The 60,948-nt window shown below is 43.2% G+C and overlaps 1 protein-coding gene and 2 non-coding genes across 3 annotated transcripts; all 3 read right to left on the reverse strand.

Moving 5' to 3' along the window:
* Positions 1-4,216: 4,216 nt before the first annotated feature.
* Positions 4,217-4,321, reverse strand: LOC112300529 (U6 spliceosomal RNA). The gene has a single exon (XR_002974406.2). It is a non-coding gene; the product is annotated as a U6 spliceosomal RNA (small nuclear RNA).
* A 26,688-nt stretch (positions 4,322-31,009) lies between these two features.
* On the reverse strand, positions 31,010-31,166 carry LOC112300519 (U1 spliceosomal RNA). Its single transcript, XR_002974400.2, has one exon. It is a non-coding gene; the product is annotated as a U1 spliceosomal RNA (small nuclear RNA).
* A 12,376-nt stretch (positions 31,167-43,542) lies between these two features.
* SCD (stearoyl-CoA desaturase) lies at positions 43,543-59,133 on the reverse strand. The gene is made up of 6 exons (XM_024555742.4): positions 58,804-59,133; positions 57,993-58,275; positions 54,129-54,259; positions 52,221-52,426; positions 50,582-50,814; positions 43,543-47,776 (listed from the first exon to the last, which is right to left on the reverse strand). The coding sequence occupies exons 1-6, from the start codon at positions 58,828-58,830 to the stop codon at positions 47,577-47,579; spliced, it is 1,080 nt and encodes a 359-aa protein (XP_024411510.2). The 5' UTR covers positions 58,831-59,133; the 3' UTR covers positions 43,543-47,576.
* Between the last annotated feature and the right edge of the window lie 1,815 nt (positions 59,134-60,948).

Consider the following 60,948-nt stretch of genomic DNA (forward strand, 5'->3'; position numbering starts at 1 on the left):
CTTTCTGGGCTCAAAGAAAAAATTTACATGTCTGGCAAATTGCTTCAAAATGCATTACAGCTCAATATTTTTTTTACTTTCTTTTATTGTTCAAGTGCAGTTGGTTGTCTCCATTTTCCCTCCACCACTCACCCCCCACCACCACAGCCATTCCCACCTCCCACCCCTGATCCCACACACCCCTGGTTTTGTCTGTATGTCCCTTATAGTTGCGGCTGAAAACCCTTCCCCCGCCCCCCACCCTCCATCATCCCCTCTCACCTCCCCTCTGGTCACTGTCAGTTTATTCTTAATTTCAATGTCTCTGGTTATATTTTGCTTATTTGTTTTGTTGATTAGGTTCCATTTATAGGTAAGATCATATGGTAGTTGTCTTTCATCGCCTGGCTTACTTCACTTAGTATAATGCTCTCCAGTTCCATCCATGCCATCGCAAAGGGTAGGGGCTCCTTCTTTCTTTCTGCTGCGTAGTATTCCATTGTGTAAATGTACCATAGTTACAGCTCATTTTTTAAAAAAAGAAAGAAAAAGGGAAGAAGCCATGTAGGGTATGTACTTTCCAGTTCAATTTGTAGGCATCTTTCCTTTTTCATCCTACCCGCTGCCCTTTCAGACATGCACGATCTATTTGGCCTCTGGAAGTTTTGAGGTTCATACCCTGAGACGAGGTAATTTTTAAGGCCATGTTTTTCGAAGTGTGATCTACAGGTTTGTTCAAGTGAAGATTCCTGGGCTCCACACCAGGTTTACTTGATCAGAACCCTGCAGAGTGGCCTAGAGGACTGCATTCTTAATGTGAGCTTCTGCTGGTGCTGCTGTTCACCAAAGTTTGAAATCTCGCACTAAGTTGGATATAGTTGGAACTATATCATTCTAACATTATAGATAGAGGGGTGGGGGAGGGAATTGAAGATTAGTAAATATATTTATTTCATCTCCCTGCTATTCTGAGAAGGGAAGGACACTTTCCTTACTTTACTTTCATTACAGGTTGTTGGAGGTAAGGCCAAGCAATTGTCCTCAAAGCAAGGCATTAGGACCCAGGAAGACCTATGTTCATAGTGCGTCATTAGATCACACAGGTCTTGGAGCGAAGTTCTAGAAGTCAAGGGAGTTGGCTAATATTACTACTATTAATAAATAACATTTATTGAACACCATGTACCAGGCGGGTTGCAAAAGACATTAAATTATCTCTTTTGAGTCTTATGACAGCCTGCAGAGGCAGATAGGGCTGTCTCCTGTTATAAATAAGCATTGAGAAAGGTTAGGTAACTTTTTAAATGTCCCGTGATTGATGAGCTGTTGAATTAGGATTCAAATTCAGTTCCAAAAGACAGTCAGGTCACCCCTGTTCCCTACCTGGGTTATCAATACATAGGAGAGAGACAGTGGGCTCTGGTACGAGGGAACTGTGACTGTTGGATCATAAATTCTTTGCCCAAACGGATGAGAGAAAACACTAACAGAGGTATGATTAGTACACTCCTTAAGATGTAGATGGGCTTACTCAATAAAGTGTGCTTTTATTTCCTAGAGAATTCACTAACGCAGAATAGATTCTCATTATGTTTGTTGTTACCGAATTGAGAAATGGAAGCTGAGTTTGCTGAATCCTGAGAGGACTGAGCCCCCTTAAAATATTTTTTCCCTTCTGGTCTTCTATAAAAGAGACTCCAACGATCTTTGGGAGACTTGAAAAAACCAAAAACCAAAAACAGATGACTGGGGCCCTCCCCCAATTTTTGAATCTGTTTCTTGGGGTAGACTCTAGGAATCTGTGTCTTTAAAACAGTTCCCCTAATTCTGTGGGTCAATCAGGTTTGGAAACTGTTGGATTAAATGACCCCAAAACGAACTGCTTGGGCTAAGGGATAACTCTCCTAATTGCAATGGGTCTGATGCAAGTTGCTAGGGAAGCCAAATTTGCCCAGAAGAGCCTGCTTTCTTCCTAATCTCTCCTTCCTCCTAATTCTTTTGTGCCCATATCCTAAACGCCTCTCCTGGCTGTCACGGGGTCTTTCCCGAGCTAAAGCGGCTGTGAATGACGCTTGGAACAGCAGCAGCGCCACGTTGTGGAGGGAAACAATATAGTGCTGCAGAAGGCACAACAGATCGCGGGGGCTGCAATTGCCAATTTGTCCTGCAGAGGGCACCATTTCCTTACATTTTTAAAACGCGGATTTTTTTTTTTCCCCCCCCTGCCCTACGTGGATGATCTCAGTCAGCATCCCGTGGGAGAAAGCATGGGGTGGAACATCCCTGCCAGATCAGAAATCAAAAACCTTCACGTTGTAAAGCTAGAATAAACTAGGGACGAAGCCAAGTGCATAGCAGGTACAAGCCTTCTAAAGTTAAAAATCAATCCTGAGCAGGGAGGGGAAATGGGGGACACCTGATATAGTGTCAACAATTTTTTTAAGTCAATCCTGAGACAGTCTTGGTCAGGGTAAAAATATGCAGGTGGTCCCCAAGTCAATGTGTGACTTTATAAAGACATGTCTATTCAGGGTAGTACCTGCTTCAGATATGTCTTGAAAAAAGTTATTTTTTTTTATGTGGTATACAGGAGTCAGGCCTCTTGTCTGTGATATGGCTACCGAGTGACACGTTGACTTATGTTGGTGGAGCAGGCTGGGTCACTGTAGTGTTCAGCTTATGCATCTTTTAACAGAGTCTCACCCTGGCTAGTGTCTCTCTGTCTGTCCCTGTATGTATCTCTCTCTTACACACACCCCCACACACACACATTCACATTTTCTGTTATTTTCGCCTGGACACTTTTTCAATGGCCTAATCATGTTTAGGGATCCAGCTAAATTAATACAGTTAGAAAGAGGATATATTAAAATTTACATAAATCCACCGGTCTACGTGGTTGCATGCTCTTCTTGCTTTCCAATAGGTACACATAGGCCTCAAAGTTGAGAGGAAGCGCGAAGAAGAATGCACACCTCTGCAGGTTTGCATAAAATTCCCCAGAAGGTGATGGTGTGGCTTTTGTTTCTCTGTAATCTACTTGGTTTTCTGAAATAGAGTTACACTGGTTGCCAAGTCACATGGTTTAACGCACTGGTGGCTTAACACCTTGTGGTTTGCTGATACGGGTGCTGTCCCCCTCACTGGGCTGTAAGCCTTCCGACTGCGGGCTCCATGCCTGGTTCTCTTACATCCCCTGTACACTCACCTCTCACATTGGTGGATGCACTAGCTGCTCAATGCAAATGTTTAGCTTGACAGGTCCTATAATGAGGAGAGGGGTTTTAGAAGAGTGAGCAGTAAAGGAGAACCAGGAGAGATAAAACCAGAAAGGGATAAAAAATAATGTTTCTGAAAGACTGACTTAACTGACAAATGAAAGGAAGTAGTTGAAAAAAGGAAAATGGAAGAGAAGATCTAATCGAAGGCAACGTGAAGAGAGGACATTTAAGTCAAGTTTTTTCAAACAATGGAAATGTTATTGTGGACAGTAATAACTTCTGAGGAGACAGGTATTCATGGTAAGTATAGGAAGAACTAACATTTTCTTGCTGATTGAAGATAAAAGTGAATGCTACAGGGGGTAGCCTGTGAAGGAAATTTGTAATTTCGCAACCAGTTCAGATTGAAGAATGAGTCTGCACATTCAGTACAATGGGCCAAGCTTAAAATCCTCCCTGAATGCTAGAATCAAAACATGAATACCTAAAATTTAAATTTTTAAAACTTTTTTAATTATTCTGTAGCGTTCAACCAGTGTAAGTGTCTACTAAGATGTCAAGAATTCTGCTGTAGTAGCTTCATAGGTACAGAAGATAAAGGAACATAGCCTCGTATTTCTAACACTCAGTCTCACCGGTGAGGTACATTTTCCAGAGAGCCTTATGTAGCATATTTTAATGGTTATTGATATTTAGAATCCAGAAAGGATTAAGATTTACTCAGCCCTGGCTGGTGTGGCTCAGTGGATAGAGTGCCAGCCTGTGAACTGAAGGATCATGGGTTCAATTCCCAGTCAGGGCACATGCCTGGGTTGCAGGCCAGGTCCCCAGTAGGAGACGCGTTGAGAGACAAACACACATGGATGTTTCTCTCCTTCTCTTTCTGCCTCTCCTCCCCTCTCTCTAAAAATAAATAAATAAACTCTTTAAATAAAAAATAATGTTTAAAAAAGATGTATTCAAATAATAGCTTATTTGATGTTTGATTTCTTATTTTTTTACTTGCTTTCTTAAAAAAATATATGGGACGCTTCACAAATTGGTGTGTCATCCTTGTGCAGGGGCCATGCTAATCTTCTCGGTAGCGGTTCAATGTTCTTTTACCTGCTTTTTAATTGCACATATACCCAGTAGAATACATCTGGAGTGTTTTAAAGCAAAACTCAGAATTCTATCTCTTCACTTATATTTATTTATTTTTTATTTTATTAAAAAAATTTATAGTGAGGGATAACAGGAGGGCATGTTCTTCCTTTGAGGACGATCCTTTCAGGGTCTTCCTAACCGGGCCATTGACAGTGCCTCTTTTATCCCTGCCTCTTTACACGTGTTCTCAAGCTTCGGTCCATGACTCTTTAAATGTCTTCTAAGTTTGGCTCCAGTCTCCTTAAAATGTTCTGCTCCTCTGGGCACCTGCCACTTTAAAAGATTTCAGTCTAAAATCTTCTCCTCAAGTGTCTGCTCAGTCCTGGGCGTCTGCACCATTAAATCTCTTCTCTTTGGGGTGACTGTCCCTTTAAACATCTACCTTATCCTGGGTCTTGGCCCCTTTATTTTAATTTTTTAAAATAAAACTCAGAAATTTATCACTTTACTCATATTTATTTCTTATTTAAATCATTGCTTTTCTGTCTCTGAAGGGACTGTTTTGATGGAAGCATTTCATATTGTTTGAGGGAGAAATAATCCATTGATTTTAGTATAACGTGAAACCATGGGGGTGGGGGTCAGTGATGTGGTCGTGGTTGTACAGAAGAATCCACGAGGCTAAAAACAGCAAACTGGTTAATTGGGTTTCTGATTAACTATGGGATAATGAGAAGACGCTTTTTGTTTGAAATCTCTCTAAATTGCCTCAGTGCATTTTCTTGCTTTAATAAGTAGTCTAATGAACATAATTAAATCTTCTCTTACTGATTCAGCATTCTGCATTGCCTCAGGATCGTTACCCTAAACATAATGTATAATTTTATACTGTACTGTAGCTACAAAATGTATTAGGGGGGACCCCCCAAAACCAGAATTATCTTCTGGAGGGTGGGCCCCTTCAAGTCCAGGCTTCCCCTGCTAGGTGAGAGTTCTAGGATCCCATCTGTATCAGTGTATCAGCTGGCATTGTTGTGAGAGGCTGCTTTCAGCTTCAGTGAATTTTTTTGAAGATTCTTTCAAAATGTCTGCCTATTTCATGATGGGTGATTTACAAGTGTACCTCCCCACACCCCGCTGAGTGTTCAGCAGTGTTTGACCAAAAAAAGGTACAAACCCTGTGCCCCAGTTTCCCAATTCACCTGATCTTGCCCCAAGTGACTTTTTTTGTTTCCTTGGGTGAAAAAAATCCTCAAAGGGAAAGGTTTTGCTGATGTGGAAGAGGCGAAACAAAAAAGTGGCAGAAGCACTAAAAGGCATCAAGATCAACAAGATCAAAAACTGTTTTGAGCAGTGGGAAAAAAATCTTGATAGTTGTATTGCATCAAATGGAGAGGACTTTGAAGGTGACTGAAGTTTAAACATGTAAGAATAAATACACAATTTTTAATAAATAAATTCTTGGGTTTTGGAGGGTCCTCCCTAGTATAGGAGTTTAAGATGACTCCTGAAAACTCCTATACTTTTGGCTGGGGAGTGGGGAAGAGGGAGAGAAACAGAGAGAGAAACATCGATTTGTTGTTCCACTTATTTATGCATTTGTTGGTTCATTCCTTTATGTGCCCTAATGGGGGATTGAACCCGCAACCTTGGCATTTTGGGTAGACACTCTAACCACCTGAGCTACCTAGCCAGGGTGAACATTTCTATACTTTTAAAAAATAAATCTCTGTGATCTGTGCATTTCACTCTATGCAAATTTACCCCAATTAAGTAAATAAGTGAGTAAATGCCTATTACGCGTCATAGAATAATAGACAATTCAATTCAGAAAAGACTTTTGAGATTATGAAATTCAATGCCATTGTTTAACAGACAAGAAAACCAAGACCCAGAAAAGAACAAGCAGGACTAGCACAGAGCCACACGGTAGTATCTCCTGACCGTGACTCCAGCAGCCCGTTGACCCCTCCACGCTGCAACTCTCAGACGATTTACCTTCTTATCTTTCATCTCCCTTCCTCCATAAAAGTGGAGTCCACTCTTAAAAGTGACTATTGGGAATTTTTGGTTAAATGAATGTAAGCTCCACTAAAATGTAAGCTCCCTGGGGGCAAGAAATGTTATTTGTTTTGTTCACTGATATATTGTCAACACCTAGAACTGTGCCTGCCTCTTAGAAGACCCTCAGGGAATGTTTGTTGAGTTAAAGAATTGATGAAGTTGAAATATTTATTATATATAAGATAACTGGATCTTGAGCTCATGGCTCTACATTAATCTACTCAGCATTCATTGAGTATACAGATCACAGGTTAGAATTATTATGGCAGCCCTGGCTGGTGTGGCTCAGTGGATTGAGTGCCAGCCTGCAACCACAAGGTCACCGGTTCAATCCCCAGGCAGGGCACACGCCAGGGTTGTGGGCCAGGTTCCCAGTTGGGGTTGCAGAGGCAACTATTGATGTCTCTCTCACACATCGATGTTCCTCACCCTCTCGCTCTCTCTCCCTTCTCCTCTCTCTAAAAGAAAGAAATTTAAAAATAGAGTTATTATGGTCAAAATTTGAGTTCATAATTAGAAAGTAAAAGTATGAATATTAAATAATTGTTGTGGCAAAACATTATGACTTTTGTCTCACAAATGAGGAGCCCAGATATTAAATTGCAAAAACACTCTTCAGATAGTCAAATGAATCAGCAAAAGAGAAAATGCCACAACTCAGCTTTGCAAAGCTATTTGTTAAATATGAATCCTACATAATGTTTAAACATGTCTCTTTAAACAAGAAACAGCCACTAAAATAGGGAGAACAAAAAAGTCTGGGACACAGTACCCTGATCTGATATCCCCTTTGACTCTCAGAATTGGTAGCTTTGTTTAAATCATCTGATAAGTGCTTCAGTATTAAGAAGTACCTCAGCCCTGGCTGGCATAGCTCAGTGGATTGAGCACGGGCCTGCGAACCAAAGTGTCACTGGTTCCATTCCCACTCAGGACACAGCCTGGGCTGTGGACCAGGTCCCCAGTAGTGGGGGGGGGTGCTAGGGGGTGTGAGAGAGGCAACCACACACTGATATTTCACTCCCTCTCTTTCTCCTTCCCTTCCCCTCTCAAAAAAAAAAAAAAATCTTAAAAATGAAGAAATACCTCAGAAACAAACCCAAGAATACATGAATTGCGAAAGCCCTCTACTTGAAGATTAGTTTAAAATCTAACCGTGTAAACATCTGAGGTTACATGTACACACAAGTGTCTTTCGACCTGGAGTCCTGGTTCCAGTAAGACAAAAGGAGGGGATGGCACTTATCTGCTCAACGACACCAGTGTTTTATTTCTTTTATACTCCAGAAAATGCTGCAGGTCACCAGAATTCTTTGAGTTTCTTTTTTCTTGAATCACCGCTTGACCATTAAGTTCCTTTAAGTTGAGGATTAGGTCTAATTCCCATCTGCATCTGCAGTGTTTGGCACGACGGTGGAAAATAAAGGGGACTTCAGAAGTCCTTGGGGAATGAATGCAATTCAGGGTCAGACTTGCAGGCCCTCTTCTAAGTAATGATGATAGGTGGAAGCCTTAACTAGAGTTGAAGAGAGAGGTGAACATGAAAGGAAATGAAGACATCTTCTCGGAGTTCCAGTCCTGAGGACTTTGGAGCTGACCTTAATCCTCATTCTCTTGAATGCCCACTGGGCACCGAGCTTTGTAAGAAACACGCACACACAAAAATGTGTGTTGTCGCCAGAGTACATCGAAAGGACACCATTCCTGCAACTCCTCTGTTCCTGATTTTTCCCGCTTTCTAAACTAACACCGCCATTAATAGTTTTATGGGCCATGAAATATTTGACTTCCTGTCATCAGATTTCTATTCCAATCAACTTTAACCTTCTCTGAACACGAAATTACATGGCAGAAGTGATCACAAGGTTGCAAAAATGACTGGACATGGGGAACGCAGAGAAGGAGGCGCTTCCCCACCCCCTTAAATGGGGACGACATGGCCTCCAAGAAGCAAAGGTGCTGGGAACTGACAGGCTGCCCTGCCCAGGGAGGTGGAGTGTGCAGCCCCTCGCTGAAGCGCCCTCGAACCTGAGCTCCCTGGGAGGTCAGCGTGAGACCTCAGACGCAGGGCTGTTGGGAGGATCTGTTTTTCTGCACTTAAGGCTTGCAATGGCATTTCTCATGACGTTATAATGCTAGAAATTTCAAGATTGGGGCAGAATCTGTACTTTATCTTTCTGTTTTTCTGGCTAGCAAGGGGGTGAATGTATAAACCACCAGTAGTAAGTGGCACTTTAGGTTAATGTTTAATTATTAACCCTTAGGAAAGGAAGTGCCACCTTGTATTTTTATCATTGATTTTAAGGTTTTAAGCATTTCACACAAATGGTTTTATTCCTTCTCCCAACATCCCTATAATGAGATAAAGGGCAAGAATGACCATACACAACAAATCGAATTTCCAAACCAAAAAAAAAAAAAAAAAATAGAGCTAGCTAACTAGTAACCCCAATGTCTCAGCCATGAGAGGTTTTATTGTTCTTTTTAAATATTGTTTGCTCTCTTCACTAGCTAGCTTCTTTGTAGAACAGAGGTTGGGAAACAAAGTTTCTCAACACAGCTTTATCTTGTTGAGTGAGGACCTTCACAAAATTAGGGAAAGGTGTTCCTTTGGTTAACTAAGTCCTGATCGTAAATCTTTTGATCTTCTTTGGAGCTGAGGGCTAGGGCCCACAGGCAAAATGATAAAATAAAGTTGTCTACGCTAATCTCTCACTTCTAGGCATTCGTCCTGGGGACCTCCTCCTTAGCCTGAAACTTCATGTGATGGTCACCTCATCAAGGGCTCGACTGGACTCCCACTCTGTGCTCTCTCTCTTTTTTTTTAAATTCAAATTCTTTATCTTCTTTGGATCATCAATTGTTTTTAAGGATGACAGTTACCACACCTGATAAATTAATTAATGAGCTGCTTACATCTGCTAAATCCAATTTCTCTTTCCACTTTCACCTTAATTAACTCTGGCTTTTGTCCACCGTGTTGAAACTGGTTATTAATTACCTCCATTATCTGAGTTCTCAGAAGCATGAGACACTGTTGATTTCTTCTTTATTTTTCTTTTTATTTTTTTAAGATTTTATTTATTTATTTTTAGAGAGAAGAAAGGAGGGAGAAAGAAAGGAAGAGAAATATCCATGTGTGGTTGCTTCTCGTGAGCCCCCTACTGGGGACCTGGCCCGCAACCCAGGCCTGTGCCCTGACTGGGAATTGAACTAGTGACCCTTTGGTTCACAGTCCAGCACTCAATCCACTGATCCACACCAGCCAGGGATGATTTCTTCTTTCTTAAACATTCTTCCCTTAAACCTCCATTTCCCCCTACTCAGAGCACTCTGGCCTGTGCTCATTTCCTTCGTTGGCCTCTACTCCTCTGCATAACCCTTACATATTACCTCCTTGAAGTGCTCTCCTGGGGTCTTTTTCTTATTCTAAACCTTCTAATTAGGCTATCTCGTATACTCTCCAGCTTTGCTTTCCCTATGCTCCTGACTCCCACATCTGTCCAGCCCACTTTTCTCCCTCCTGAGGTTAGATTTATATTTCCAATCACTTCCGGGACATTTCCCCTTGGATGCTTCACAGGTACCTGCAACTCAGCATTGTCAAAACTCATCCCACAGACTTTTCCTTTCTCCTCCGTGTTTCCAACTCCATGAACGATCACCACAAACCCATTTGCTTACAACCCAAACTATAATTTAACCCACAAATAGTTTTTCAGCACCATTAAGTGCCATACACCCTACCAGAGCACGTACACAACGGAGAAGGTGTTGAGTAATTCTGGCCCTGCCCTTGGGTTGCATGTAACCTAGCGGGGAAAGTGGATGTTAAATAAATAATTGCACAAATAATTCATTGGTCATAGTTGTCATAAGCACCACCAAGGAAAAGACAAGGAAGTATATCTGACTCTTCCTCCGTCTTACATGGTGTCATCTAACAGTTCTAACTCCTAAACATCATGTCAGTTTGTCCGCTTTTCTTCACACCACTGGCACCGATAACCCTCACTTGGACTATTGAAATAATTTCTTGACAGGTTTCCCTCGGTCTGTCCTTGCACCCACAGTCTATTTACCACTCTACATCCACAGTGATCTCTTAAAAATGCAAATCTGCATGTTTAAAACCTGTTTAAACCCCCTCCAGTGAAATAAAGTCTATGCAGTTGTTCCTTGGTCTCTGAGGAATGTAGTTCCAGGATGCCACCCCCTTGTCCCCCACCCATATCAAAATCTGCAGGTGCTCAAGTCCCTTATATAAAAGCGTTTAGTATTTGCCTATAATCTATGCACACCCTCCTGTATACTTTAAATCATCTCTAGGTTACTTATAATACCTTATATAATGAAATGCTATATAAATAGTTATACTGTATTGTTTAGGGAATAATGACAAGAAAAAAAGTCTGTTCCTGATCAGTACAGACACAAGCAACCCTTGTATTCCTAACTACATAGTATACATCAGCAACAACATAACATTGTTTCCCCAATACTTTTGAATTCGTGGGTGCGGAACCCATGGATGTGGAGGGCCAACGGCAGGTCTAATGATGGCTTACAAGGCCCTCTCTGCCTGGCCCTTTCCTGTTTACAAAGTCACCATATCTCTGGCCACCTTCCTCCGTGCTGTCTACACCCAGCATACACTACTTTTTAGTACATTCCTTTCCCTCCGTCTAGAGCACTCTGCTGCCCCCTCTCCCTTCTCCCACTAAGCTTTCACTTCATTGCTATCTTCTTCAGGTCTCCAGAAGGTTGAGCCAGCTCTCCACATTATACCCTCTCCAAGCCCCTTGTGGCTTCTGTTTTTACATTCGTCATATTTGTACTGTGATGCTGCATGAGGACAAGGGGTCATGTCTGTCTCACTCACTGCCAACTCTCTAGTGGTACCAAAGGGCATATCCAACATGTCGTTGTTGAGCTAAACTGGTTGCATAAACCTCAAATAGTAGATATTTACAGGGCTCACACTTATTAAAGGGCAATAAATGTACCCAAAAGCTATATTCCAGGCTTTTTTTTTTAACTTCCCCAAATGTATGACAAATCATGTGATTTTCAGGGTACGTAGACAGGGAGAGTGGAGATATAACAAATCAATGGGGAATATGTTTTCTTGCAGATATTTGGGACCTCAAGGTAGTTTGATGTCACACTGTAGAGGCACTAACTCTACCTATACCCTCTAAACAAAAGGCAGCAGCCAGCCAGGTAAAGGTAATAGAGGCAAGATGGAAATAGACTTGACCCTGCTGGTTTTTAGTCCTAGCTTAGCAAGTCATTTGCCATATGACCTAGAGAAATCAAGGTCAGTTTTTCCACATTAAATGATTATCACACTACAAGTTTATCTTGCCAAAGAGGAAAAATAGTAATAATTAATAGTGTAAAAAGTAAACCTTGTTTTCTGCTGCAAAAGAAGTGTTTTTCAATGTTGAATTAACATTAATTCAGATTATTCCCTTAATCTCCGTAATGAAAATAAATCATTGTTTCTCTTTCCCTTCCTCTACCTTTTTCCCTCCTTTCCTCTCCCTCTCCCTCCCCTCCCTTCCCTTTTATGAACAATTTCAATTCAAAAGCTATTAAGTAAGCAAAGTTGTTCTCTTCATGGTGAGCGTGGGGCGGGGTGGGGGGGAGCGGGCAGTGACTCCTAGAGTGGGGTGTTGGAATCTAAGGAGGTGAGAGGCTGTCCATGCAAGGTGCTGCCTGTAAGCTGGGTGTTGGATCTCCAATGTGGTGAAGAAGGGATTCGTTTGCTGAGCAATGAGATATCTAAATAGTCTCACAGTATTTCCCCCCCCAAAAATTATTAAATACTACCCTTCCTTCACTACTTCAATCAAACGAACAAAATTGATCTCCCTAATAATGGGATGTACCACCTGAAGGATGCAATGAGAACATGGCATTAACGCTTTTGTGTTACTCCTGCCAAAGGCGCATAACCTGAATTTAATCATGAAGAAATATTAGACAAACCCAAATTGAGAGACATTCCAAAAAATGTGTGACCTTTAATTTTCAAATGTATCAAGATCATGAAAGTCAAGAAAAACCTGTTCTACATTGAGAGAAACTAAAGAGACATGATGGCCCTGACCCGTGTGGCTCGGGTGGGTTGGGCAATGTCCTGCAAACCGGAAGGTGGCTGGTTCGATTCTCAGTCAGGGCTCATGACTGGGTTGCTTGGCTGAGTTCCCAGTTGGGGGCGTGCGAGAGGTAACTGGATCCACTTACATTGACGTTTCTCCCCCTCACTATCTCCTTCCCTTCCCCTGTAATGGGGGGACACATCCCCCTCAGAAATGAGGGTGATTGGAGACTTTGCCCCCTTGCTAAACCTGGCAACTGGAAGAGGGGCAAAGGCAAACATGGCCAGCACTGGCCCTCATCTTTTGGAAGGCTGGACACACCCACTGACTTTCAGCGTGCATGGGATTCTGGGAGAGAACTTTTGAAACAGTAGGCTGGAAACAAAAAATCAGTTGGTTCTTTCCACTCCCCTGGTGTGGGGGGCATGTCAATGGTCGCCAGCAGGCCTGCCAACAGTGGCCAGTGTGGGCCTGTGAGCGGATGCCTGGAGCTGGACAGTAACTGGAGACCAGTCACCTGAGGGTGGGTGTTCACCCCATGGAGGTCTCAGGCTTCACTTTCTATTCCCATCCCTTCAGCAGCCGAGTCTGATGTACCAGCCTTGGCTGTTGTCATGGAAGCTTCACCCTTCTCCATCTTGTCTAAACCTCATCTTCATCAGATGTGTCCCTGTGGTGTGGCTTCTGTTCCACATCTCTCGTGTGCATGGCACTGAGAGGCCAATACACGTCCCAGTGCCAAAGGGGCTGCCTTTCCAGAAACTGCCCCCCTCCATCTTATGCTCCAGCAACACTGGATGCTGAGCGTCACCTGAATCTAGAGGCAAGACCGGACGGCCATGATTTACAGAAGAATTTGGAGGCTTAGCTGGATGCTTCTGCTGGACTGAAGGCTCAGCAAGAGGCAACTGCAGCAGAGCTGAGCTTTTCTGCTGGACTGAAGAGTAAACATTTTCAGAGGAGGTTGGTTGCTGATCTAAAATTCCACAATAAACAAGCAAAGATTTAAAAAGCTCAGGGGACACTGCAGACTGAGCTGAGGAGTCCTCCTAGGTAAAAGAGGGTTCTTCGACCTTAGGGTCTTCTGGTTGAAGAGCTGGGGCCTCCTGAGGGGTTGGAAAAGGTTCCATTTCCTCAGGGGCTTCTGTAGGCAGAGCTGAGACTTCCTGTTGGAATGACGAAAATACAAAGTCTTCTGAAATATGTGAAGGCTTGAGTGGAGGGGTTTGCTGATCCAAAGTCCAGGGCTCAGAGGGCCCCAGGGGAACAGAGTTCACAGGACAGAGTCCAGGGCTGGAGGCTGAGCTGGAGCTGCCTGGACCATCAGCCAAAACAGCTGCCCAGTGAAAAGGAGCCCTGGGCCCAGGGGTGCAGCCAGGGCACAGCAGGGACATATCCAAGATACAACAAGGGACAAAGGCAAGCGGGGCACAGTGAGTGACCCAGATAAGTGGGATGCCAGCACCACGTGCTGAGCAAGAGCCAACAATTGGCAGCCGGATCACAATTGGCAGCTATGTCATGTCCCCTCAATAACAAATCACCCCTCCCCTGCCTCAGGTTCCAACCTTTATTTGGGCAACCTTCATTCGTCTTGGGTTGAGAGTGACTGCAGAAGAGCAGGGAGATTCTTTTTCCCAGAATCACCAGTGACCAAGCAATCCTTTTCCCTGCTTCTCGCTGGGCCCCCCTTCCCCACTCACAGGGAGGCAGGACCTGGGCTGCACACCTGGATGGCCCTGGACCCCAGCAGCCCAGGTGTGTTGAGATGGGGGTGGGGTGTCAATGGAGGTGGGGAGTTAGGGGTGCTGCAGAGCTTCCCAAGGAAGACCCAGGGCCTGGCATCCCAGGAAATTCAGAAGTGCTAGTTCAGTTCTGCCAATGTGAACTCCTCCTTACAGCTGAAATCTGAGAGACATTCTTCCTCCTCTTGACCATACTGCTTCCATGAAAAGTAGCTGACCTTTCTTAAGAATCTTCGTTACTTTTACACAGTTCTCTTGTTTGACATACACATGAAGCTGAGCTTCCAAAGAGTCATCTTATAATGGAGTAAAAATGTCATACTACTCTGACTTACCATGAATTGGAATTAGAATAAAATGTACTAGCAAACTCATAGAAGATTCATGTGTTAAGAGCTGGTAATCAGCAGTTATAGCTCCTGCTTAACCAAGGAATGACCCTGACCACAAGAAATTGGGCAAGTGTCAGCAACTCACATTGTAACAGGGGACACCGCCCCCAGAAATGGGGGGGTTGAGGTGTGCCAGGGCTACACGTCCTAAGTCACACAAGGGATTCTGGGGGAGATCCTTTGAAAAGGAGAGCATGGAAATGCCTCTTTCTTTTTTAATTCTCCCCTTCTTCCTGGCCACCTGGGGCTGGAAGTCCTGGGCCCTGGACATTAGGGATGTCAGAGGGGAGGGGAGGAGGATCAGGCCTGTCTGCCACAGGCCCCGAACGCCCCCCACAATGGCCACCGCCCACCCGCTTCTTGCACGGGCCTGTCAGACTAAAATATTAGTTTCAGGGGTAGAGTGGGAGAAAATAGGGGGAGAAAAAAAATAAATAAGCCAAAGTTTATGTGCCCTCTTCAGTAGTACAGATTTTTGTTCTTTGGTTATTTTCAGTTCTGGAATCTATGTAGTAGTTATAGTGACAAATATTTAAATAGCTATTTTTGCAAATTATGTGATTGTTAAAAGATTCCTTTCTTTTCCCCCTAACTCCATCTTTGGAGATTTGCCTGGTAGGGGGACAGCGGTAGGATCCCCCACCCCACTGTTTGGGTTCGGTTACACCCCTCTGTCTAAAAATAAATAACATCTTTAAAAAATAAATGAGGAGACATGACGACTCTATGCAAAGCATGAGTCTAGGTTGGATTCTTGGGCTGTGAAGAACAGGACGGGGACAAATGGGTGGGGTCTGAGGGGCGATGGTTGCCACGTAGTGTCGCGTGCGTGTTGAAAATACACACGGAAAACACAGGGGCGACGGGGTATCGCCCCGTCAACTTGGTTTAAACGTTTCAAGAAAAAAGTTTCCTTGTGCTATACTTGCAACTTTTGTTGAGTTTATGATTGTGTATATGAAGACGATAATGTCTAAAGTCGATAAACTGATGAACCGAGGTGAAAACCTCATCTAGGGTGCTTGAGGGAAATGCTAGAAAGAGTTTGCCTCTGAAGAATGGTTGTGGGGGGTCGGGGGGGGGGGAGGGTTGGCTTCCCATTAGGAACTAGTCTTTACTATTTGATCTGCTTTATGTTCATGTATTAGTTATTTATATATATATATATATAAAGAATTGGAGAATTAAATATATATATTTAAAGGAAAGGGAGGGAGACAGAGAGGGAGAGAAACATCAATGTGAGAGAGAAAATGATTAGTTGGCTCTCCTACCCGCCCCAACCAGGGACCAAATCCTCAACACAGGCCTTGACGGGAATTGAACTGGTGACCAAAAGGAGATCGGTTGGTGGGAGGATGTCCAACCAACAGAGCCACACTGGCTGGGGCTGTACATGTGTTACTTTAATAAAAATAAGCGAAAAAATATTGACAATTAGTATACGCTTGGACATAGGCCAGGGGACTGCCTGCCCTGAACCCCAGGATTTAGGGCCCCTTGGACCCTTTCGACACAGGGAGACATCTATGGGACCAAGGAGATATGTCCACCCTAATCTGTGTTCACCCCCACCTAGACAAGGCTCTGGGGACCTGGAACCCCAGCATTTTTTGCCCAAATGGCCCCCAAGCCCATTCCCAGAACCCATTTGGGCCTCTGCCCTGGGTCTGTCCTCCAAAGGTAGGACAGCTGCCACCTGTGTACATGTACCAGACCCTGGGAGTGGCTGTGTGACTGGAACTGAAACATGTGTTGGGAAATTCAAATGGATGAGCCTAAGGACCCTCCCAGCGTGGAATTGATCTGGGGAAGGGAGAGGAGGGTGCTAGAGGCTAGGGGCGGGGAGCCAGCTTCCCCCACACTCTCTGGTGTGGGGCTCTGAGCCATTTAAGAATTCTAAATCCAAATCTAGCCTTCCGCAATATGAAGGCATTATGTGTCAAGGCAAAAGCAAGGGCTACATCTTCATCTTATATTCTTTAACAGTCTGTGGGCTTGGTTTGTAAATTTTAAATATTTAAGCACCACGTGGGCCTCCATTTATGCCCTTGTCACAGCTCTGCACAGGTTAGGGGCAAGCCTGTTGAAATCCTTCCAGTATCCTTCGTTTCTACCTTACAGTTTTTTAAAAAATACATTAGGAAGATATGGTTTCAAAGGCCTCTGACCCTGTCTGTACCGTCACAGTGTTCTAAACTGCTAGTAAACATTCCGTGAGCCACACTGGCACAGGGATAACGAAGCTATGGAAAAAGCATGTGCCAAGCAGCTGCTTTAGAGAAGCCCCAGGTCTGTGACAGGAGACGGTCTGACCTGGTTAGATGAGCTGCAAACTCCCTCTAACATTTCAGGATGGGCGTGCTGCTCTCCTAACGATGCTCAGATTGAACCTAGCTGCTCTTGTACGTGACCTTCCGAACGATTTACCTTGTTGGACAAAAATAAAGCCGTGTTCACTCCGCTGACAGCTTGTATTTTCAAACTGGCGCACGGCTGTATTTTTCTAAAAAGTCAAACGAATCTGATTCGTTCTCTCCTTTCCTTCTCTCCTTTTTTTCCTGAAGACAGGGTATGTAGACATTTATTCCCAGAAAAAGAAAGGTTATTGGGAATTTCTTTCATCCTGAAAAGAAAACAAGCTTTTCATGGGAAGAAAACAGGCTAAGTTATGGACCCAGAGCCCAGGACTTGGGCTGTCATCCAATTTCGAAGAGGGTCCCATCATGCACTCTCAAGGCAAATTCTGTAGCTCTTTCTTAATCTCTCGCTGCACAGAGCTGACCCTTCTCTCCTACTGCCCAAAGGAAGTGGCTATCTGCATAGACTGAATAAGGATAGGAAAGTACAGAATGTCATGTGAATATGTTTTATTCATGAGAAACAGTATGAAAGCAGAGTACAGTGAAGAAAGAACTATTAGTCACAGTGGGTACTTTTTGCAAGCCACACCCACATACTGACAACAATCTCAGCCAGTTGTGTTTTCTCTGATTACAAAGTGGTAAAAAGACAAAAAATTCTGGCTGCACCCGAGTCCCACTTCACATAAAAGGGACATTTTTTGGAGGCAAGACGCATGGGGAGCAAGACTGAGAGTCACAAAGACCAAGGTCCCTTCCTGTTCTAAAATTCTAGAATTCAAATTTTTGGAGCATTTGGGAGTGGGGATGCTCAGCTGAACAGGAGAACTTTTCTATGTTGGTGTCAAAATTCCGGCATAGCCCAGTCAATATGAGGTTGAATTTGACACTTTATCTTAATCTGGGCTTACGTCAGTTGTGGTTTTACAGTATTACACAAATAGATAGGACTTTAAAAAATTTATTAGCTTTGTTGGATGAATACAAGAGCTAGGAAGAGATATCTTTTACTGGCATTGAAAAAGCTTGACCAATACTTTTTCTTTTTATTTGAATTACTCATTTAATTACCAGGCTTAGGAGAAGTATAGATTTCCAAAACTAAAGACAACTGAAGGTAGGTCTTTCAGTGTTATACCAAGAACATGGGCTATGTGGGATCTGGCTGGTTTCTCTTTCTTCCCAGACAGAAGGTGGAATGAGGGAAGTATGCTGAGCACTGACAGCGAAGTTTATGTCTCACAAAATGGAAAGGAAGGAGCAGAGGCAGCTCCATTCATTCCGGCCCTAAGTAATCACCCTGCCCTCTAGCTGGCGCCAGCCTCTCACCAATCTTAGAACCTGTACCTGGCTAGAGGCACTCACCTTTATCCTCTTTACCCCATGCTACATCCTCATAAAGCCCTTTATTGAGTAAGATATTGTAAAGAAGTTCACTTTCTTCATACCAGTCCAGCAGCTGATGGAAGTTTTACACTCATCTTGAAATTTGGAAAAATATTCGTAGATTGTATATATAGACCCTCAGAATGAAATGAATGAATTCCTGTGTGTTTCTGGATGATTCTTGTGGTAACTAAATCAATGCAGAAATAGTTCTCTCTGTGAAATGGTTTAAAAAATAAAAAATATGCCCTGGCCAGGTAGCTCAGTTGGTCAGAGTGTTGTCCCAATACGCCAAGGTTGCAGGTTCAATCCCTGGTCAGGGCACACACAAGAATGAAGCAATCAATGCATAAACAAGTGGAAAAACAAATCAATGTCTCTCTCTCCCCCTATAAATAAATAAATAGAATTGCGATCGTTATTGCAAATGTCTCCATGAAAATAATCTTTTTTTCTTAGAATCTCCAATTTTGGTCCTAAGACTAGCTGCAAATGGATTTCTCTCATAAAGGAAATCTAAAGAGTTTTACTATGATATGCAAAATATATTGTGATTCTTCATAACGGCTCCTTAGGGGAGACCTGTTAGTACATTTTGATTCCATACCCAGCTTCCACAGATATATCTACGTGACTAGTGTGGCTTAGGTGACACCAAAGAATTTAAGGGATATCTTTGCTCTTTGCTCTATTTCTCTGTCAACCTAAAATCTGGGAAGGTTGCAGGTTAGTTTTTAATAAGCCAACATGAAAATATTTTCACATAAGTTTACATCACTTCCTGATTTCATCTACATAGATAGTATCATTAAGTGGATATGTATAAAAAGCTATGAATAAAAAACACTTCATACAGATATGCTAGATAATAGCTAGTATGTATTTCTCACAAAAATCCCGGAGCAGAATCAAACTTCCTATTTCAATATGGAGTGGGAGCTCAGTTTGAAAAATAAAGAGGAAGGCTCACTATACAGAAAGTATAAAAGCCACTAGCTTCCAAGCCCTGAATTGCTTCTGACCTCATTTCCCCATCACTATACCAAAGAGATATGCAAATATTTTTTCACTGTGCTGATGGGTACGGTGGTAATGAATTAATGTTGACAAGATCTTTTGAAATGACAATGGAGAGTTTATTAAAGGAGCAAGAAACAGAAAGCCCTCTTGATTAGCCAGATTTTGTAACATTACATAACATGTGCTTTTACATCCAAAAAATAGGGCAGACAACTTTAAAGATTTTTTTAAAAGTCTTCCTGTTACTTTGACAATAGGGAAAAGCAGTCTGTGTTAGCAATTGCTTAAAATATTTGAAGGGTCAAGCCTCCGGGAGAATGGAAGTCAAATGATGTAGCCCCCACCTCTTTGTTTTATTCTTTCACTCAGCAAGCATTTACTGAAGATGCAGCGTGTGGCAGCCACATTCTGCACTGTGTGGGGGATGTAAGGATGCCTAACCGGGCAATACCTTTCACTAATGAATTTGTAATTTTTAGAGGAGATAAGATCATACATATATAATCTACAACATAAGACAATGTAATATAGGTTATAAGAAAAGTGCAAAGCACAGTACTTTCCTGGGGCGAACGGGACATTGTGGGGGGAGTTGGCCTTTGACCCGACCATGAATAGAATGAGATCTTCAGACAGAGGTAACTGCCTGATCAAACTACCTCCTCCGTGTAGCTTTCCCTGACCCTCTCCCCACTCCCTTTTCTTCCTGCCCCAAACGGATGTAATTCGTGTGTTCCTTGTGCCTTACTGCACACTCGAGTTTGTACAGATTTTAACTCTGGCAAATATATTCTGTTGTTTCCAAGTCTGTCTCCAGGAAACTATAAAGCCCCTTGAGACAGGAGCCACGTTTTTTCGTGTTTGTTTTCCTAACACTTTAGCAGGGTTTCTGACATATATTCCTACCCAGTAAATACATGAGGGAGAAGGGAAATTAATTACAGAATACATTCATGGAGCAGTAAGTACTACAATTTGATTGCAATCAAAGATTCGTGAAGGAGAGCAGAGGGAATGAAAGTTGGAAAGTAGGCCCAATACTACCAAGTGCTGGTGAGTAAGGGGAGCGGTAGATGCTCTTCTGTACTGCTGGTGAGACTGTAAGTTGGCGCAACCATTTTGGAGGATGATTTATCAATGTCTAATAAAGTTAAACATGCTCATATCTTGTGATCCAGATATTCTAACTCTAGAGAAACTCTCATGTATATGAGGAGACAGATACAGAATATAGCAAAAAGTTGGACACAAACTCGATATCCATAAACAGGAGAATGGATGGATAGCTATAGATATATTAATAATGAATAATGAACAACCATACTATTAGGTATATGTGTTATATATTACATCAATATTATATATAATGAACAATAATAAATGACTATCGATATCTCAATGGGGTAAATATTATAAATATAATATTGAGTGGAAAAGAAAAACCAAGTCTGCAGGAAAATTCCTGTTATCTTTTATATAAACATTAAATGTTTATATAAAATATCAATTATATAAATGATCATGTTCTACTTTTTAAATTTAATGCAGGGTAATTGGGTATTTTATGGTGGTATTTTTAATATAGTCTGTATATCTTAAATATTGCATAAAATATTTTTTAAAAGTTAGTTGGACCCATTTTACAGCAGGGTTGGAATGCCATGCTTAAGAGTTTAAATATTGTTTGGTAGTTAACAGAGAACTCTTTTTTTTTCAGGTTTAATCATTTTTATTTTTCAATTACAGTTAACACACATTATCATATTAGTTTCAGGTGTACCCCCAGTGACCAGACATTGCATAACTCACTAAGCGATCATCCCGATAAATCTCGCACCCGTCTGACACCACACACAGCTGTTAGAGTATTACTGACTCAATTCCCTGTGCCGTACTTCACATCCCCTGACTGTTCTGTAACAACCCATCTGTACTTCTCAATCTCTTAACCTTTTTCACCCCTCCCCGAACCTCCTTCCCATCTGGCAACCATCAGAGGACTCTGCAACTCCTGCAGGCTCTTGAGCAAGTGTGATTCAAGTGAGCTCAGACCAGCTCTATACCAGGTATCGGACAAAGTCACAGAGGTGTTCATGCTGTGTCACTAAATATGAGGTGGGTTCCTTTATTCCCCTCTACTTCTCTGACTGTACATTGTTCCTTTAAATCTTTAATAGCCTGCTCTCCTTTCTTAAAAGTCTAAGTATTTTTAATTAGCTGATTCCAGGTTCTTCTATCAACTCTTGATATTCTTTTCTATTTCATCTGTTTCTATAAAATTCCCTGAATACTCACTCTGTCCAGTTTTCTTATTCTTACCTCCTGACCATTTATTCATTATGTTATCCCTTATTTTAGGATATCTCATTTCTGGCCTTTAAAGCTCTCCTAAATTTACCTTTATTACAAAGATTTCTTTGATTAAATCAAAACCTTCCATTTAAAATTTTCCAGATAAATGTGTTTGCAACACAGCCTAAAGCAAAGAACAACATTTGTACTACAATAACAGCTAGCTAATTACTAATATGTGCCAGACGTTTGTCTAAATACTTTAGATGTCAAGTGTTTACATGTAAACATTCATTTAATCCTCATAATGAACCTAGGAGATACGTGTTGTTATCATCATCCTCATTTAACAGATAACTTGAAGCAAAGAGAAGTTAAATAACTTGCTCAAGAATCTTCTGCCAGAAGTAAATGCTAGAACGTGGAGTCAAACCCAGGCGTCTGGCTCTAAAGACCATACAGTTAACCCCACCTTATCATGCTGCTTCTCCAGGTCAGAATGGACACCCCTGAAGTGGGAATACATGTAGGCTGTCCTGTGGGATCTTGGTGAGAAGCTCTAATCTCATGAAAAGGGGCAATAACTAACAAAATTAAAAAGGAGGGGGAGGTGTTAATAACTATAAGAAAGTAGTGATTATTCCTCTCCCTTCCTCAGATTTCTCTGACTTTCTAAAAAGACTTTTATTCGTTGAGGGCAAGACCCATGTCTAATTTATCTTTGCATTTCCAATGCCTGGAGCAATGTCACACCTATTGGAGGTATTTTGTCAATGTGAATCAAATACATCAATTCCATGCGATTAAGTAAACATAAGTAATAGTTGTAATTCCGTTCTTCAGAAAGTCCTATTTAGCTGAAAACACATCAGCTCCATCATTGTCATGACCAAATAACTATTACAAACACAGAATGTATACTTCCCTTTTAGAAATAAATGTGTTTGGAAACATCATATGTATTGAATCATATCCTCCTTACATCTTACATTATTATATTTGAGATTCTAGATCAAAATTTCTGATAGGATTACTAAACTACTAACTCCTAAACTAATGAAACTTTAGCCTTATTAGCTGTCTTTGTTTCTGCCTGCCCATCTGCCTCTCAGACACTGGCTAATAATCTCTCTATATGAAACTTCAAATTATTTTCAGAAGAAAATGGAATATATTATAAATAATGTTAAAAAATAAAATATAAATAAAATGTGTGTGTGTGTGTATACACATAAAAGCACAGATGTCCCAGAGATGTTTCCATTTAAAGGACTTATTTTTTTATATTAGGTATGTTATAGACAAAAAATAAGATTATTAACATGGAAGAGTTCTAGGCTTGTGTTTTCCCCAACCTTCTCCCCCAAATTTGAGTGATGATGATGAGGCAAAGAGGGGGCTCATTGGTCTGGCCCTTTCAACCTATGAAGTTAAAGGCAGATTCTATATATGCATAATTTCATGATACATGTTACACCAGTGGGAAAGATAAATTTAATTGAAATCTAGTAATAAAAGGTAAATAAATGTAAGCAACCTGGACTTGGCAGTTTTAAGTTGGAATTATATTACCTGTTTTAGTGTGTCAATAATTTAATGTACCAGTAGGTAAAATAAAAATCATTGGAATTAAAAATATTATTTGTTTTTTTTTAATTTTTTATTGTATTTTTCCATTACTTTTTAACCCTCTTATAACCCCTTCCCCCTGCAGTCACCACACTGTTGTCCATGACCATGAACCCTGTCTCCCTTTTGCTCACTGCCTCACCCCTTAACCTCCCCCACCCATAGCTGTCACCCTGCTCTCCATCTATGAGTCTCTCTCTATTTTGTTTGTTAGTTCAGTTTGTTCATTAGATTCTACATGAGTGAAATCACATGGTATTTGTCTTTCTCTGACTGGGTCATTTCACTCAACATAAAGTTCTCCAGGACCATCCTTGCTGTTGCAAAGGGTAAATTTTTCTTTTCTTTTTATTTTTCCCACAGCTGAGTAGTATTCCATTGTGTAAATGTCCCATAGTTGTTTATCAGCTCATTTACTGATGGACACTTGGCTGCTTCCATATCTGGGCCATTGTAAATAATGCTGCAATGAACATAGGGGTACTTATGTTTTTTTTGAATTAGTGTTTTGGGTTTCCCAGAAGTGGGATCGCTAGGTCAAAAGGCAGTTCCATTTTTAATTTTTTGAGGTACATCCATCCTGCTGTCCACAGTGGCTGCACCAGTCTGCATTCCCCTCAACAGTGCAAAAGAGTTCTCCTTTCTCCACATCCTCATACTTGTTGGGTTTTGATTTATTGTTGGTAACCATTCTGACAGGTGTGAGGTGTTAACTCATTGTGGTTTTAATTTTCATTTCCCTGGTGATTAGTAACATTGAGCATTTTTTATGTCTTTTGGCCGTCTGTATGTCCTCTTTGGAAAAGTGTCTATTCAGGTCCTTTGTCCATGTTTTAATTGGATTGTTTGGGGGTGTTTTGGTCTTCAGTTTTGTAAGTTCTTTATAAATTTTTGATATTAACCTCTGATGTATTGGAGAATATGTTCTCCCATTCTATGGTTTCTTTTTAAAGTTATTTTTTATTCACTTTTAGAGAGAGAGGAAAGGAGGAAGAAAGAGAGGGAGAGAAACATCGATCAGTTGCCTCTTGCACATCCCCAACTAGGGACCTGGCCTGCAACCCAGGCATGTGCCTTGACTGGGAATCAACTGTGACCTTTTGGTCTGCAGGTGGGCACTCAATCCACTGAGCCACACCAGCGGAGGCTGGGTTTTGTTGTTGATGATGATGATTCCTTTGTTGTGCAAAAACTTTAGTTTGATGTAATCCCATTTGTTCATTTTTTCTGTTATCCTTGCCTGGAGAGATACATCAGATAAATATGGCTATGAGCAATGTCTGGAATTTTCCTGCCTATGTTTTCTTCTAGGATTTTTATGGTATCTGGTCTAATATTTAAGTATTTTAATCCATCTTGAATTTATTCTTCTGTGTGGTGTAAAAAGGTGGTCTATTTTCATTTTTCTGTACATATATGTCCAGTTTTCCCAACACCATTTATTGTATAAACTATCTTTACCCATTATATGTGCTTGTTTCCTCTGTCAAATATAATTGACTACAAAGGTGTGGGTTTATTTCTAGGCTCTCTATTCTGTTCCATTGATCTATCCATCTCTTTTTATGCCACAACCATGCTGTTTCAATTACTATGGCCTCATAGTATATAGTTTGATATTAGGTAGCATGATTCCTCCAACTTTGTTCTTCTTTCTCAGGATTGCTGTTGCTATGTGGTTTTGTGGTTCCATAAATTTTTGAAATATTTGTTTTAGTTCTGTGAAATACAACATTAGAATCTTGATAGGAATTGCATTGAATCTGTAGATTGTTTTGGGTAGCATGGACATTTTAATGATGTTAATTCTTCCTTTCCATGAACATGGTATGTGCTTCCACTAATTTGTATCTTCTTCAGTTTCTTTCTTCAATGTCTTACAATTTTCCAAGTACAGGTCTTTTACATCCTTGGTAGATTTATTCCTAGGTATTTTATTCTTTTTGAAGCAATTGTGAATGAAATTGTTTTCTTAATTTCCTTTTCTGTTAGTTCATTATTGGCATATAAATTCTTTTTTAGATTTCATTTATTTATTTTTAGAGAGAGGGGAAGGGAAGGAGAAAGAGAGGGAGAGAAACATCAATGCATGAGAGAGAGGTTGCCTCTTGCACACCCCCAACTGAGTGTTATCCCTGAGGTTTCTTAGGCACCTCATTCTTTTTAATTCCTTTGTCTTTTTGCTGCTCTACTTGAGTGTTTTTTTTCTACCTTGTCTTCCAAATCACTGATTCAGTCCTCTGCTTCATCTAACCTACTGTTTATTCCTTCTGGCGTATTATTTATTTCGGATATTGCATTTTTTAAAAATTTATGACTGGTTCTTTTTTATTGCTTCTATGTCTTTTTTTCATGCTGTTGAGTGTCCTGATAATCATTACTCTAAACTCTATATCTGATAAATTCCTTGTCTCCCTTTCATTTAGTTCTTCTGGAGGATTCTCTTGTTCTTTCAGTTGGGGCCTGTCTCTTGTCTTCCCATTTTGACTGCCTCTTCCTGTTTGTTTCTACATAAGTAGATCTGCAAAAACTCTGGTGCAGACCTACCTCCGATTAACAACTTCAAACAATTGTTAGCAAATGGTTAACAAACAATTTCTATTTCTTTACCAATAGTTTATCTTATAGAAATAAATTTCCTAAATGTATTACTCACTGTAATGGTTAATTTTATGTACCAACCTGATTGGGCCACAGGGTGCTCACACATGTGGTTAATTATTATTCTGGGTTTATCTGTGAGGGTGTTTTGAATTAGGAGACTAAGTAAAGCAGGTGAACCTCCCCAATATGGGTGGGCCTCATCCAATCAGTTGAAAGCATGAGTAGAATAAAAAGCTTAATAAGGAAGAAGTTTTCTCTGCCTGGCTGTCTTTGAGTTGGGACACGGGTCTTCTCTTGCCTTTGGGCTCCGACTCAGATGGGAGCTATACCATCTGCTCTCTTGGGTCTCTAGTCACTGACTGTAGATCTTGATTCCTGCAGATCTTGGCTTCTCAGTCTCCCTAATCAAATGAGACCATTCCTTATAATAATTCTGTATATCTATTGGTAGATCAATAGATCAGGCAAGGGAGAAAGAGATGATAGATAATAGAGAAGATAGATATCCTTTTGTATGACTATGTCACTCATTCTTTCTCTCAAGAACCCATACTAATACACGTACTAAATAAGAGTTTGTTTTCTTATGCTCAACTTGTTCACATTTCAAACACTTCAATTTAGTATCTCCTTTTTTGATGAATCATAAAATGTTATGAAGTGCCATTCTCGGAGACTGGCCTAGGAAGTCAGTGTGGGGCAGATAGAGCTTGCGGTTGGGAGTCAGACTGATGTCAGCTGAATTCTGGTTGTGTCACTTACTAGCAGTGTGACTTTAGACAAGTCATTAAATCCCTCAAGATTCACATTCCTTATTTGAAAATAGGGCTAGTAACTCATGTCTCATCAGGTTGTTGTATTGTTGTGGGAGGCTCGGTTCTTCTTGCTGACACAGTAAAGAATTACAGATCAGCAAGCCTATTGGTGTGTAAGCAAAGTCTATTAGTGATATGCTTGGAAGAGAAGGGGCCTAGCAGAGATGAGTAAGAAAGGCATAGGCACTTGTCTCTTTGTCCTCAAGACTTGTATAATTTGTGGGGCGGAGCGAGTGAATTACATATCAATTTGGTGGGAGAAGGTGGTTCATACTCTTCCAAGGGAGGGCCTGACCTCCTAAGCATTAAGTAGGGGTAGAGGTCTATTCACTCAGACTTTTATCTTGCTCCAGACCACCTCTTGTTATCCTGTTAAAAACAGATACTTGGGCCCCACCTGGTGTGGCTCAGTGGATTGAGTGCTGGCCTGCAAACCAAAGGGTCACTTGTTCAATTCCAGGTCAGGGCACATGCTTGGGCTGTGGGCCAGGTTCCCAGTAGGGGAAGTGCAAGAGACAACCACACATTGGTGTTTCTTTCCCTTTCTTTCTCCCTCCCTTTCCCCATCTCTAAAAAATTTTTTTAAAAAATCAAACCAGATACTTGGCTAGAGGCAGTTAATCAAAGTTATTTGTGAGCTCTTTCTGCAAGTACTATGGACACCCTCCCAGCTCTCCTCCTTCTCCTTCAACAGGTAGTGCTGGGCATGTAAGTACTCTCTTAAAGTTAGTTCCTTTGACTGTGATCCTGAACAGAAGAACATTATTACTTGGCCATCTGGTCATGAAGCCAGCCTGCAAGAATGTGAGTTGGGGCTTTAGGGGTAGGTGAGTGGAAATGGTAGAATCAACCCAGTTTATTTCAATATACCTCAAAGTACATCTAAAGCCCACGATAAGTTGAATATTTTCTCCCTGCCAAAAAAAAAAAACCTGGGTTGTGTCACTCAGTTTTCATTAAAAATGTCATGATAATACTATGATTTTCACTCTCCTTTTCTTTTACTAACAGAAGCTCATGGGTTCTTAGTTTCCAGGAAGAGAATGAGGTCCAGCAGTTTACCATTATTCCCATGTATACATGGAGAACATGAGATTCGACAATGGTGTCTTACCTGAAAGAATATGACACGTCAGCCCCTAAGTTCGAATATCTCTCCAGGCACACAGGCAACCAGTAACGCTGGGTCCTTTGTAGACCTGTATGCCAGGTGCAGTGAGAATACAGACTAAAGAGAAGGCATTGCTCTACTTTCAATCTAAGACAAAGAGAGAATAAATCTTGTGGGGGGGAAGTTGTAGAAACACATCCTATTAGGAATATACATATTTATACTGCAATTCCTTCAAGTCTCTGCTCAAATTGTACTTTCTCGATGTCGCCTACCTTGATCACTCCGTCAAGTACTGGAGTCCACCCCCTGCCAATTACTTCTAATTATCCATTTCCTGCTGCATTTTTTACCTTACTTATATAATACCTATTACATAATCAACATTTTTAGATTTAATTTTTACTATCTCTCCCTCTACACACACACTAGAATGTTAAAAGTATGAGATAATCTGTATTAGTCACTGTTGTATCCCAAGTGTTTAAACAATATTTAACATAAATGAGGTACTCTAAGTATGTGTGGGGTAAATTGGTTCTGAGAAACTACAGGAGAGTTTCAAGATAACGAAGACATTTCGAACACATACCTTTGCTCCCTCCCCAAACCTTAGTAAAACAACAATAAAGAGATTTATTTTTAATGAGGCATATTCTGACAAGGACAAAAAGAATAGAAGAAGATACCACAATAAGACTTGGAAGCTAGAAAATGGATGGAGGAGTAATAACTGCTTTAGTTACCTGTGGAAATAGATCTGCCAATACAGAAAAAAAAAAAACCCCTTCAAAGACAGGAGGATCAAAATATTCCCTCAAACTAGAATTAATAGTCTTAAAAGAATAACAGAAAATATTGTGTTCACGGAACAAGATGCAATAAAAAAGAAAATTCTAAAAGAACTTCTGGACATTAAAGCATGATAGCAGATCTTTAAAACTCAGTAGAAGGCTTGTAAAATGAAGTTAAGGAAGCCACCTAGAAAACCAAGCAAAAGAAAAGGACATGGAAAATAAAAGAAAAATATTTAAAAGCATAGAGGATCAACTCGAGAGATTAGAGAGTAAGAGAGAACAAAAAAAAAAAAGAAGAAGAAGAAGAAAGTGAAGGCAGTATTAATTAGTCCCCCCACACACACACAAATTCTCAGAAAGATAAGCATTTCTAGATTGAAAAAAATCCACCAAAAGTCCTTGATATTGGATGAAAATGGATCTACACCAAGGCACATCATCATGAAATTTTGGAAAAGCAAGGACAAAGAGAATACCTTAAGAATAGTCTTTTCCCCCTGGCTGGTGTGGCTCAGTGGATTCAGTGCCAGCCTGTGAACTGAAAGGTCACTGGTTCAATTCCCAATCAGGGCACATGCCTGGGTTGCACCAGGTCCCCACTGGGGACGTGTGGGAGGCAAACGATTACTGTCTCTCTCGCACCTCAATGTTTCTCTCCCTCTGTCTTCCCTTCCTTTCCCATCTCTCTAAAAAGAAATAAATAGAATCTTATTTTAAAAAATGTGTTTTCAGTGAGACTAACAGAGAATGGACTTGTTTAAAACAAGGAGAAATCAAGAACAAGGAACACAAAGGATCTAGGAGCAGTGAATCCAACCTAGGAGAGAAGAAATGGGCATCTCTACAACAAAGCTGAAGAGAATTCCCAGGACAAGAGCTGTGCAGCAGGCTTAGCAACTATTCCAAGTTGGACCAGGTGAGAAGGCTCCAGGAGAGATTCTTCTAGAAGATGAAATTGAAAGAATACCTAGTGTGACCAAAAGTATTGAGAAGAGATAATGACAGTTGTTTCAGGTTGGGCTGAATTAATGATAGGTACACAGAAAACAAAACCAAACAAACAAAAAAAACCCATATCAGATCCAGAGAAAACGAAAAGTTGTGCAAGAGAGAAATTGCAGATCTATTATTTGTCCATGTATGAACAATATTTACATAGTGATAGCAGTATAAACACTGAATATAAATATGATCAAAAATTACAACACAACGCTATTGGGAGGCCAGGGAAAGTGACGTGCACATGCCCACGGGAATGAGTGACTGTGTGGTGGTGGGGGTGGTGAGGAAGGTGAAATGCTCATCTTCCATGGTGGGAAGTCACTAAATAATGCATAAACATTTTTTAAATCAGCAAGTAGTGATATAAGCATGCCATTTAGAGATACAGAGATAAATGCCAAAAAAAGTCAGCTAAAAAGAGTTAAAAATGGTTACCTCTGAAGCAGAAAATGGTGACAAGGGGTGAAGGGAGTGTTGCTATTTTCAAAGCAAGCCCTACATAACTACTTGACTCTTCAAACTATGTACAAGAGTAACTTAGGTGTAAAATTGAAACAAAATGCAAAGAAACTACAAGAGACTTTTCAAGTGAACAAACTCCGTTAGGACACAGCCCCCACCTACCCAAACATTGTCTTATCTCCTGTTTCACCAGCCTCCCTGTACACCACCACCACCTCAGCCCCCAAACCAGGTAACCAGGAGAGGAAAGACAGACACTGCTTAAATCTGGGATCTGACTGCCAGAATTCTGTTGGAACCCTGGGTCATTTTTGAGTCCATTATTAGCAGATCACTTCTTCCTAGGCAATTTAAAGCCTCTCTACTGAAGTTACAAATATCAGAGCCTGATTGTCTCTGCTGCTGTATTTCCTTTTCCTTACATTCCAGTTAATATCTTGATTCCAAAACGCTTGATTCTAAATGCACCTTCTACTTCTTCTTTCTCGAGGTTCTCCTTAGAAGCAGGGATGGCCTCATGGTCCATCTGTGTTTGGTAGGTACTTATATTTGTCAAGTCTTCAACACTTGGGTAATAGATTATTTTGTTACCTTTTCAACTCACTGGATTGCTGTCACCAAGGGTTAAAGGTAGAGGTACTGTGAGCTATGGTTATTTTTTGTACAGGACACTGCCTGTGTTTTTTCTTTCTCTTTCACTGGCAATTCTACCAGTTTTGATTTTAAAACTGGTCCACGACATAAACAAGAGAACTGTGTGGAGGACAAGGGTAGAGTGACCCGGGTCCAGCAGGTGTGCGTGCATTCTTTGCTGAGTACCCACAGGAGGAGAATGTCTCATTTTAGACTAGCTGAACAGGAAACAAACGCTTCTCACCGTCCTTGGCTCTGATCTAGAAAACCCTCTCACTTGTGATAGACAGGTGTGCTTATCCTGGGGTTTTTTTTGGTCCCACTACCACAAATTATGCAGTCGAGTTTCCCACATCGGGGGAAATTGCAGGGGTCTGCACACGCAGAGTGCCATGGGTAAGCCTCTCCCTGGGAAAGCCACCTTCGCGACCATGGCGTCTCCCCTGCCAGGTGAGCAGATCCTATTGTCAATTACACAAAGTCAGAAGAGATATTTAATATCTTGGAAGAAAGAATTGTAAATCAAAAAGCTCTCAACAGTTTCCAAATTTAGGAATAACAAATAAATGAAATTTACCAGGGATACTTTTAAAATCCCATGCTAATGCTCAAAATATTAATTTCACAGACATAGCATGGGGAAGATTTAGCTTAAAAGTTCAAGTAAAAAAAAAGCTATAAGTCTTCCTAAGTGTAAGCTTAGTCAGTGACAATGGGGAGTGTCTGGGGAATGGCTGCCAGATAAATAAATAAATGAATACATACGTCTACCGCTGAAACTAACAAAAAATAATATTCAATGTCAACTGTAAATAAAAAATTTAAAAGCATAAATAAAATGTGAAAAAAACAAAAAAGAAAATGTCCCAATGAAATAGAATTGCAGAGAGCAAATAAGCAGCAGTTAAATAACAGACATTAAATAAATGTTGCTCATATGTCAAGTAATAACAAGAATGCTGTTTCCAGAATTTGAAACATTGGTGAATGAGATTGTTATGGCATTAGAATTATTTTAGACTAAAAATGAACCTGGTGCAGATTAATAATTATGTTTATTAAATAAAGGAGAGAAAAAATGTTTCTTTTTGTACCTCTCAGAGGACATAGGCAAAACTGTTTCTGGATCCCTCCGTTCATCAGTAAATATTTACTGAGGATTTGCAATGTCTCTGGTGTGAGGACAGTGTTGTGACAGCAAAGAGCCAGAGGAGGAAGATAAGGATCTTTCAACCTGTGGGTGGGTACGTAGGGAATGATGGCAGGAATGATAACGTGTTTGCATGGTATTTGAGTGAATCACGTCCAGCCATGTCTGTCCTAATGCATATGCTGTTTCTTACATTCCACTTAATATCCTGATTCTAAAACCCTGGATTCTAAATGCACTTTCTGCTCCTTCTTTCTCTAGCTTCTCCTCCCTTAGAAGCAGGAATGGCCTCAGAGTCCATCTGCTTTTGGCAGGTGCTTTTGACGTTAGCTGCCCTATAAGTCAATTACAATCACCAACTTAAAGATGAGGAAGTGAGAATCAGAGAAGCAAATCACTGATTCTCAAACATGTTGCTCTCAGGAACCCTTTACACTCTTTTAATAATTGAGGTACCCCCCACCATATACAAAGATTAAATCAAAATGGATCAAAGACCTAAATGTAAGAGCTAAACGATTAAACTCTTAGATGAATCCTGGAGTGTGAGTCTTTGTGGCTGACTTTGGATAAGGCGATTTCTCAGATATGATATCAAAAGCATAAGCACAACAGAAAAAATAAATAAATTGTACTTCATCAAAATTCTTAAAATTTGTGCTTCAAAAGATACTATCAAGAAAGTGAAAAGACAACCCACAGAATGAGAGTGATATTTCCAAGTTATATGTCTGACACGGGACTAGTATCCAGAACATACAAAGAACTCTCATAATTCAACAATTTAAAAAAAATTTTAATTTTTAAATGGGAAAAGGATTTGAATAGACATTGCTCCAAAGAAGATATGCAAATGGCCAATAAGCACACAGAAAGACGCTCAGCATCATCACTCATTAGGGAAATGCCAATGTGAGGGAGGGAGACATTTTCTTCTACCCTCGTAGGTTATTCCGGCTGGTCTAATAATGAAGTGGACACGAGATAGACTAATAAGAAAAAATAACCATGTTTAATTATGTACACACATGTGGGAACCCCCACATACATAAGAGAGTCAGAAACCCCATATACGTGAGAAGTTCAGAGACAAAAAGGTGAAATGAGGTATATACAACATTCTGAGCTAAAAAATGAGGTCAGGAGCTGGGGCTTCAGAGGGAAGGAAGGTCATTTGCAGGACAATAAGAGCAGATGTTCAGTAATTAGATGTTTTCCATGCCTTACAGATTGGTCATAAACACGTTATTTCTGGTGATAACACTTATTATAGGCAAGGCCCCAAATTCAAGTTCTTCCAGGGAGAGGTAAAAGTTCCTCTTGAGCCTGCAGGGCTTTGATTCCCTTCAGCTCAAAACAATCCACATGCCAAGCGGCACATCTTGAAGAGGTGTGTTCTGAACCCCTTCATCAATCAAAACCATAATGAGATACCACTGGACACCCACATGAAAAAGACACTAAGTGTTGGGAAGGAAGCAGAGAAACTGAAATCCTCTGCTGTTAAAAATGGAGAATGTTGCTGCTGCATCTGAAAACTGTTTGGCAGTTTCTCAAAGATTAAACATAGAATTATTATATGACCCAGCAATTCCCCTAGATACATATCCAAGAGAACTGAAAACATATATACACAAAAACTGATACATAAATGTCAAAAGCAACATTAATCACAATAGCCAAAAAAGTAGAAACAACCCAAATATTCATCAACTGATGAGTGGGTAAACAAAATGTGGTATAGAACATTATTCAGCAGTTAGAAGAATGAAATATTTATATGTGCTACAACATGGATGACCTTTGAAAACATTATGTTAAGTGAGAAAAGCCAGTCACAAAGAACTGCATATTGTATGATTCCATGTATGTGAACAGGGCAATCTATAGAAACAGAAGGTAAAATAGTGAGTAGGACTAGGTTGGGAGGGGTGACATTGGAGGTGTATAAGGAGTAACTGGTAATGGGTAGGGTATTCTTTTTGAGGTAATGAAATGCCCTAAAATGGAGATGATGGTTGAACAACTGTGTGAATATACTACAAACCATTGAACTTCAAGCGGGGTAATTTTATGGTGTGTGAATTATACCTCCATAAAACTGTTATAAAAACGTGAGGACCCTGAAGAGTTTTTCTTTATGTGGGTTATAGCTATTAAACAGGCACCATATTAGAAACTAAAACACAAATGTTTTAAATATTTATTTGTTTGAAATAATAATAGACCTACTGCATAATAACATACCATAAAGTTTACAAAAAAATTATTTTCCATAACAAAAACAATTTAGTGAGAGCAATGTTATTGCTTTACATTTTTACTAATCTCTTTAATGTCTGACTTAATAGGAGATAGCTGAGTTCTCATAGCTATTGCCGCCATATGTTTGATTGAAGTCTATGAAGAAGATCTAATCTCACACAGATATATAGTTGGAAAAGGGAAGAGTATTTTAATAGCCTTTTAAAAGATAATTGTGGACATTCTTCTTTGACGCTACACTAAAATTCAACAAGTGGTAGTTTCCTAAAGGTTAGTTGCAATGTGGAATCTGAAACCAGATCAATGAACTTTTCATATTATGTTACAGCAGAATCCATTGGTCTCTCCAGCATTTTGAATGTACCTTTCATTCACATGTGATTATGTAACACTGTGCTTTGTTTATTTGGAAAATATCGGTTCACCGACTTACACAAATCTTCCAAAATGCTGACATATTTCATTCTACAATATCAAAGCATCACATTCATTAATATCACCACTGATTTCGCCAGATGTCATTAATTACTGGGAAGCTATCAAACTCAGCGCCACATGCAGGATTTCCAAAATCTTAATTTTTCTCGAAAGCTCAAATTTTACCTTTGGAACAAATAATTTGGGGGGATCTTTAGAGTCCATGGATCACATGTTGAAAAACTCTTCCTTAAATGCTTCTCTCAAAGTCATGCCTGCAGGAAGTATCAGAACCACCACTTGAAACTAGGTTCTGTTGACTCCTAGTCTCACAGTTTCTCCACTAAAATACCAAAATCAGTGCTACAGATATGAAGAATAATGTGAACTTTTATTAAATAATTACAATTCCACCAGAGGGCTAATGAGAAATTCAGTTAGTGGTTATCAGCCAGATGTGATCATTTTAAGCTCACCTAGTCCTTGTTATAAAGAGAGCTTATATATGTCTGAAATCATGAAGAGATGGAATATAGCTAAATTGAAACCATTTAACCCATAGACTGACAATAAAATTCCTATCACCTCTTATAAAGGGCTTTCATGTACTTTAAATCATAGTCTTAAAACTAGGTGGAACCTGGAGAATTCCGGCCAAGATGGAGGTGTAGGTAGACACACTGTGCCTCCTTACACAACCAAAAGAGGGACAACAACAAATTTAAAAACAAAAAAATAACCAGAACTGCCAGAAAATCAAACTGTAGGGAAGTCCAACAATCTAGCTGTTAAGGAAGAAACATTCATCCAGACCAGTAGAAGGGGTGGAGACAGGCAGCCAGGGCAGAGAGGGCTCATGGCAAGGCGGTGGCTAGAAGACCAGGCAGTCCCACATCGGCATGCGGATAAACCAGGAGGAACAACTGGAGAGCGAGACAGACTGAGTAACTCAGGATTCCAGTGAGAGGGAAAAAAGCCTCAAAACCTCTGACTGTAAAAACCTGTGTGAGTTGCAACAGAGGAGAAACTCCCAGCCTCACAGGAGAGTTCATTGGGGAGATCCACAGGGTCCTAGAATGTACACAAACCCACCCACCTGGGAATCAGCACCAGAAGGGCCCAAATTGATTGTGGGTAGCGGGGAAAGTGACTGAAAGCCGGCCAAGAGCAGAGCAAGCAATATTATCCCCTCTTGGACCCCTCCTCCCCACACAAACAGCATCACAACACAGCGACATTGGTTGCCTGGCCCTGGTGAATACCTAAGGCTCTGCTCCTTACTACATAACAGGCATGCATAACAAAAAAATATGGCCCAAATGAAAGAACAGATCAAAGCTCAAAAAGTAGAACTAAGTGATGAAAAGATAGTCAACCTATCAGATACACAGTTCAAAACACTGGTAATCAGGATGCTCACAGAAATGGTTGAGGATGGTCGAAAAATAGAGGAAAAAGTGAAGGCTATGCAAAGTGAAATAACAGAAAATGCACAGGGAACCAACAGTGATGGGAAACAAACCAGGACTCAAATCAACAGTTTGGACCAGGAGGAAGAAATAAACATTCAACCAGAATACAATGAAGAAACAAGAATTCAAAAAAATGAGGAGAGGCTTAGGAACCTCCAGGACATCTTTAAATGTTCCAACATCCAAATCACAGGGTGCCAAAAGGAGAAGAAGAAGAGCAAGAAACTGAAAATTTATTTGAACAAATAATGAAGGAGAAGTTCCCCAATCTGGCAAAGGAAATAGACTTCCAGGAAGTCCAGGAAGCTCAGAGAGTCCCAAAGAAGTTGGACCCAAGGAAACACACACTAAGGCACATCATAATTACATTACCCAAGGTTAAAGATAAGGAGAGCATCTTAAAAGCAGCAAGAGAAAATGAGACAGTTACCTACGAAGGAGTTCCTGTAAGACTATCACCTGATTTCTCAAAAGAAACCTTGCAGGCAAGAAGGGGCTGGAAAGAAGCATTCAAAGTAATGAAAAGCAAGGACCTACATCCAAGATTACTTACTCTATCCAGCAAAGCTCTCATTTAGAATGGAAGGGCAGATAAAGTACTTCCCAGACAAGGTCAAGTTACAGGAGTTCATCATCACCAAGCCCTTATTATATGAAATGTTACAGGGACTTAGCTAAAAAAAAAAAAAAAAAGATCAAAAATATGAACAGTAGAATGAAAACAAACAACTATCAACAACTGAACCTAGGAAAAATCAAAAACAAACTAAGCAAACAACTAGAACAGGAAGAGAATCACAGAAATGGAGATCACATGGAGGATTATCAGTGGGGAGGGGGAGAGGAAAGAATGGGGGGAAAGGTACAGGGAATAAGAAGCATAATGGTAGATACAGAATAGACAGGGGGAGGTTCAGAATAGTATGGGAAACAGAGAAGCCAAAGAATTTATAGGTACAACCCATGGACATGAACTAAGGTGGGGGATTGCTGGTGGGGGAGGGGTGCCGGGTGGAGGGGAATATAATCAAAAGAAGCACCCCATATTCTCTTATGTAATGATGTGGTCTCTATTCTCAAACTACAAGGAGACAAAGACACCAGCCATATAGAAAAGGCAAGCGAGAGAGTTTAGGATGATATTCTTTTTTTTTTTTTTAGATTATATTTGTTTATTCTTAGAGAGAGGGGAAGGGAGGGACAAAGAAAGGGAGAGAAACACCGATGTGCAAGAGATACATCTATTGGTTGCCTCTCCCACGCACCCTACTGGGGACCTGGCCTGCAACCCAGGCATGTGCCCTGACAGGGAATCGAAATCAAACCGGCAACCTCTCGGTTCACAGGCTGGCACTCAATCCACTGAGCCGTACCAGCCAGGGCTAGGATGGTATTCTTGCTATACCAAATTCCTTGGAAAAAAAATACATATACCATGTTCTACATTAGTTAAAAGGGTTAAGGCCACTGCATAAACACAAATCTAACAACGTTCCAATGCAGAAGATCCGCGTTCTGAGTGCACCAGACGGGTGGATGCACTTAAAACGTTTACTCCAGCCAGGTATTGTACTGAGTGCTTGCCAGTCCATTGTCACACCGTATTGGAAACATGTGATATTATGAGCCTGATTTTATCCATGAGATAACTGAATTTACTTGGAGAGAAAGTAAGCTGTGGGAGAGTGAGTACTGGTGCTGTGATCCAGCTCCGGAGCAATGGTATTAACTACTCTCATTACTGGGTGTGGAACAGATGACAAACTAGATAAGCCCAGAATGCACAAATCTCTCTTACGTAGATGCCTGGTGATATTTAAATACACTCAGAGGCAAAGCCTTGTACTGGCAGAGAGCTTAATTTATGCAAAGCAAACTGCAGAGGCATCCTCTGTTCCAGAAGAGCCAATTCCGCTTGCTGACCCATTTTAACATTCAACCACACCTGAGTTTTAGGCTCTCCTCTCAAACCATAGAAACATACCTGACATTTCCTCTGTACTTTCCCAATCAATACTCCACCCTCTTGTCAGGTTTTGAGATCCTTAAGGGCATCTTTTTCTTTAGAAATGTCTCCTGCACCTAGACAATCAGTGCTTGATAAAATTATTGAAAGATCTCTTGTTTTAAATTCTCTCTGCCACAAACTGTGAAATGTCACAGGGCGTGGTAGTGGTGACCTGTAGTTAACTTTCTATGCTGCAGGCAAAGTGCTGATTTTTGTACACTGACTTTGGGGCAAATGCCACAGGCCTTAATTGCAGGCTCGAAAGAACTGAGATTCTATACTGGGGTTGCTAGAGGCAGAGTCTTCCCCTTTTCAGGACCCAGGCCTGTCCCTCCCCCACCGAGTCCTGCCCAGCCTGCTACACCCAGGCCACAGAGAGCTCACAAAGGCCAAGTGTCTGCTGTGCTGACTCACCACGGTTCCCGGCCCAGGCTGGGATGCTCTCAGAGGGGCCAAAGCAGTCCTCTCCTCCTGGCCTTTTCTCATAGGAGCAGTGCGTAGCCCGGGCTATGTCAGGCTTTAAAAGAAGAGACTGAAAGTGAAAGGCAGTGGAGGGCACACAGTTCCTCATTACTATAGTTCCATTCCTTAGGGAATTCTGAACGGCAGGCAGTAGGAATTCACCCTTCAGTCTTTTTGTTATATATAAATGGAAGAAAACTTACATAATAAAATTAACCATTTTAAAGTGACATTTAGACTATTCACAATGTTCTGCAACCACCACTTCTATCTAGTTCCAAAACCTTTTTGTTACCCCCCCAAGATGACTTTGTACTTGTTAACCAGTCACTCTCCATTTTCTTCTTTCCCCCCCCCCCCCAGGCCTGACAACCACCAGTCTGCTCTCTGTCTCTATGGATTTACCTATTTATGATCCTTTATATAAGAGAATCCTACACTATATGACCTTCTGTGTCCGGCATAATGCTTTGGAGGTTCATCCACGTTTTAGCATGTATCAGTACTTCATTCCTGTCTATTGCCAAATAGTATTTTGTATTTGGATCTCTGTTCATCTGTGAATGGACGTGAGTTGTTTCCACCTTTTGGCTATTGTGACTAGTGTTGCTATAAACACTGTTGTGTATTTGAGTACCTGTTTTCAATTCGTGTGTATATATATACCTAGGAATGGAGTTGCTGGGTCAAATGGTAATTCTAATGTTTTAGCTTCTTGCACAACCACCAAACTTTTCTGCAGTGGCTGCAGCATTTTACATTCCCACCAGTGGTGTGTGGTCATCCTTTATTCTTGAACCCATTTGTTCCTTGCCTCTTCCCTACTTCCAGATCCCACAGATTTCCCTTTGTCTTGGAGTAGATAGATGGTAGAAGGTGTACCTCTAATAGAAAGACTATCATCAGGCGAAGCTACGCAGCAGAACCCTTCTGGCCTTCCACCCTGCCTCCAGTCTTCCCTTTCCACAAATAGGATTCCTTGACCAGGAACAGGCAGGACAGGATCCCATCTCCTAGTGGCACACCCACCACAGCCATTAATGTTAAACCATAAAATTACCCTCCTAGCACCCTCCAGCACCTCCTCCTCGTACAGAGCATGCTCTTAAATAGTCAAAGCTAAGTGCAGAAAACAGGCAGCTCCATGTGGAAGCTGCCAGCTGGCTCAGACCTGAGGGTGGGTGTTTTAACTCTCAATTGAAGCTTAAGATCTGCGAAGATGCAACCTCTAGCCTGGTCCTGCCCAGCCCCCTCTGCTACAGGGCTTGCCTGTCTGGGCCTGGCTGGTAGCAAACATGAATGGAGAGGAAGAGCTTCCTCTCCACCCCCTCCCACCAGGGTTACTGCCGGTCACAGAGCTATTTACATTTACAACAGCTCGATAGCGCCTGACCCAGCCAGAGCCAATCAGCAGCCCCCAAGCTTGTCTGACTCCGTCTGCTCCAATCAGGAGGTGCTATCCGTACAGCCTCTCTCTCTTTGAATCAAAACTCGGCTATAACCTCTTCTGGGGAGGGGAGGCTGACTCAGAGCTCTCCACTCCTAGATCTATCTCATCGTGCTAGTCTCTGGAATGGGGAAAATGCTGAACCATTTCCCGTCCAGTTAAGGAGACATCTGCTCAACAGACCTCTAGGAGAGTTTTACATCGGAGTAGAGAACACTGTTCCTTCCAAGCACACATGCAACGCTCCTCTGCTGTGAAGAAACATAAAGAGAGACTTTAGCCTTCCTCACTGTTGAGCCCCTTCCTAACTCTGGATTAGCTTTACGAGCTCTGAAAGCAGAATTGCCTTTGAGGTGAGACCTTGCTAACCAGGAAAGGCCAGAAGGCAGGGTGGTTTTCTCTTCTGTCTACAAGAGTGCAAACACCTATCACGTTAGAGGCCAGAGAGCAAGGAACCGGGAAGATTGGGTGGGTGGCCACAGGATAAGGCTGAAGCAGGAACGTGTGCTGAGGAACGTTCACGGCTGGTGTAACCCGAGCAGGGAGGTGGAGTGGGAGAGCGGGAGGGGAAAAGAGAAAGGAAGCCTTGAAAGCCTGCCTGGAAAGTTTAGACTTGGCGTCTGTAAGCGATAGGGAGTCATCAGGTATTTTTTAAGCAAGAGAGGAAAAAACCTCTTCCTCTTCTGTGTTTTAGAAAATTAAGTGGGATGGTAACATCAAGAGCAGATCAAAGGAGGACTAGAACAGGGCTGGAAGATGAGTTGGAAGGTCCTGGGACCTACAATCCAGGATGGTAATGGTGGAAATGGAGAGGAGCACAAGCTGTGAGGCATTTGGGGCCAAAAGCAGCAACACTTGATTGATTGGATGGACATGTGAGGCGAGGGAGGAGTCACAGATGACAGAGGTTTGTAGCTGGAGTGGCTGGAAGGGTAGCACCTGTACTAACTGAAATAAGTGGTAAAATTTAAAAAATAATAAGAGAAGCAGACTTTGGAAAGGGAATAACTTCAATTTTCAACATGTGGAATTTGAGTTGCAAGAAGAATATCCACATGGAAATAATACCCAGTAAACAGTGGGGAATAAGGGTTGTGGTGTTCAGAAAAGAAATAGAGACCCAAAAAGTTTGTAGTGAAACTAGGCAGGAAAGCTATCACCTGGGAAGGGATTACAGAAGGACAATATTGAGGAGAGGAAAAGCTATCCTTTCCTCATTGAATTCTCTAGCCACCTGTGTTAGAGCCAATTGGCTGTAAATGTCAGCTTGTTTTTACACTCTCCATCCTATTACATGAGTGCGCCTGTCCTTATACCCATAGCACACTGTCTTGATTGCTGACCCTTTGAAGTAATTTTGAAATCAGGAAATGTGAGTCCTCCAACTTTTGTGCTTGTTTTTCAAGTTTGTTCTGGCTGTTTTGGGTCCCTTGAATTTCTGTATGAATTCTGGGACCAGCTGTCTATTTTTGTTTAAAAAAAGAGCAATTGGAATTTGGATAAGGATTGTATGGAATCTGTAGATCGGTTTGAGTTGTATTACCAACTCTGAAGTCTTCCAACTCATGAACATGAGATGTCTTTCCATTAGTTAGGTCGTCTTTAATTTCTTTTAATAACAGTTTGTAGTTTACAATGTACTATCCTTATGCACTTATTTTGTTAGACTTATTTCTATTTATGTTATTCTTTTTGCTACTACAAATAGAATTATTTTCATTGCATTTGCATATTATTTTTGTTTATAGAAATACAATTGATTTTCATATATTGATCTTGTACCCTGCAGCATTACTGAACTTGTTCATTAGTTGTAATAGTTTTTTTGTGTGGGTTATGTAGGGTTTCTTAATATACAAACTCATGTTATACAGAGTTAGTTTTACTTTTCTTTTTATACCCTGGCAGGCTTTTTTTTTTTTTTTTTTTTTTAAGGATTATCTTTTACTTCTAGGGAAGAGGGAGAAAACTGGTGGCTATTGGGCATCAGGAATTTTATTTGTGTGCTCTTCCCCGTTATTTTCTTAAATTACTTTTTATCCTTTGTTCTATGGTTAACTCTTGATTATTAAGTAGAGCCTTAACCTTTCCCATACAAAACCTGTCAAAAACAAGAGTTCATTACTTTCCGCCTAAGTGCTCGCCCTTTACATCTTACCCTGAAAGGTAAACTCATTCCCACTTCCCTTTCCCTCTCAATCTTGAACTCAACTGAACATATCAATCAAGTTCTAAGAGCTCTTCCTTTCCCTCTTTCTTCTTGGAAATTTGCAGATAGGAATAAAAACAGCCCCAGGACAAAATAGCAAATGTATGAGATACAGATTGTCTGGAGGAAGTATAGACGTAGGTCTAACTAGAGGGAAGACAGCTAGGTAAACATTCAGGGGGATATGAAAAGTAGCGGAGCTCAGTGAGGATAAATTACTTGACTTGGATGGCAGTCAATGGGGAATAAAACAGACTTGGAAGGAACAGTGTAATTATAGAATTGAAAAAAAAAATTTTTAAATCCAGCCTGAACATTTTAAGCAAAACAGGGAAAGGATTGGAAAGCAAGACATTGATGAAGAAAATACTGTCATCGACTTAAAACGTTAAGATCTGGCAAGGCATCAATGAACATCAACTTAATTTTGGCCCTGGCTGGTGTGGCTCAGTGGATTGAGCGCCAGCCTGCAAACCAGAGGGTCGCAGGTTTGATTCCCAGTCAGGGCACATGCCTGGGTTGCAGGCCAGGTCCCCAGTAGGGGGTGCATAAGAGGCAACCACACATTGATGTTTCTCTCCCTCTCATTCTCCCTCCCTTCCCCTTGCTCTAAAAACAAATTAAAAAATATTTAAGACCAAAACCCAAAAAACTTGATTTTGGATGTGCCAAATGACTCTGAGAGAATCTTGCTTCTTGTCCAAGGTGAGGGCAACTTCACAAGAGAGTGGGGGGCTCGTCCGGGAAGCCCTTGGAAGCCTGGGTGTTGTCAAGGTGGCTCCTCTCGGAGGACAGAGCTTCTGCAAACTGCAAAACACCCTCCTTCTCTTTCCACGAGGCTCCCAGATATAGTAGTAGAAGCCAAAGCCTTTCCACCTTGGTTATGAAGCCCTCTCTATTCCAGGAATTTACAAATCTTCCCTTGGATTGTTTTTCCTTTCTTCCTGCTGTTATTAATCAACATTTCCAGGAAGCTACTTTATTTCAGAGTAGGACTACATTTCAGAGGAATGACCTGGACTGCACAGCCTAGGATGCAAGATTAAAAAAACCTGCTTTCCTGGATTATTTTTCCTGCTGTTAACTTCCTCTCAGGGTCCATGTGACCATGTGACACACAAGAGACCTGGCATTTCCCCAGAGCCGAAGTGTCAGCTGGTGTGAATGTGTTTTGTTTCATAGCAGTAGACTCCTGCTTTCCTGCTGCCAAGACTGAATTTAACCTAAAGTTACCCTTAGGAAGGACAGGGCAGGTTCCTGGGAAATGAGTCAATCATTGTAGCTTTTACTTCTTTTTTTCACTCTTAAAGGTACAGGAATAGGACCTAGATACTGTGGTGGACCACAGAGATAAGTCCCAGGAAACTGAATCACAGCCAAAAAAAACCCTCCCAGACAGTGTAATCAGATTCACTTCACTTTTATTATGAACAAACACAATCTCAGATAAGTATAACTAGCTTCAGAGTCATTAATAGAAATTATTCCAAAGTTATTCTCAGGTCACAAATACCTACTATCCCACATAAAAAAGCAAAAATCCCACCCAATCAAAGAAAAGATATCTTGTCTATGTTTCCATGGCAACAAGCTTAATGCATCCTCAAATTTTGTCTGGCTAGTTATCCACCACTTATCCAATGGATTTATTCAGTCTCTCAGAGAACCAGATAGGTTGACAGCCTCTGGGACGTACGGTTCTGGGTAGACACAGATTCACGGTGGATACTGCTGCTGCTATAAAAATACTTAGGACTTAAGAGAATTCCTCTGCTGAAGGGTCCCAAAATGCTTTATAAAAAGCATTAGTCACACCTCAAAACTGCCCTTTGAGGTAGGTCAGTATTATTATCCCCATTTTAACAGAAGGAAAACTGAGGCACATTAGTTAAGTGACTTGCCCAGGGTCACATAGCAAGTCAGTGGCACAGTGGTAGGAGAGGCCTTGGCCTTAACCACCCAGGTAACATTGACATCTTGTTTTCTTTAACCTTTCGTGCTGACCCACTTAAGCTACACTTACAGAGAATATGCTCAGGACACTAGCAAACCAAGGAGAAAAAGTTTCCATTTTAAATGCCACAACCATCTTTTAACCCAAAAAGAAAAATTATAAATCAAATACATTCAAATTACTTCCATTCACCATCAAAAATGTGGGCACTTAATAAACACAGCCCCAAGAAAAGTTTCCAAAGTGAAGCCCAGAAGGGTATCTTGCAAACAGTTATACTGATAATTCTCCAGCCAGGCCCCCTTTCCTACCAGCCACTTCTGTAGGCTCTCAGGTGCAAAGGAGCTCCACAGAGGAGCGAGGAAGGAGTGAGAGCAGGCTCATATGCAACATTGATTAGAAAAGATGTAAGGCACCCAAATAAGTTGTCAGTACACCCACAAAGCAAGGGCTGTTAGAAATTCAGACTCGATCAGATCTGATTGCTGGATTATTAATGCATCGTTTGAATTTAGCTTTAGAACCTTGAAACCTACGCATCCACACACACACACACACACACACACACACTCGGGCCCTCAGCCTGAGGGCCCCGCCCAGCCTCGTGCAAGGTCGTGGTGTGGATCCAATCTATGGAATGCAATTAGAATAGAAAGGCAAAGTTGTTTTTGACCCTAAAGTATAAAGCAGGCATCTGATCAGCTGTGTAATTAAACCTATCCAACAGACATTTCCAAGGGGTAGGGCAGCAGATAGAAGCTACAGTGATCTTCCATTAGATTCTTTTCTATTGAGAGGGATGGCTCAAAAGATAAAGACGCCTTTAATTCACGCTGACTCCTGTAGCGTCCATCCAGTTCATACAAGAAGAAACGCCCCCCTCCCTTCCAACACTGGGATTCACCAGCGGACAGAGCATTTGCTGTTGTACATTTCCAGTCTCGGTAGAGACAAGCCAGGCTTCTGCACTGACGACTGAGGTACAGGGAGAGGAGTGGTCCAAGGTTCTCAAAACACCAATTTTTTTCAGACTTCTTCTACACTATCAGCTACCCTCAGCTCTATTGTGGAGAACGCCGGTTAGTTTGCTGAACAGAGATGCTGTTCGGCAAAGTTCATGGCACCTCAGACCCCAAGTTTCAGCTAAAGCTTTGCAATGTGTACCCTGGCTCCAGGCACCGCACAGGGCCTTCTTTTGAGTGAGGCACTTTGGAACTTGCCTTTGTTTCTTGTGCTTCCCAGTGAAGACTAGGCTCCCTCCTACTTTTATCAGCATTGCAGTCAGCTGGGAGCACAAACTAAACTGGGCAGGGAGAATGAGCAAGCAAGGGGCAACCAGCATGCTCCTTGGTTCTAACCCAGACAGAGGAGACTGAAAACAAACTCTCTTTTGCTCCATGGCTGGCTCACTGGCATGATGCAAGCATTTGGCTTGGCTGTGCCTCATAAGAGAGAGTGCCTGAGCCAGGGATATTTCTAGTAGGGTTTGCCAGCCTTGTCTTGAGTCATCAGTGTGTCAGGGGATCACAGAAGTGTAGGTGGAGAGACTCTGGAGGCCAAGTGTAAGTGGCGGCTAGCTCAACTTTATAAAGAGAAACAGTGGTTCAGTGACCCTGAGTATTCTGTCTGCCTGGACAGCAATAACCATCACTGCCTCTGAATACACAAAGGAGGCTGCCTGTCCACGGAAAAAAGAAAACATCAGGGAATAGATAGAACCGGTAGGAAAAAATGGACAGATAGGCAGTCCTATACTTTAGGCTAGATCAGCGATTTTCAACTGGTGTGCCACAAGAATTTTTAAAACATGCAATACCTGCCTATTTAGTCAGGGTCACTGACCTCGTTTCCCTTAGATTGTCAAATAAAAAGAATGACAACAGCTAACACGACAGTAGCTGTCTGGTGTAAATGAATCCAATTATACCTATTTTTCCTTGTGAGATCAGCAACAAATATATTTTTTTGGTATGCCACAGAACTTTAGAAATTAGTTTGTGTGCCATGAGATGAAAAAGGCTGAAAATCGCTGAGCTACTTGTTAACAGAGAAGAAATGAGTGCAATGGTCTGAAACTGTGGTGAGAAACCTAGTTTTTACCAATTCCAAGCAGAAATAGGAGTCAGTGAATGAACCTAATAACTAACTTGTTTGCATAACCAGCTTTCATAGTAAGACACCCGATAACTTAGTAACCTTCTGACTGAGTCCAAATCCCCCACAATGTGTTCTCAAAGCCCTTCTGTGAAGTTCTCTCTCAGAAACTGCCTACAGACCCTCTCCATCTCCTGTCCAACGCTGGGGGGCAACGTGGACAACCGACCTTATTCCTCCTCTTCTTTAAGCATCCCTCTTTCAGAGGGAAATACTATAAGGGAATTATTTAATATCTTAAGCAAAGCATATCCCGTATACATACTTTTTATGTTTGACCTCTCTCCTAAAAATCCATCCTTCTTGGGGTGTCTGGAAATGCTATAGCTAGCTTATTACCATGAGGGGCTGACCAATATCCCAATGGTCAGATGGCAGAGCAGAAAGCTGAAAGGATTTTGATGATTCCATGAGCTGCTGGATTCACCAATTCTGGAAACAACCAACCTCACGACTTCCTGATATATGAAATAAGGAATCTTCCTGTTATTAAAGAAAAAAAAATCTTTCTCCATCAAAGACAGCTTTTACTACAAACTAAATGCTTCTTCTTTATCCCCAGCCTGTACTCTATCCATAGAGATTTTCTTGTATTCTAGCATTGCCAAGCTCCATGGCCATTCCCTACTCAGAGCCGGGAGAGAGGGGAAGCATGCTGTGTGTTGGGGCTCGATGTCCTCCTTCGGCAGGCCGCTGTGTGTTTGATCCCATCAGGAGCTTCTTGCTTTATTTCCCACCTCACCCCATCCTTACTTATCAATCATACCAGGCATGATAACTCTCTCCCCTGACAATTTACCTGCTTTAGAATCTTTGTGCCAAGTAAAGCTGTTTTTCCATTCCCTCTGGCAAAAGTCTGGAATGAAGATAATGAACAGGGCTCTTCCCAGAAGATTTTGTCAAATCTCCAGTTTGAGCCACCTTCCTTGAAGCTCAGGACAGATTAAGGAAAGAGTTACCTGGGGCAAAACTACTAGTTTGGGATGACAGAAAGGTTGCCTAGACTTAGGAAGCTGGACACTCACCAGCGCCTCACCAGCTTCTTGTCTGGGAGGCAGTGAGAGGGAAGAGAAAGGAAGGTGAGACAGGAGCAAAGCAGAGAACAGTGGGTCTAGAAGACAGGGAAGAGAAGAAAGAAGAGTATCAGCTCAGCATCATGAAGGCAGAGTTGTTGGCTTTCAATACTTTTGAATTTTAAAAGAATACTGTATTGGAATGGGTTAACTTCATCATCTTTAGCATCCTGGTAGCATTATTCAGTAGTTAATAAACAGAACATTAAACCTCTGCCTGGCTGGCTTTTGGAAAAGGAACCCAAGGGTCCCAAAACTCAGCCACTCTTGTGGCTCCCATCTCCAGTTCTTTTAACCCTGGCCAAGATGGTGTCCTTGGCGACTTTCTTCCGGTCATATGCCAGACCGAGGGCAGCCATGCAGTCGATGAAGAATGTGGTGAGGTTGATGTGCCAGCGGTACTCACTGGTGGAGTAGTCATAGGGAAAGGAGTGATGGTAGTTGTGGAAGCCCTCGCCTGGAACAAAAACAAAGAAAAAGTTATGGAGCTCTACTAGGAATTGATGTCTTCTTGATCTTGGAACACCAGTTATCTAGCAGAAGACCTCAAACCTAGTACAAATTTGCCATTGTTGAATGAATGAATGAAAAGCCTCTTCTACTCTGAACCAAATAGACCCCCTCAGAGGCTTCTTAAGAAATGAATGGGGAGACCCTGGTCACCCATAGCTGTCTGCGAGCCCTTGGGCGAAAAGGACTGGCAGTTTCTCTCAGAGGATAAGATGACCAAAAAGAAACTGCTACTGCTGGAAATGGATTTTAGATTGGAAAATTCCAGAACTTCACTAAATATTGGTCTGAGATCCTCAAGGCTCTGCATGTATGTGCACGTATTAGGGTAGGAAGAGGAGAGAGTCCAAAATGAAGAACTGTTGCTGTGTTTCCCATAAAGGCGAGCAAAGAAATACACCTGCACTGGTACTACCTCCAAGGGTGTGACACACCAACAGAATTGGGCAGCAACAGCCAAAAGTCCGAAGAAAGGAGGCCCAACCCAAGAGTTCAAGTGCCCTCAGCCACCACTGACTGCTTCAGCAAACTCTCTGCCTTGGAATTCTTTGAACTTTGACCCTGGTGCGGTGGTGATGCCGAGAAAACAGAAGGTGTCTGTGGGAGGCAGAACCACATTTGAAATAAATCACCTAGGCCATATAAGTCTGAGATTTTTAATGGAAATGGAAGTTTCTGGAATGAGCTTATATGTTCCCTCCAACTTCTGAAGTTCTGTGATGAGCAGTTCACTTCGCTGGATGGAGGAAAAACTAAGAAATTCTGGATTCATGATCATTTCCGTAATGGGTAAAACTTTGGAAACTACACAGAGAGTTCTCCAGCCTTTGGCAGAACTCTTCTTTCTGAACCACATTCAACAATAACAATACTGACCCTTATGCGGCCCAGATAAAGCCAGGAAAAGAACAGCCAATACGGGAGCATACTGAGCCCTTTGAAGATAAAAGAACCTCAGTAGAGTCGTAATGATATTAATAACGAGCAAGTAAAGGCAGTCCTACAAAGTAAATGACACCATCCGGGTCCGTCCTCTCTGTGTGACACTGGATGATCCACAGTGTGAACTGAGTAGGAGGGCGGAATGATCCCAAGGCAAAGGTACTAACAGAGGATTGCTAATTTCCATAAATGGCTTTGCAGCTAGGCTCGGTATAAAGCACTAACCAGGCCTATACTTATCAGATTTAAAACTGAATCAGACACAAACCTAGCCAAGGCGGGTGGGGGAAGAGAAGGAAGGTTAATGGGTAGAAGAAGGTCAAGACTTTGCAACTGGGGCAGCGAGACACAGCCCAAGAAAGACTCAAGGGAGGTCAGCTTTGGCAGAGAGAAGATGAGCGTGTGACTGTGGGGGAGGTAATTCAAGAAGAAAAGATTAGAAAGGCAGGAAGCAGAGCTAGAGGAAAACAAAGGGTGTGGTGATAAGGGAGGAAAGGAGCAGGTATGGAGAAATAAGTAACTAAGACAAAGCAAGACACTGGAGCCACTGTGAACCAAGGGTGGAAAAGAGGCTGCGGCTGGGGAAGCTCACTGTAGATCCATTTGCAGTACAAGACCAAGCTCATTCCAGAAACTTCCATTTCCATTAAAAATCTCAGACTTATATGGCCTGGGTGATTTATTTCAAACGTGGTTCGTGGGAGTAAGGACAAACACAGTGGTTGAAGGTGCCTGAAAGGAGGGGGGAGAGGCATGAAAGTTAAAAAGAAATAGAAAAAAATAAAACACTTCTACGGATTGTAAAGATGGTCAGGGGTGAGAATACAAAGGACGATTCTAAGAAGAAAAAAGCGAGTGTCAGGCCATGCTGTGCACAAGCACGTGGAGTGGCGAGGTGGCCTAGACATCCCGGATGACCAATAGTGCTGATCACTGGTGAGGGACAAGAGGCCCCTGGGTTTGCTCAAGGAAAGCTATTCCGGACCTTAGTCAAGGTCTATATTTAGTTGAAAAGAGTGACAGAAAAAAAATGGAGACAGATGGCAGAACCCTGCTGTCCTAGACTCTGGCTCTCAGGACTCAAATTATACAGAGAAATCAATTCATGAATAGTCGGCATCCGATGAGCAAGCAGGCACCTGCGATCAAACTACCTGCTTTGTCGGGGATTCCCTAAGCCATATGGGGGCGGGGGGCGGGGAGGAAGTGCTCTTAGGGCAAAGTAAAGCAGAAGAGAGAAAAAACAAGGACGGGGACAAGAAGGGTCAGCGGTGGGAAAGTGCCACCGACAGTTGCTTTGATATCCTTCCTGTCGGCAGCATCAAGCAGTGAGGCCTGGCATAGACTTCAAGAATGGCCTGTCTGGATACAGCCAGAAGATAAAAGTTTATGGAATTAAACTACAATTATTAATTCTATATTTTATATGACATATTTAAATATAAACCACTAGGCATACCGACCACCCAGAAAACCCTCTTGTCTGATGATACATTCCCTGCCCCAGACAAGACAGCGTGCGGTCCAGCCCACAGGTGATGGGAAAAAGGAGAACCCAAAGGGACTCATTACACACAGCATTTGGGGATTATCTTAGGCCCTGGAATCAAAGGCATTGTTATTTTTTACCCTTTCCTTTTTATCTAAGACTCGTTGCCCGACTCTCAAAAGTTTTCTAATATATTTTCTAATATAGTTTTAGAGTGAAAAAGAGGTCATAAAACAAGTTAATCTGGTTTTCCTGGTTCTCAGCCTAATACCCTAAACAGCAGACCACTAGATGAGGTCTTGCTGTGGATGGCGGACTTACCTGCAGCTCCCAGTGAAACCAGAATATTCTCTCGGGGGTTAATGTTCTTGTCATAAGGGCGGTATCCATAGAGGTGGGCAGCACTGTTCACCAGCCAGGTGGCATTGAGCACAATGGCGTAACGCAAGAAGGTGGCAACGTACAGGCTGTGTTGGAAAGTTTCACCCCAGAAATACCAGGGCACAAGCGTGGGCAGGATGAAGCACATCACCAGGACGGCGGGCTTGTAATACCTGCATGGAAAGACCATACCCAGTCAGCGAGAGAGAACTCAGACCTACCTGACTCCTATCATCCCTGGGTTGGGCTGTCTCTCTCCTTCTACATCGTGAGGACAGTGTGGCAGAATGAAGAGCAAGAAGGATGGGGTGGGAAATTTAAGAGAATGTAGTGTTATCTCACTTTTTAGATGAGGTAATGAGGGGTGAAATGACTTTTCTAGGATTGCACCACTAGAAACCAGTGGAGCAAGGGTTGGAATGCTGGTGTCCTGACTCCAAATTCACTGTTCTTTTTTCACTATAGCATAATTCATGTGGATAATTAGACAAGGTCCAGATTCCAAACGAATACACTGAGTTCTCCTGGCCAGGGCACTTCTCTTTGGTGCCTTTTCCATTCTGTTTTTGGACACCTCTCTCTTTCCGGGCTGTGCCCTTTGCAGAGTCCATGTTTAGTGTCTCGCCTCCATTTCTTGCCAGCCACCTCTAACCCTTCCTCGTCCTTTCCCTCAAGGTCCTTGATGCCTACAGGTGACCCTCCAGAGGCCCTATCCCATTATTCAATCTCTCAAGGGTAAACAACTGACTTGATTTCATACGTCTCTTCAGCAGTCAAGCCTGATGTTCTTACATCACTGGTTTTCCTGCATCCAACTCCTTTCCATTCTTACCACTGCTTCCCTCGAATGGATCCTCACGGTGTCCTAACTTGCGTCCCTGCTTCTCACCTCTTTGGTTCGATGGTTTCTCACGTGTCATGAGTGATCTTTCTGAAGCACACCTCCAACCATGACACATCCCTATTGCCTGTTGAATTAAATCCTAAACCTGCTTTTAAGACTCTCCAAAATAGCACCAGTCTCCCTCTCTAGTCTTAACCCTACCACACCCTGTATACTTCAAGCTCTGTTGCTGGACCATGCCCAGGCTTCAGTTCCTTCTGTTCTGTTTGCATTGTCTCTCCCTCTCCCCGCAGCACCTGTGAAAATCTCTACCCACCAGTGGATTGCAAAGCTACCTTCTTCATAACCCCTTCCCTATGCACACTCCCTCTCCTTCATGCCTCTTATTGGTGCAGAAAATATTTTGCCACGTATCATAGTCATTCAGACACTTGGCTTATCCTTTCACTCCCCGACAGGCTACAGACTCTTTGAAGGTAAGAACTATGCCACAGTTGTCTTTGTAGCACGACTTCCTAAATCAATAAACTTGAATTTAACTGGTTTAACTAAGATAGCTCAGAAAGAACAATAGTCTATGGTTTTGGACTTGGGCACTGTTAAAAATTAAGGTTTTAAATTATGATTTTGAACATACAAACCCAGGAAATCTCTCAGCTTATGTTTACAAGTCCCAAGAGAAAAGACAGGGGTCCCCAAAGAGCAGGCGCCCAGCTCCAGCACCACCCCACTCACCTCCTCTGGAACATCAGCAGCTTTTCGGCTTTTAGGTCAGACAAGTCTAGCAAACCACCCTTCTCTTTGACAGCTGGGTGTTTGCGCACAAGCAGCCAACCCACGTGAGAGAAGAAAAAGCCACGTCGGGCATTGTGGGGATCAGCATCTGTTTCTGAAAACTTGTGGTGAACACGGTGATCTCGGGCCCATTCAAAAACATCGTTCTGGGGGAACAGAGAAGAATGTAGGCCTGAGGAGAGACACCCTCTTAGGGGAATCCCAATGAATAGACATCTTCAAGGGCCCACGGCTGTCAGCCCAGCATCACAAAATACCCCAAATCTGGGGCTCCACAGAGAGTCATGGAGTTGCCTCCTCTTTTCCCCCAACCTGCCACTGAAGCTTATGTGGAAAAGCACCTTAAAGTCCCAGACCACATGAAGAGGATGGTTCCTTCATGAAGGTTTTACAGTGGGCAGAATGGAGGTGGACCACACAGAGCTCAGTTTCATTAGGAGAGAAGACTGCAATTCTTCAAGCAAGAAATGTGGGGGAAGGTCTTCATGCGGTGCCTGACCCTGGGGCAGGGAGAATGAGGCAGGCAACCTCGTGACCCAGGGTCCTGGTCAGTGGGTGAAGCTGCAGGGAGCTCCATTCTGATGCCTTGGCAAGAGATGGCTCACAACTCAACAAGGCCAGGCATATAAATCACAAGCTTGGCCACATTCCCAAATGACCTCTGGGCTCCTCTGGGACTGTTTCCCTCCCTTCTTTTATTTTTTAAAGATTTTCTTTATTTATCTTTAGAGGGTAGGAAGGGAGGGAGAAAGAGAGAAACATTGATGTGAGAGAGACATCAATCGGTTGCCTCTGGCATGCCCCGAAGGGGATTGGCCCACAACCCAGGCATGTGTCCTGACTGGGGATTGAACCGGTGACCTTGCAGTTGTAGGCTGGCACTCAATCCACTGAGCCACACCAGCCAGGGCTCTTTCCATCCCTTAAAGGATGTGCCAATATCTCTTCCTCATCTTTGCCCCAATAGCAGGAGCCCTGAAGGTATAAAGTACTTGATGCAAGGTATAAAGGTGATGACGCAACCGTGGTAAGTACCTGGAATACAGCCGTGAAGAAGGGGACCAATTTGGTTGCCTCTTTATTCCCCTTCTATTCCAAACTAAGCCCCACATCACACGCTATCCTTTGCCCATTGCTCCCACTTACTAGCTATGTGCTCCCTTTCCCCAATGTCCTTCACTCTATCTCTGCTATCAACTTTCTGCCTCAATAAACCTCCATACCTGACTTAGCCAGCCTGGCAGCCCAAGACAGGACCATAATGTTGGTTTCTCTAACCTCTCAGTGATGCAATTTTGTCATCTGTAAAATGGGAATCATTATAGCACCTACCTCCTAAGAGAATGTCATCAGGTAACCTATGTCAAGTGCTTGCAAGGCACATACTCAGTGCTACAGAAGTTTTGCTCCCATTCCCTGAGCCCGTGAAACATGCATTTCAATCCCATCCTGGTGGAGTCCTAAGCTATTCACCTAAAATGACGAATCTGTTGTCCAGTGTCTGCCCAGGAAACCAGCACCATACACTAAGGCTTATGCATTACAGGCCGTTAGGATGAAGTACCGCAACAGTCAGATTATGTGATAACAGAGGAACTTTAGGATAAAGAGTATTTCCTATTCATCCCCTATTTCCCTCTCCTAGTGACGCTGAAGTGTGCTCAGGCTTTATGGACTTAAGGACTGGGCCTGCCCTTTAGGTGACCACAAGGAGAGAGGAAGTGACATGATCATCCAGGGGTTGCTTCTCTCCAGGTGCAGACCTCCTCCATTCTGCCCCTAACCATTAACAGAGTGGAGGAAAGAGCTCCAGGTGAGTGGAGGAAAGAAGTGGAGCCGGCTTCTTACCTGGAATGCCATGGTGTTGGCGATGATCAGGAAGACCCGCAGGGGCAGCCGAGCTTTATAACTCCGGTGACTCCACAGGCGATGGGCTCCTGCTGTTATGCCCAGGGCACTCAACACATAGTAGAAAAGCCCTAGCAGGCGGAAACAGTGGGAGGTCAATAATCTGGGAAACCATTCACATGTGGTTCTCTATATGTCGTCTGCGTCTCAGAGTCTTCGGGTGAGGATTTGCTTTTCCCTGAAGTACAGGGACACCTTGGTCTGTTAGGTCTCTCTGGTTTTATTACTTGAAAAATACCATCACCTCTCATTCTCTCCACCTAGGAACTGGAATAAGCTAAGGAGTCCCAGGAAGTTTAGGAAGGCAGGACGGAGAAGAGAGAGCTCACTACTTAGCCACTTGGTTACTCTCAGTCATGGGGAACATTATCCCAGGTCCCTTATCTCCTTTGACCTTCAGCTAAGCTTCCTCCACATTTTAAGGACAACAGACTACTCCTGCAGCGCACAGGACCCCCAAGCAAGTATGGTCTGGGCACTCACCAATTCGAGGGGCTCTGAGTTGTAGAGGACACTTGGGGGCTCAAAACTCTGGCTGTTTACCAACTGGTACAAAAGGCTTTCAGTAGTTTGGCAGGCAGTGTGGCAACATCAGGGGGAACTGTGCCCTGCACCTACGTCGTATCTGCACAGAGCCTTAAGCTTAACCAAGAATTGTATATTCTATGATTCTCTGCATTCCTTGAATGGCTTTAATATCCTCACTTCGCGGATGAAGAAAAGGACTGTCAGAGAGGTTGTGTTACCTCTGCTCACGAGTCTAGTAAGAAACGGAGCCATGGTTTAAAACTAGGATTTCTGTCAACAAGTATTCATGGTCCCGCCATCCCATCCAGCTCCCCAGGGTGTGCACATAGGTCCCGTGTCTCTCCTTCCCGATGTCCCCTGTCAGCCCCTACTCTCTCTGGCTTGGCTAATTTTAGACAATGATGGGATACGTTCAAAACTGTCAGCGGAGCACCCCAACACTGTCCTCCCTCACCTTCCCGGAGGCCCGCCAAGAGCTCTCACTGGGAAGTGGGTTGCTGGGAGAACCCACCTTCCTCTGTTCAGCAGCTCAAGCAGGCAGGGGCTGAACAAGGCCTTGGAAGAGCAGTTGACTGTTGACAATGTTTCATTCCCAGGGAAACAGCTAGAAACAATGGATCCTCAGTGACCACAGAATTTAGTTGCAGTTGGAGACACCACACATTGTAACAAATTGTCCTGTGTTCTCCAGCCATAGATAGCAGTTTCCTAAACAGTCCAGGATCCCAAGGACAGGCATGGAGCCAGAGTCAACTCCAGTGAAAATTCTGTCTCTAAGCCCTCTGTGTTGAAGTTAGGGTCCCAGGTGATTTGCTGGCCCCCAGCCACATGGCAGTTATCTTCCCAGATGCAATATCTGCCTGCATCTGCGCTTGGAAAAGTGACAGTTGAGCCACAGACCCATGAATCAATGAGGAGGAAGAAAAATGGCTTTGGGCATGAAAGCCGAAGCACTTGGCCGAGAACCAAGGAAGCTTACTGGGGTGGCCTCACACCACAGAGGTGACCCTGGCAAGTTAACTCGGAAGGCACGGAAGATCCTAGCGCTAACAGGGAAACTGAGAAAAGAACCCAGGCACTCTGGTGCTTTTCTATCGACCCCTCTAAGCCTATCGACTAGGCCTTGTGGCAGTTAGAGACTCACTCTCTACTCATGTCCAAATTGATGGTTAAAATCTCATAGCTTTGGCCCTAAGAGACCAGAAGTTTTGCCCCTTGGCCCTCCGTTTTGCCAGAGATATCCCTTCAGACTGCCCCTAAGGGACTTTCTCAGAGGTTCTCCAAATTGCTCAGTCATGAGAAATGCTGTAATCACAACCAGTTGCTAATTTAACACTGTCCTCGGGAATAAAAGGAAAGGTGAAGCCAAGCTCCTAAACTCTGAAAGTGGGACCCCTGGCTGTCCCTTTCTCCTCCCTGTTTCTTAAGACAGAGGAGTTCTGATGTCCCCTTATCAGATAGTCCTTTGATTAGCTAAGCCATCCACCACAGGTCCCAGGGGAAGGAGTATAAAAGGTCACTACCCAGTCTCTGTGTGCCACATAGCTTTGTCCAAAAGCACAATGCACACTCCTGGGCAGGGCACACAAAGGCAGCGAGCATAGCACTCTGGGGACAGCACTCTGCCCCTTGCACGAGCAGCCCAGGGTAGGGAGCAAGCAAAAGCAGTTTGGCCAAAATCTTGACTTAACCTGACCTGCAGGGAGTGCTGAAGCGGGAAGGGGCTTACAGGCAATAAAACTCCTTGTGAAGACCCCTCTATTGGGGAGGAGAGGTGGAGAGAGGAGTCCGCAGTTTCCCTGGGGAATCCTCACGCTGCAACTGAGCTTCGGCTGGGTTCTCAGAGGGGATAGAGAACAGATGTCCCTGTCCCCTCACAAACAGGAGAGCCCTTCCCGATCTGCAGATGAACTGATTTCCTGTGCCTGGCCAGCTCCAGCAATGACACACCTGTAACCTTCCCGATCCTAAAAAGATGTGTACTCAGAAAGATTGAGATCCTGAGAGAGGGGACCACCCAGTCGCCTTACACTATCTGAGGCACTGAGAGGATTCCTGGACATGAAGCTCTAGGGACCAGATCCCACCACCTTTAGATGTAAAAGGGCCTAGAAGAATCAGTTAAAACTTGGCCTACCAGCCCTTCTACATAACTACCCTCCAAGGGTGCAGCTGTCAGCAAGCACCCCACACCTGAGACTACTCGGGAAACCCTAATGTTGTTTCCTGGAAGGAGTTCTTGCTCACCACCCTCAGAGGGTGGCAGTGTGGGGCCCCTGGGTCTTCAGAGTTCCCTGATGTCCTCTTCCCAACTCAGGCCGATGGTGGCAGAGGCGAAAATGCCTGCAAAGCACATGTGTGTACCCAGGGGGCAGGGCCCTGCTATCAGCTCATACCCATGAATCCCTGAAAAATCTGAGCGAAGGGCAGGTCAGGGACAGAACTGGGAACTGTCTCCCTCACTGCAGCAGCCTCAAGGCCAGGGCTTTGGGGCTTGGGGCTCTTTTCTGGCCTGGTCTGGCAGTCCTGGCAAGGAGAGACCGCAGGGCATCAGGAGACAGGGGCTGGAGTAGACTAGATGGGGAGTGAGTGGGGCATGAAACATTTCCTCAACCTTATTTCGCCCACAGGGCATTTTGCTGAGTGGTGCATACAGTTCCCTGGAGACCCACATAAAGTCACAGAGCACCACATCTGTGTAACTTGGGTCCTACAGGAGCCTCCGTCTTTTCTCTAACAAAGGAGGCTGGTGGGCCAAGGGTCAAGGCAAATAATTTTGTGGGTAACCACCTCTCTGTTCTTCCCTCTCCTACTCTCTTCCTGAGCAGTTTCTGTTGCTGTCCCACACCGTACTCAGCATCTACCCCCCTCCAGCCCCCCCAGACCACTGGTCCCATGCCATGTTCCTATGCCTCCCAGGTAGACGCCTTGGTTCTTTTGTGGCTGGCAGGGCTGGGACAAGCAGCCAAACAAATGACTTGAGACAGAAAAGCTCTTTCAGGGAAAGCTGACTCTCTCGCGCAGGCCTACTCCCTTCAAAGCCTGCAGCGAAAGGTCTCAGCGCTCCCTCCCCAGCACCCAGATGCAAGGGCCTGGGCATCGCCACTCCAGCTTCCCAGTGCCCCCACGCTGTCCCCAGCCCACTCAGCCTCTCAGAAATTGTTGGGAAAACCTGGACCCAGAGGGACTGGTGCCTCTGTTCCATGTAAGTCCCACCTTGTTAAAGAGTGGAGAGAATCTGGAATACTGGGTCAACAGGACAAGAAAAACTCTTACCCCAGAGCCAGGTGTAGACCTTGCACGTGGGGACCAGTGTGATCCCGTACAGGGCTCCCAAGTGTAGCAGAGACATAAGGATGATGTTCCTCCAAACATACACAAGCTTGGGCTTTGGGCCCTCCTTATCCTTGTAGCTTGGGTCGTAGATGTCATCTCTCATTTCGGGGCGTATGTCTTCTTCCGTGTATAGGGGATTCTTCTCCGACCTGCTTTCCCCATTCTGCAGGGCCCTGGAGGGGGGCTCCGTGATGGTGGTGGTGGTGGTGTAGGAGCTAGAGATCTGGAAGGAAGAGAGCGGAGAGTCGGGAGAGAGAGGACTACACGTGGAGGCAGCAGGGGCCCCTTCACTTTCTAATCAAGCTGGCGGAAGGGTTAAGTACTGGCCCAGATCCTGTCCCCAATACCCAGTTAACTGAGGGCAGCGTCTACCCTAGATGGAAGGAAAGGAAGTCCCCGGGAACTGTGCAGATAGGTGGGGAGGGGGTGAAACCTCAAGGTGAAGGGGCAAAGAGGCAGGAATGAAACACTTTTACCCCTTCCGACACACGACGAACACCCTCAGGGGATGCATACCCACACAAGGGTAACCCGCACCACTCGGCTTTTCTTTTAAGCTTGAGAAACAAAAGTTCGGGCACCGAGTCCCCGAATAACAATCCACATTCCCAACAAATGAAGGCAGAACAACTCGCAAAAGATGGCTATGTCCTCCGCGGAGATCTCAACTCCTCCATCATCAACGAGTTCCCTAGTAGCCCAGCCAGAGCGGGCGACCCCGCGGTCTGGGAGCCAGTGCTGGGAAACTCACCTCATCTTGCAGCAAGTGGGCCGGCATCTGGACTCTCTGGTGCTGGGCTCACTTTCCCAGGGCTGAGACTGAGGAGCGGAGTTCGGGACAGCAGACTTAGGTGGCCGGTCCCGCCTTTGCGTGGCGATAGGCGGCGTAGCGCTCCGAATCCTTCGGTCTCCGGGAGCGCTCGATCGGTGTCCGGACCGGATCCGCTGTGCGTAGATCTCCCAAGGCTGGGGATTTAAAGGCTAGAGCTGGCAGGGGGATGACCGTGCCCCGTATTTCCTCATACCCCTTTTATTCGCAGCCAACAGGGGCAAAGTGCACGGAGTTGGCCAGCCGTGGGAGCCCTGCGAGAGCGGAGAGGGGAGGAGACAGAGACGGGGCGTGCTAGGGCTGGACGAGCAAAAACTGGATGCTGCAGCTACACCGCGGCTCCAGCGCCGCAGCTCCTGCCCCTGGGGAAATGCTAATGGGCGTCTGTAAACTCTGGAGCGTCATTGGCCGAAGGGAATTTGGTGCCACCTCGTCCTGCCGTTGCCATTGGCTCGGCACAATCTGCTGTTCCCCGTGCCGCGAGCTCCTTGCTCCCCCTCCCATCCCTTTCTCTTTGGCTTCTCTTCCACCGGCCGCAGGGCCTCTGTCCGGCACCCTGCGGCAACGGAGGCACTCGGGAGCATTCCCTCCGGAAGACGGGGAGAACGCAGTCTGGGAATGGGGTGTGGGTACCAGCCCAGGACTGATTCCCCAGCATTAAGCGATTGGATGGGCACTAGGGAAGTTTCACAGGAAACAGTAGAGAAGCCACGGGGCAGACCAGTAGGCACAACTCCATCATGCTTTCCTTCCCGTTCCCAGAGACGCGTGGGAGGGAAGACTTGGCTTTAAACCTGGGGTCGGGATTGCACAGGGCTGGCGCAGCACGCCGCCCTCCCTAGCAAGCGCGGGGGCCTTGGTCAGTGGCGGAACAATGGCTCTGCCCGGCCCACCAGCTCCGCGAAGCTAACCAGAGACAGCTGAACTTGCAGAGGCTCCGGGCGGGCGGTGGAGCAGACGCACTCGCGTTCACGTATGTGTGGACCTGCACGCGCGCACGAGGTTCAGCCAGTAGGCACGCCCAGCAGGGTCTGTCACCGCTGGACACCAGTGAGGCATCCCATCCCTCTGCCCACTCTCCAGAAGTAACGTGTGAGGGGTGTTTTGGAGATTCTTCAGATGGTCAGGTTGTAGTTTTGAAATTGTTTGTCTTCATGGAAAAAAAGGCAGGAAGCACAAATACGTGCTTTCACCCCGAAGCAGGAAAAATGGCTATGTGGAACAAGAATAGCTGACGGTGTGGAAGTATCACTGCCAGCCAACTCACAAGAACCATTTTATTTAATCCTTACTGTGTCCCTGTGAGGAGGACAGTCCACCATTCATTCCCCTTTTAAGATGAGAAAAGTGAGATATGAAGAGGTTAAATAACTTGCCTATGGTCACAGCAGCCAGGAAGTGGTGGAGCTAGGAGCTGAGCTCAGAGTGTGATGCTCGAGTCGAAACTCTTATACCCTGCAGAGAACCCTGGGTTCTTTTTTAAAAGTATATTTTATCGATTATTACAGTTGCCCCAATTTTCCCCTTTTGCCCCCTCGCCCAGTACCCTCCTTCCCTCCAGCAATCCCCCCAACCCCCACTTAGTTAAAAAATCATGACTATCAACTGAATCTAAAAAAACAAAACTAAACAAACAACCAGAACAGGAACAGAATCATAGATATGGAGATCATTTGGAGGGTTATCAGCTGGGAGGGGAAAGGTGCAGGGAATAAGAAGCATAATTGGTAGGAACAAAATAGACAGGGGGAGGTTAAGAGTAGTTTAGGAAATGGAAAAGAATCCTGGGTTCTTGAGAAGCTCTGATCTCACTGACCTGTCGTCCCTCATGTCCCCCTTCCCCCTCTTTTCTAGACCTGTGGGAGTCATACCATACCGTAAGAGGAAGCTGAGAACCAAGCAGACTATGCATTCTCCCTCCTTATGCCTGTGTCTCCCCAAACAATATCCAGAATACTTCCTCTGGAAAGAGGAGAAAATAAGGACTCGTGTGCCAGCGATTGGCTTCTCAGGAAGACAGGCACCTGGAATTGCTTGGGAGGCGGACTGAGGGGTTCCTTGTTGGCC

Source organism: Desmodus rotundus, chromosome 4, assembly GCF_022682495.2.
Source record: "Desmodus rotundus isolate HL8 chromosome 4, HLdesRot8A.1, whole genome shotgun sequence".
NCBI classification, from domain to species: domain Eukaryota; kingdom Metazoa; phylum Chordata; class Mammalia; order Chiroptera; family Phyllostomidae; genus Desmodus; species Desmodus rotundus.

What these genes read in the sequence shown, in the direction of transcription:
- SCD (XM_024555742.4), bottom strand. Translation starts at nt 58,830, where the DNA reads ATGCCGGCCCACTTGCTGCAAGATGAG. An exon ending in GGTCTACACCTGGCTCTGGG is followed by an intron (nt 54,260 to 57,992) that starts GTAAGAGTTTTT and finishes TCCGCCTGCTAG; the next exon opens with GGCTTTTCTACTATGTGTTG. An exon ending in CCAACACCATGGCATTCCAG is followed by an intron (nt 52,427 to 54,128) that starts GTAAGAAGCCGG and finishes CTGTTCCCCCAG; the next exon opens with AACGATGTTTTTGAATGGGC.